Source organism: Cylas formicarius, unplaced genomic scaffold (genome assembly GCF_029955315.1).
Source record: "Cylas formicarius isolate icCylForm1 unplaced genomic scaffold, icCylForm1.1 PGA_scaffold_4__25_contigs__length_36172078, whole genome shotgun sequence".
Taxonomy (NCBI): Eukaryota; Metazoa; Arthropoda; class Insecta; order Coleoptera; family Brentidae; genus Cylas; species Cylas formicarius.
The window spans coordinates 2,514,482-2,583,900 of NW_026844334.1; the positions used below are offsets into that span (position 1 = coordinate 2,514,482).

A 69,419-nucleotide genomic window follows, 5' to 3' on the forward strand; every position below is an offset into this window, starting at 1 on the left:
TTCTTATTTCGAGAGATTTTACCAGACACCCTGTATATATTTACAAACCTTTCATTGCCCACAAAAAATTCATCTTTCGGCCTAAATGGGTCCCAAAAAATATACTTTTGTTCGGGCCACGATTTAGCTCCCAGACTTTTAAAAATAAATTTTTTTTAAGCAATTTGCCATAAGACGCCGATCAAAGTTATTTGTTCTCAAGTGTTTAAAAACTATAAAGGAAAACATTTGAAATTGCTATTTTTGATAGATACCGATAGTAGAGCTCGACGAACGCTATACCCTTTTTACTTTTAGACTTCGGATTGAGTTTAAGACCCGCCTGTTGTAAAGCGGTAGGGACCATTGTGAGGAAACTCTACACAAATCAATCAGCTTTCAACATTTGTATGCACGAAGTACCGAAATACAGTTCTGGAAAGTCATTGTCAAATTGCGAATCTATTTATAGAGGGTTACAAAGAGAAAATCAAGCGTCGTAGGCCTGCGGTTAGAACTTTATAAAAATGTACCAAAGTTAAATACCGGATTATGTCGTAAATACGGTATATCGCTTGGAGAACTCTACTCGCGGTAGATCCTACGTGATCGCCGTTGTTATAGATCGATTCAGCGTCGAAAAATAACAGTTTCATTTTCTGTCTGTTCTCTGTTTTCTGTGGTCTGTTCTCCGTAGCGGACTTCTGAAGGTTTTTGAAGCTGGATTACATTGAATGGGCTGAAAGTACGGACTTCGAATTTTCCTCCGACTAATACCATACTAATGCGCAGCGACCCGCAGAATCATCGGCAGGCCATTTCGTTTGCTATTGGTGGTTTTTGATAGGAAAATGGCGACCGAAAGAAATATGAGAAAAATTCTTGAGTCACAAATTTGAAAAAATAACCCAAAAATATAGTTTGTACAGTACAGTATTAGTTTGTACAGTCCCAATTATTGATAAAAAAAACTGTGGACAGTGAGAAGAAGTCTGCAGGAAAATAACCTGGCCCCAAAAACAACTGCCATTGGTCCAAAACTCATCACAGCTCATCGACAAGCACGGGATCACGTATTACCATATGTCGACTCTATTGGAGAAGAATTCATTTCTATTCATTATGAAAAAATGAATGTTGAGTTGTTAATTGTCAATAACCTGTGATGTTTCAATGATACAGGGTAAATAAAAGATGGGAACAGAAAAATTAGATAATTATTTTTTGAAAAAAAATTGGAGCATTGCGATAGAAAGAACTAAGAAGGAAAATACAACCTGGAAAACTAATATCTGTTAATAATTTCGACGTAAGTCCGATCCCAAACTAACGTTATTTCTTGTCGTTTTTTTTATTTCATGTTTTTGAAAGTTGCAGAAACAAAAAACCCCGACACCTTTTCTACCCCGTTGACTGACCTTTCGCCACTGTGCGATGTTGCCCTAGCCTACGCTTTTCCCTAAACGTGGAGATTTTTTCCGAAAGTTTCTATACTTCCCCGCTGAAAAGCGAAACCGTATAATTTGACCGCTGAAATGGAACCGCGATTATTAATACCTGACGTCACGAACCGTCGATGCGGACAAGGGTGTCGGGTACCGGTCAGCAAACTTCCAAGCCAACTCGATGCCTCAAACCGGTCGGTCGTGGCAGCGTCGGTAGACTGCGCGGTTGCCAGTTTTACGACGGAGAACGCTCCAACGCGGTTCATTATACCGGGCGCTACGGATTATTGATTAAACTTGATAAATTAAGTGAATGCGCCCCGGTATAACGATTTTTAGAAACTTTAATTATAATAATAATAATAATAATAATAATAATAATAGAACAACTTGACAGAGAGATCCGAAGAATGTCCGCAAAACACAGAAGCTCAATAGAAAGGTTCACTCTGCCTCGGGAAGTTGGTGGAAGAGGATTCGTGAAAATATCGGAGCAACGTCAGAAGCTAATCACCAATCTGCGCATATACTTTCACAAAAAAGCAGAAGAGAACAGATTATATGCGGCTATGGTAAACATTGATAAAAATTTATCTCCTAAGAAACAGAAACCTTCGAGAAAGAGCACGGACTAATCATATGGAAAACTGGCTAGGGAAGGAACTGCATTGTGGTGGATGCAAAACACTGGCGCCCAATGAATACACAAAAGGACACGATAATGTAGGAAAAGTACTATACTAAGAGCTACAAAAAAAAATGACTCAGAGACAAAACAAGAACCATACTACAAATTCAAATCTGAGTCGGTTGTAGATAACGATCAATACAAACTGTACTGAAACAAAGAAATCATCACGGATGCACGCATACAAACAATAGACCCAAACACGCTTACCTTATTGACATAGCGGTACCACTACCAACAAACTTACAACGAAAACATCAAGAAAAAGTTAACAAATACTTACCGTTAGCCAAGGAAATCTAGGAAATGTGGGATCAAGAAATACGACATAAATCTTGAAGACAAAAAGCCATATTTCTGGCTCCAACCACCACCAGCCATCGAGAATAACAAAGCGAAGATCTACTGGGATAAAGCCATAATCACAGACGAGGAAATCAGGCATAATCGACCAGAATTGACAGTTATTAATAAGGAGACCAACACACACAACATCGACTCTAAGAAGGCTGAGAAGATCCAAAAATATGACGATCTCAAATGGGAAATTAAAGAACTGTGGCACATGGAGGGAGTGGAGGTCGTCCCATTGATCATATCTAGCATGGGTGTTGTACCGACGGACCTGAAAACAAACTTAATTAGACTGGGTCTAAATTGCAATACTTACCGTATGATGCAGAAGTCGGCACTCTTGGATGCAGCGAATATTGCCCGATCGGTCTTGGAGGGGAACCCTTGAGGACGTAGTCTTGCTGCCCAACTCCTGATAACCTGTAACCAGAGTTTAAAAAATAATAATGATAATAACAATAATGGACTTTATTATTAAAGTATAGCAATTTGTCGAAAAATCAGTATGGTTTCAGAGAGAAAAGTCACAGTCGACCATGAACAACTTCTAGCTTGTCTCCACGTTAGTGGCTTTAGAGGTATGCCGTACCGGTACTTGCAATGTTACTTAAATTCAAATTCAGAATGTTATGAGGGAATTTCGATTGATAAATTATGGAGTGCCTCAAGGAACCGAACTTTAACTTAATATTAATGTTATTAATTTTTAAGTTAGAGATCAAACTACGGGTTGTGAGTTATGTAAAGTAGAGAGAACTTTAGGTAATCACTGAAAAGGTCTTAACTCTACCGAAATGGTTTTATAGTATAATTTTTCAAAGAACCTGCGTCGGTTTTTGCTGAGTCGAACTCTGAAAAAACTGGCTCGTATTTTACTCTGTACCTGCTTATATATTGTTTGAGGGGGCGGAGCTAAATGAGGGCTGACTGATTCCCATATTGGAGACAGGTAGAGATCTGAATCTCGGTTAAGATTGTTAAGATCCTCTGGGATAGTAATAAATGAGAAAAATCTTTATTAATATTAGGTAAGCAGACGATACTGCTTTGTGTGCGGGTTCTCTCGAGGATTTATAGAGACTATGAAACAAAGTAGTGAAAGCTAGCAAACGTGAACATCAACAAGACTAAAACGATGGTGATAACAAAAAGGGAGGAAGCAACAGGTCAGCTCATCGTAGACGGGAAAACAATTGAACAAGTAAGACACTACAAATACCTTGGGCCAGGAAATCCTAGAACAGGCAAGAAAAGTCTTCATAAAAAAGAAAAAACTATTGACGGCTATCGCTAACAGTAAGAAAAATGGTCCAATGCTATGTAATTCCCGTGATACTTTGTGGCTTGGAAGGCTGGGCGCTCAATAGAGAAACCACAAGAAGATTGGAAGCTTTTGAAATGTGAGAGTCTCGTTGATGAGTAGAACTACAAACGAAGAAGTGTTAGGAAATATGGGCAAAGAACTCGAAATACTATTTACTATTAAAAAACGCAAACTTGAATTCCTGGGACATATATCACGTGCTACAAGAAGTGTAGAGTGCTGAAGAATCTCTTGGTGGCGCAATCTTCGAGAATAGTTTGGTGTATCGTCAACTGAATTATTTCGATCAGCAGTATCAAAAGTGAAGGTAGCCATTATGATCAGCAACCTCCAAAGGAGAAGCTGGTACAAGAAGACACCCTTTTCCCTGCCAGAAAGACTAAATGGCCGTAATTATGGCCGGTTTTTAGAAGATGATTTGCCAATATAACTAGTAGAATTAGCAACAGAATTTGGTTCATGCATGACGGCGCGTCTGCTCATTTTAGTGATGCAGTAAGAGATTATTTAAATCACACATTTAATAACCGACTTGTAGGTCGCGGCGGACGTCACTGATGGCCCCCTAGGTCCTAAATTTAAATAGTTTGGACTTTTTCTTGTGGAGGCATCTTAAAAGTCTGGTTTGACGCGCCCCAGTTGACACTGTAGAACAGCCGAGGGATAGTAAAAGAGTTTCCTGCGATTTAATAAGAAACACTGGAGGTATATTTCAATATGAGGAAAAGTGCTGAAGCGTATATCCTTCAAGGTGGAGGACACTTTCAACAACTTATTTAGTTTCTATTTCCTACTTTTTTTCGAAAAGGTTGTTATTAATTTATTAACAGACTATGTTGTTAAGAATTATTAATAGTAGGTAGTTTTAATAAGAATCGTTTGTTATTTATTTTGTTGTTAAGATGTTATGTTATCTCATTAGAACTGTAAAACTAAAAAGAACAGTCTTCTAATTTTTTTTCTGAAGAACACCAGTTGGTAACTAAAAACGAAATATTTTGTTTTAGGTAAATATTTTATTTTATGGATTTAACCAGTCCAGTGGCGACCTAATTAACCAAAATAATATTCGTTCGTATAGAGTCCCTTAAAAAAAAATGACATTTGCATTCAATCTCACGGTTTTCACTTAAAAATAAAACCAAATTTCTTAGCACACTTTCATTAACGATATTGTTATGACCATGCAGAAAAGAGGCTTTTTTTTCTGCTAAAAGAAATTAAATTTCTTCAGAAATTGTAAAAAATAAGAATAATTTTAAGAGAAATCAGTGGCGTACCATCAATGTCTGCCAAAATAGACAGGTGAAATTCCTTATGCCCATATGTTCATACGAAGTTTTTTTACTTGATGAAAATCCATTTATCAAAATAAATAAGAACCAAAAATTCAAATTTTCACGAAATTATATATTTTTAAATGACAGTTGTTTCGACAACACCGTGTCTTTATCAAATTTGATTTGATTTTGATAAAGACACGGTGTCGCAACAATTGTCATGTCAAAATATATAATTTCGTGAAAATCTGAACTTTTAGTTCTTATTTATTTCAATAAATTGGGCACACCAAAAGGAGCTGATCTATCGCTCAATCTCAGCTTATCAAAAAAATCAAATTCATATCTGGTCAAACGCTTTGTGGAAATCAATGTATATAACGTCAACTTGATCTTGCTTGTCCAGCGAGTCACAGACAAAAGAAGACAGGGAACATCGTTGGTAATACATGATCTTTTGAAGAGTGTATTTCGAATTTGAGCAAAGATAAATTTATGTAATACAATCTCCAATATTTTCCAAAAATTTCATAACACCGCAATAGGTCGGGAATTTACAACTCGGGAATAATATAAATAATATAAATTTTACTAGAAACGCAAACCCCTGTGATTTTTGACTAAAAAACTTATGACTAGATTTTTAAAATGTGTCGATGTAACTCATGAACTGTAATAATTTACTCAACACCATCACTATCCTCAATTTTTCTACTATAATTCGCATGAGTTGTTCAGTCACCAAAACATCAATTTCGCTAATTTTCCGATACCGCTTATAATAAGTTTTTGACCGACCTTCGCGATAAGATCCAAAATTAATATTCTTTTATTGGGTTATCTTCGTTCATTTGTTTAAGTTACAAAAAAGTAAAACATACTCCATTATACCTGTGCAACTACAGTTTAGATGCATCCTTATTTTCGTGTCATATTTTTCAACATTTCTTCGTTGACAACCAAATTTACAACAATTTAGTTGACGAATTAAACGCCTTAATAAAATTGCCAAAGCGACGTTCAGGACTTTTTGTAGCATTGACGATTCGACAGACACAGCGTTTTTTTTTTGTTTCGGTCAAAGCCGACTCCTAAAAAAAAAATTTGTACGAAAATTGTACGTCAACAACTGAAATTAAAAACAAATGGTAATGTGTTATCTATATTCATAAATGACGTAATATAATAATAATAATAAAAATATAATGTAATAATAATAATGGTAATGCAATCACCTAAAATTGTACACAACTAAAAAATAAAAAAAAGCTATTTCTCAAGACGCCACCCTTTATATGATTTTTGAAGTATTTTTCTTTTTTTTTCCCAAAATTCATAAAAGCGACGCCTTTAAAATTACGCGGCGCGGATCGTTTTCCTCGGAAAGCTCCGTAATTTAAATTTCGTCCGCAAAAAAAAATGAAACGACCAAACGGCAAACGCTAGTTGTTTAATCAATTTGGCGCGACGCGGCAACAGCGCCGACACGTCCGACTTTTTACCGGTCGCTTCTTTTATTTCATTCTTTGCCGTGGTCACGGCCTACTCCGCGGCGCGGTTCTCCCCACCTGTCGACTGACTGACTGTAGCCGGGCGAATTGTTACCTGCCGGGCAACAGTCAGTCCGAGGTTCGATCTGCCGCGACGGTGGTGGTTTCGTATATATGCGGAAAATTCGGAGTTGGTGAGGGGCGACTTCGTCTGGGTTCCGCGTTCAGAAAGGTAAGAAGAGCGCGGCAGGCCGCGCACGCGTTTGACAGTGAACTTGACGCGGAGACCGCGACGGTCGGTCGAGCGGCGAACCTTGCCCGTTTTCGAGTAGGCCGTGCCGCCGCGCCGAACTCCGCCACGTTTTCGTGGTCTGAGGCTGAGACGGTCGTTCACGTTTTATTCGTTCGTACGTTCGTGCGAAAGGCGTAACTTGTAATATCAAAGATTAGAGAGCCGGTTGGTTTTAACATGCGGTCTGGGCGTTATATATTAAATTATACCGGACGTCTCGGATTTTTGGGGCGCGGTTATTAAGAAGTGAAAATACTACTTTTTCGCCAATCTAAAGACGCCGTTAACAAAATTTTCGGGCACCGCTCGTATCTCGAGAAACTTTTCGACAACGCGAAATCTGTCTCTTATATATCATTTTTCCCGCGCAACTCGATTCCGGCTTCCTTAGTATACAGGGTCGGATCAAAAAGTTATCGGACCCTACTTTATTTTTTTAATTGAACACCCTGTATATTTATAAGCTATAAAATTTGTATTTTTTTTAGTTTTCAAAAATATATAATAGTATACAAGTTTTCGCACAAACAAGCAAGTGACTGATAATTTTCGAAAATTAAATGAATAATTTAATAGTAGGCTGTGGCTATGGCAAAAATAAATAATAATAATATTAATAATAATAATAAATTGCCTTAAAAATAGACACGACGTATCTATGAACAGCATGTCTTTTGACATCGTTTTGATCACGAATTGAGCAATAATATATGATCATTAGTTTTTTGTCAATTGATTTTCACATTGACTTTCTCATACTATTTTTAAATTGAACACCCTGTTTGTTTGGAAACTATAAAATTTGCCTTTTTTACCTTTTCGTAAATATACGGGGTAATAATCTAGAATTTCATAGATACAGAGTGGAAAAGGAAAATGTCCATTTTTGAAAAACCACTATATTTTCCTTACTATAGGAACTAAAATTTTCAAATTTGGAGGATATGGGTAAAAGGATGCGGCGACGCTAAAAATGGCGCTATATTGAATTTCCACATTTTCAAAATCCTTTCTAAAATGCTTTTCGACCATGTGTAACACGTTTCGTCATATATTCCGAAAAAAAAACAAAAATAACGAAAATAAGATTTCATGATAATATTGCTATTCAATTTTAAAATACATTTAAATACTGAGTGGACAAGAAATGAGTCAATAAAATTGAAGAGAGTTGATCGAAGGAAGAAGTCGGTAAAATTGTCTTTACAGGTTCTTTAAATGTGTTCAAATAATCCCTCATTCAGTATTGGTATAACCTACATCTTCATAAATATATTCATAAAATTAAAACAAATGCCACTGGGGTTGACGCAATCTCTCCAATTATGCTTAAATATTGCATTACATTGATAAGTATGTCACCCACATTATCAATTCTTCCATAGAAGTAAACTAATTTCCAAAAAGCTGGAAAATGGCCCCTGGTAAAATCAACTAAAAATAATGCCCCGAAAAGTTTCAATGACGTAAGTATATTACCGGCACTATCAAAAATATACGAAAAAGTTCTTTATAATCAAATGTATACCTATATAATGGATAATAGAATAGTACCAGAAAGTCAGCGCGGTTTTAAACGAAAGTCAAGTATTGAGAATGCTAGGGATTATAGGAGATAATGTTATAGGACCTAAGGGCTCTCTTAATGGGGAAATGTATTTGCATTTTCTCCGAGAGGAACTGCCACCTATGCCGGAAGAGGTACCCTTGCAGGGGAAACAAAACATGTGGTCAATGCAAGATGGCGCTCCACCCGATGGATAGGTCAGGGCCACCTCGCTCACCAGACCTTAATCCGATGGACGTATTTTTTTGGGGACACTTAAAGTCTTTAGTGTATGACACATATATAACAGATATCAATAATCTACCACAAAAAACAATAAACGGTGGAGAAAGCATTAGAAATAGGTTAGGCATTTTTTAAAATGTATAAGAAAATGTTTAGAAGTGCGGGGTATTCAGGCCCAGAATAGAAAAGTCGACTTAAACCCAAATTAAAGTGCCTTCTGGTGTTCCGCAAGGATCACCCCTCGGACCCCTACTCTTTAATGTCTATGTGAATGATATTGCCGCACGTTTTCATCATGCATTTTTCTTATTATTTGCTGAAGACCGAGAGTCCAAAATGCTGATGACTGTATAAAACTCCAATCCGATTTATATCACCTATCGCTAATGGAATGGAACTAAATATTAATAAATGCCCACTTATGAATTTCAACCGAAGCAGAAGCCCCATACATTATACTTATAACATAAAAAGGTCACCGTCATTGCAGGCCTCCGATATTAAATTGACTTACACCACGCACCATGTTTCGTTTATTATGTCTAAATCACTTCAGATTTTGGGCTTTATTAAGTGTTGTAAAGTTGACTTCCAGTCTCTTAGATTACTGTTCGGCTCCCTCATTCTTATAACGGCCACATACAGGCCATAGAAAGAGTGCAGCATAGGCTCTTGCGGTATATAGCCTTTAAGGACTTGATGAGGTCGATTACTCAGCATCGGAAATCTATCTCCAACTGACAACTCTCGAGATTCGCCGTGTGCATAGGGATCTCACCATTTGCACTCAAATTCTCATGGACCTGAGATGTTATGTAAGATTGGGCTTCGCGTCCCAGTTCAAGTTTCAACTATATCAGTTGGTTCCCAAAACTCTTGTAGATTTATGTTATCGTTGATATCTTCTTCGTCAGTCAAAGTATCCACGTCGGGTGGAATATAGGCCGCGTCAATATGTTCTGTAAATATTTTTTCACGTTTTCACGTTTTAGGATAAATTTACAAAGAATTTACATAAGAATACGTAAATCCAAATAGTACTTACGGCTTTCATTGTTATTGTCCTCATCCATCACGATCTCCTCCACAGCCGCCTCTAATTCCTTTTGAGTCAATGAATGTGACAAAAAAAATCATAGAATAAGTGGTGCATTAACGCACTACTGGAACAAAATCGGTTAAATGTGGGTCTGAACTTCTACTTCTCTGCTAAATCTGTAGTCGATAGCTGCAAATCAAGTGCACCTATTACGTTTTTTAATATTGCACGGATTATCGCGAACACCATGTACAATATGTGAAAAACTGAAATGCAAAACTTTTAGCTGTATATGCGAGCTTTATCGCCACGTAAAAGAAACTGATATCTGAATCACAGTCCTTTAGTTTTCGCCAATTTTCATTTTTCAGTTTTTTTTAATTTACGACCCCCCCCCCCCCCCCCAACCCCCCAATTTCAACAGGTTTCGTTAGGGAACGAAACGCTATTTGCCTGCCAAATTTGAAGTCGATAGCTTCAAATTTCGGACACTTATCGTGTTTCGTAGCAACGTCCAAAAAACAGTCGAAAATCGAAAAAAAAAAAGATGGACGCCGAAGCTTGAACGCAGCCATTTTTATATATTTTATACACCCTGTGGACGGTTTAAAAATGAACAAAATTTGAAGCGTGTAGCTCATACCGTTCGGAAGTTATCGTCGAAAAACCCTGGAACAGAGAACGGAGAAACGGAAAACGGACAGAGAAAAAATAAAAACGTTTTTTTTCGATGCCAATTCCATATTGCTTTGGAAAAGAATCGATTTCATCGATTTTTCGAAAGTAACAAGAGTAACAATTTTTTAAGGTTTGTGATTCTGCATTATCATTCTAAATAAATAAAATATATCCTCTTATGCCATTAAAATATTTAAGATGCAAAAAAAGGCACTACGGATAATTACAAATTCAAATTTTAACGAACACTGTAAGCCATTGTTTATTAAACATAAAATAATGGCGGTTCCATGTATATTTATATTTCAAAGTATTCTTAAGATACACTCCAAGACCGATAGATTGCCGAGGGTTTCTGATTCTCATAGGTATGGCAACCGGAGTGCAAATAATCTCGTGCTTCCGAGATACAGGTTGCAGAAATCAAAACAAAACTCTCCTTATATAAAGCTTTAAAACGCATTGCCAAAATTTTTTAAACTTTTAAACTAAAAACATTTTAAATTTAATTAGTTTAATTAATTTTTTTTTCTACCATTATTTTATCACGTCGAATCTCAAGTTTCTGGACGCCCTGTAGTGTTAGACGAGCCCGAGCAATAAAAAACTCGTTTTTAATAAATATTTGTCACGTGATTTCAACGGCTGATGTTAAACCACGCCGAAAAAAACGTCAAAATACATTTCCGTTTTCAAAAAAAAAAAAATTGTTTTTAATATTTCAATATTTAGCCCCGTGACGAGGTTTTCGTGAGTCGCTTCGACGTGAGTTTCGTATTAAAATACCGAGCTTCTCTATTTCGCGTACAAACAAATGCATAAACACCGGCCATTTTAATGTAATATTAATAAAATGACACGGCAGCGCTGCGGCGGCACCGCTCAAACTCGTTCTATGGCGAATACGTGTCATTGACCACATAAAGGTCGCCACACAAGCAAGGTCAGGATAGATCGGCGATTTATGAGCGTCGAGAAGATTTTATTCATCGCCTCTCGTCACGGCGTTGTTCGGATTTTTCTTTAATTCGAAAGCTGGTAAAATTTGGCTGCCTCGAGTCACCCGACATTTTTGATATTGATTACTTGATTTTAGACTTTAATTGATATTCTGACTGCATATGATTAATGTATTTAATTCACTAAAAGAATATAGTGTCAACCGAGTCATTTAGAGATACAATGATATATTTTTTTAATATACGGCCATCAGCAAGTAGCTGCATCGTCAAGACCTAGGACAAAAAACGGTATAATACAAGCAAAAAAAAGTCTCACAATTCATGAAACTATCAATGATTTTGTAAGAATTGCTCTCAATTTTGTTAAAATCTTTGTTTTCATTTTAATTTTAAAAAATCGGAAAACAAGAAATAAAATTAACAAACATTGAAGTAAATAGAGAAACAAATGTTAAAAACTTATACTATATTTCAATAAAACGCCTTTTATTAGCTTTTCTTTTTTAACTCTTCTTTGGACAATCTCTTTTTAAAGACCAGCAGTGATCTGCCATCATGTGACAATCCCAGCGACCCTGATACCGTTCTTCCATCACTTTTAGATCCTGATGGAACCGCTCTCCCTGTTCTTCACTGTAATTTCCTAAATTATCCGGGAATTTTGTAGACTGTAAATCTGGATATCTCCAGATTTGTTTGCGATGGAAACTTTTGCATTTACAACGCAAAAGTAACATCATCATCGAAATAATTTGTAGTCTCCATCCAGATCATCGGAATACCAAAGTCTAATCCAGAACGTTCTCCTTTTTTCCATAACCGTAAACTCAACGCATAACTTTTTTTTCAAAGACAAAACAAATATATATTCAGTAATTGAAACGAAATATTAACTTTTAAGAGCTTGTGTTGTCGAATAACTGAGATCTCAGCTGTTCTGCGGAGCAAAGGGTGGGGATCGCTAAGAGTAGCGATCGCGTGATGTTTGTATGCGCGAAAAAGCTGTGCAGAAGCCTAATCATGACTGATAAAATCGCATCGCGCGGTATTAGAACGGAGGAAAATTGAAAGCTCGTAGCTCGAACCGTTCAAGCTTCAACGAAATCTCGCATGCCTGTTACAGAGAACAGACTTTTTTTTAACGCTGATTTTTTAGTGCGAAGCGTAGGTTTATCGGCTCATAGTTTCGTTTCCGTTCATTTTGCATGTGTTGAAGGTAAGTATGTGGATCCTCGTGAATTAAAATGTGACAATAAACGAGAAGAAAGATTGGAATTTTGTCTACCAGGAAGAAAGGAAGAATTACGCAACGGTAGCATTATTTCAGATGTTATTGTTTCACTCAATTTAAGGAAGGCATTTCCTTCCCCTCAAATTAGCTGCGATCGCAAAATATGTCTTCTCCTGGTAAAATTATAATTTCGACCACAAAATAATAATCAAAATGATGCGCGCGCCACTGACAGTGCGTCGAGGAGTGGTAACTCCACCACCGTTGGCGTGTGAATTTGATTTGCCAGCGGTAGAGGAGTTCCTCGATCTCGTCGCTGAACGACAGTGCCCGCAGGAACGCCGCTGACTTACCCTTATACTGTGGTCATGGTTCATTTGTAAACTGCGCCCTCCAGCGTTCGGAATATTTTTTTTTGGTTATATTAAATCTCCGGGGTGTCAAAGTACTTACACTGTGAGTTCTAGGCGTTATCTCAGATTCCCTATACAGGGTGATCCACGGTGCATGGCAGATAAGGCATAGCGCCGTTTTACAAATTTGGTGCATATCCTGCCATTTTTTCAAGGCCCTTTATAATAATAATAATTATTATTATTATTATTATTATATCAATACTCTCTTGTACCTATCTTTAGAAGTTTTGGTTAGTTTTTTTTTTAGTTAGAATAATTATTTTCCCTGTTTTTTTGTTCAACAGCTCCGATTAAATCTTCATCGCGGCTGTATTTGAATTCGTAGAGAGCTGGAATGTTGGCTACGAAGGTGTAATAGTTTTTGCGTGGACAAGTACACCATCTAAGACACAGGGGCGCTCAAAACCTGCGGTTTTACGGGTGGATACGAAAATATATCATTTTTTTTAATATTATTATTATTTTATATTTTAATTTAAAATAGTTAATAAAATGTAAATTTTCCGTATTGCTATTTGATTCCGTTTAAATTATAAAAAAAAGTAGCCCTAGTGTCATATACGAAAAACAGTTTCTGGTAACTTTTTATACTACTATCTTGAAGACTGCGATCTCTTATGTCTATTGTGATCTTATGTTTCAACATAAAGTCCAGTCAGAGTATAGTGACGTAATCTTAGCTAAAAAAAATTGTTCTTGGCGCTGCTTCTGACAAGTATTTCAAAACTGAAAAACAATTCCTCTATCAATTTAAGACTTTACCATCTTCCATTCGTTGGAAATCAGATTTTTCTCTGATTTTATTTTCGTATAAAATTCATCTCCAAGTGATCTATGAGAAAAAAATGTCGGAGAACCACTGATCTAATGTTTCGAATTCCTTCTGAACCATATTTTTGAAAATAAATGTTGCTGCATTTCTTTTTGGTTCGGAATAGTCTTGGAAGGCCTGTTTTGGATTATTGAGAATGCTCATGTAGTGTCTTCTGAGTTGTTATTATGAGAAACTTAAAAGCAGAGTCTGTAAACTCAAGAATGTGCCAAATATAGTCTTCGCATTACAACATAAAAGAAAGCAGAATTGTTTCATTTGTTTTCGAGATACAGAATAAATTTTTATATTTTTATTATTATTTTTTATCATCTCTCTCAAAAATTCTTTGCAAAATTTGATTTTTTTTATAGTAGGCCAAGGGAAACAGAATTTTTGCATTTGCTTTAGGGATCCACAATACATTTTTCTATTGTCTTATTGGCGCCACATTCAATATTTTCGTTATCATTCTTTCGAAAATTATTTACTAATTTTGATTTTTTTTTATAGTAGGCCAAGGGAAACAAAATTTTTTCATTTGTTCGTCATTCATCGTTCTTTCAAAAATTCTTTGCAAATTTTTTCTAAAACAGTCTAATAACATAAAAAATTTCTAACAAAATTTATTTACTTACTCATAACATTGGAATACAATAATTAAATAACAATTCAAATTCATGAAATTTAATTCAATGATTAATACATAATTAATAAAATTACAATTGCGATTACAAATTTTCTAAGCATATGTGACATCCTCCTTCCAAAGCTAGCTGACGTAATTCTTCCTCTTTCTGAAAATTACGTTGGTACACATAGTTTTTGACTTATCCCCCAGAGATAAAAGTCTGATGATCCTGCAAGCCAGAAAACCGCTGAATGTCGATAAAGGCATTTGTCAGTAAGGACATTTATTTTTTCGACCCACACTATGTTTATAGCAATAATTGGACTGTCTCAATTTTTTATTTAATTGACTGTCAAAACTTTTGTAAATAGCGCTCACAGCTTACTATAAAAAAACCCAGATTTTGCTTTTGCGATTGATGATAAATGAAACGTCAGTGTCAAAAAATAAGCATTTTTTTTTCTGTTCCTCCGTTCTCCGTTCTCTGTGCCACGGGTTTTAATTCAATAACTTTCGAGTCGTTTGAAATAAGTGGCTCAATTTTTGCTCAATTTTTACAGTCCACCAGGTGCACAAGATATGAAAATGGCGGCGATCGAAAATTGTCGGCCCCATAAACTTCTATTCTTGACAATTTTTAAAAAATGTACAGGGTGCGCCGCATATTCAAAAAAAACTAGAAAATGGGTCCGCCATTATTAAATAGGCTATAACTTTTATTAGTTATATATTAGTTATAGCCACTTATTATTCAAGTGGCTATAACTAAGTTTTCTATTACATGACGATACAGCCCGCATTGACAGCTAAAACTTTTATATTTAAAGTTTTCACCTGTTGTACAGGGTGTTCCAAAATTAACAGGTGTCTTAAATTTGTAGCTATCGGCTTCAGATTTGGCGGAAAGGGAGAAGTCCACACCCGTATTTCAATTGTTAAAAAATGACTTTCTCAAATCTCGCAAACAATTTTTTTAAAAAATTTCAAACTTTTTTTTTGTATATTTTTGCTTCCAGAAAACAATTACCTTTCTCGAAAACTATCAACCCGATCAGCAAAATTTGTGAACCAGGTTATGCGGCACCATAACTTTTATTTCAGACATTTTTTTCTATTATATACAGAGTTTTTCAATTATAGACAAAAATCTAAAAGATCCTGAAAAGTGCGTGAAAAGTGTGGCTAATTGGTTTAAACTCGATAGATCTCATTGTTTGTTTTCTTCCCATTGCCAACTACATTTTTTTTGTTTTTAATTGTGCTGTTATGGAACAATTAACAATAAAAACAACAAAAGTGCATTTAAGTGTTCCCTGTTTTGTGTTCTTTCACTACTATTTTCGACTACGTTTCATGAAGTTTAAACGTATTAAAGAAAACCGTGGCGAAAAATCATATTTTTATTTATTGGCCAAAAAATATTTCTTTTTTGAGTCTCCTTTGGTACGCCATTTTTCCTGTTGAGGAATGGATAACTGTAGACAAAACTGTTAGAACCTTTAAAAATTTTCGACATTTATGAGTCCATAAATCGATTCAAAAATTTATTTTCTTTCATGTAGTATTTAGCGAGTAAGATCACGTCAAGTGGACCCCCCCCCATTTACCACTTTATCATGAAAAATTAATCTATATATATTTTTTATAAGTACATATGATGGAAAATTGATCCCTCAATCAATTTTTTTAATTTTGATTTTACCAACATTTTTTTTAATGAAAATTTTAAGCACTACTAATTAAAAAATGAATTAAAAATCAACAGTAAGAGATAAATTTATAAAAAAAAAAACTTTTTCATCCTCTGAAACGACCCTGCATGCTAGTGAAAAATTTTCCAATGGTTTGTCATAATGAAATTGGCGAGTATTTTTTATTGTACTTAAGCGTTCGAATCGTGGTTGGGATTTTTTTAAAAAGAACTTTGGCCCTACTGAAAAAAGGAAAGTGGGGTTATTATGTGGTTGTTTTTATCACGTGGGAGACTAGCACGATAAGCTTGTCTTTTTACACTCCCTGCTCAGCATTCACACGCTCCTTTGCCATGAGAGGTAGCGAAAAAGTTTATTTAAATTATATTTAAATAATAATTAAAATTAATTTTTTAATCACATAATTTCATAATTCACTCGGCCCATTTTAAATCACAGAAATTATTATTATTAAAATTAAAAATTATTATACTAAAATATTAACTAAAAAAACACAACTCAACTACACTTCAGCTTTTATGTTTAATAATTATTTCATGCTTTGCCTATAAACTCATGTCACCAATCGACAGGAAGGACTTGTAAAATGAATTTGTTATTTACTAGGATACGCGAAAAACAAATGAAAATCGTAACGGAGCGGTTTTTCTTTTGTTAACTAAAGATGTTGATGATGATAATTTACTAAATTACACAACAGTTTTAAAAATTTAAAGTTGATTTTTTTTTTCTAAATTTACGCTGTTTGGTAAAAATAGTAAAAAAAATTGATAGTATTCTTTATAACATTGTTAAAAAAAAATAAAATTTTATTAATAATAATTATAATAAAATAACATAAATAATAATAAAATTTGTTTTATAATAATATTTTGTATTATTGTTTTAAATTATCACTGATAAACCTTCAATGCGGTTCGAGACGCTCGGCATCGCGGCGCTTCCACAACACTCGGCGCCCGGCGCGCTGTCATAAATAAATTCATTTTGTTTAAACTAATGACGAGCAGTGAAATTTTCTTCCGAAATCTTAAACTTAAATGTGTAAAGCGTGTGACCGATAAAAAAAAACATGATTTTTATTTTACCAAGAAATCAGTTATATTTTCATTTGTTAACTTACAAGTTAGTTAACAATACGAAATATTCTTAAAGTATAGACATTTGACCGCGGATGCTGAAAGTTTAATAAATTTATATCTTACGGTTGATTTTTAATCCGTTTTTTAATTAAAAGTGCTTAAAATTTTCAGTATAAAAAAAATGTTGTTAAAATCAACATTTTAAAAAATCGTTTGGGAGATCAATTTTCCATCATAAGTACTTATAAAATATATATATATATATATATATATATATATATATATATATATATATATATATATATATATATATATATATATACAGGGTTTTTCACTTAAAACTCCGCACGCCAATAAGTCCAAAACGAAAAGAAATATTTAATTTATGTAAAAAGTAGTCAAAGTGTGGGGTTAAATATATATTTCCTAAAGTTTAAAAAATTCGACGCCTGCAAAGAGCTGGGCGTCGCGACGCGTCGAAAAATTATTCGATTGCAGGGACTTTGGAAATACGCGCATACAAAAGTACATATTATTTAAACACTTTTTTGTTATTTACTCAAACTTATTTACTTTACCCGTTTCTAAGTTATACCGATTTAAAGTAAACATTTCTTGATTAATAAAAAATGTGATTAACGCTTATTTTTACAAGTATGCCATGAATGTTAGTTACTATGGCAACCATTGTTATCGCAGTTGTTTTAAGTGCAATTACAAACGTAAGTTGTTATTGTTGTATCAAAAAATTGTCACATTTTGTCAGAAGAAATATCCAAATTTGTTCGGTTAAAAAAAAAACTAAGAATTATTATGTGAAAATGGTGCAATTTAGCAATGAGGAAAATGTAGACATGTTACTGGTGTTTGGAGAATGCAGATGCAATTGTAGAGAAGCAAAAAGAGTTTACGCACGGCGTTATCCGCATAGAAGAGTCCCCGATGCAAAAACCTTTTCAAGTTTATGTAAAAACTTAAGAGAATATGGCAGCTTCATGAAACCTAAAAGAGATAGGAACAGGACGGCTACAAATGATGAAAATACTGCTGCTGTAATTCAGCAGGTTGATAATAACCCCAAGATATCCCTATCATAGATAAAAGAAAATACCGGTGTTACCATAAGTTCTTCGTGGAGAATTCTACATAGAAACTCTTTTCACCCGTACAAAAGTAAACTAGTTCATAAACTAGAACCAGGCGATTATGCTAGACGAATGTATTTCTTAGCGACATTGTCCGATTTGTGTAGCCAAGATGCAAATTTTCTCTCGAAAATTTTGTGGAGCGACGAAAGTCGATTTCAAAATAATGGAATCGTTAATAGACACAACTGTCGTTTTTGGTCCGAAAACCATCCTCTTGGATTACAGAAAGAGGTAACCAACGAATTTTTAGTATCAATGTTTGGTGCGGCATATTAAATGGATTCCTTATTGGACCTTACTTTTACGAAGGAACTTTAAATGCAGATCGCTATTTAAGATTTCTTCAAACTACACTTCCGGAACTATTAGAAGAAGTGCCTCTTGACACTAGAATGAATATGTGGCTCCAGCAGGATGGAGCGCCTGCACATAATGCCCAAATAGTGACGAGGTATTTGAACCGAGAATATCCCAATAGATGGTTTGGTACTAATAGACCGGTAAGGTGGCCGGCGAGGTCTCCGGACATTACACCACCAGATTATTTTCTTTGGGGCTACCTAAAAAACGTTATCTATGAAGAACCTATCGAAGATATGGCTGATCTCATTAACAAAATTAGTGCAGCGTGTGCCGCTATCACAAGAAGGACTCTCCTACAAGTGACCCAAGCTCATCTGTTAAGTTTTTGGTAGTTGTGTTCGAGCAGATGGACATAATTTTGAACAAAATTTTTGAAATGTCTTATTATGTAGTTAATTGCAATAATAATTTTGGTTATTAACTTGTAGGTATTTTACTGTTTTTTCATTTATTTATCATGTTATCAGAACTAAATCGATAAAAAATAATAAATAAAATCATACTAAAATAGTTGAAATCTATTGTTTGTAATTGCACTTAAAACAACTGCGATAACAATGGTTGCCATAGTAACTAATATTCATGGCATACTTGTAAAAATAAGCGTTAATCACATTTTTTATTAATCAAGAAATGTTATATATATATATATATATATATATATATATATATATATATATATATATATATATATATATAGATTAAATTTTTATGATCAAGTGGAAATGGGGGGTCCACTTGACGTGATCTTACTCGAGTGTGACTTGGTTTTAAGGCTGGCGAGAAATTGGCTATAGAAGTGAAACCAAACAAACCGACTTGCATACAGAACAATCTTCAACTGCAAAACTCGGGTCTGATAGGTATTAGAGGACAAAACATTAGGGACGGACGGTATCACACTAAGAAAAAACAATGACGTTAAATATATGCAATAAATTCATAACTAGGAATATTTATATATAATTACATTTTTATTCTAAATTACCAAATTTACTTCTGTTTCACTGTCAGAGTCGTCACTAAAATTAATTATAACTGGATTTATGTTGTTCTGTTGTGCTGTACTGAATTTTTCCAGTTGTCAATTTAGCACACTGGGACTTCAAGTAGGGGCAACATTTTTTGCCCTGACCTTTGATTTTACTTGGTTTCGCAAATGCTCTATGCCCCATCGTGTATTATGGCGATGCGTTTTCCTTTATTCCGTCAGACAGCTTTGACTGGATACGGTGTCGCGTGTATCGAACCATGTTTCATTTATGTAAATTATGGATCTGTATCTTTTATTTTTTTCAATGTGATTAAAGGTCCACGTGCGTATTCTGTGTGATTCCATTACTACTAGCCTTTTGTCTATTTTGCGGTACTTACATCCCGTTTGACAAATAACTCTGTAGGGGGTGGCACGGCCTATATTTATTTACATTGGTTTCACCTTCTCCTAGCTTATTTTTTAGTTTATCCTAGGTAGGAACAATATCGCTTTGATAAAGACAATATATTTTTCTTTTTGTCTGTTTTTTTCCGTTCTCCGTTCTCGTCTTTTGGTTTTTCCTGAATAAGTCACTAACCGTTGGAGCTACAAAATTAAAATTTGCCCCCTTTCTGACCCTCCACGAGATACATAAGCTTGTAAGAAATGGCCTCGATCCAACGCCGGTATCCATTTTATTTTCGCGATTTTCGACTATTTTTTGGACATTGCTATAAGTGTCTGAAATTTGAAGCAATCGACTTCATATTTGGCACATATATGCAGCTTTGCCCCGTGACGGAACCTATTCAAAATAGGGGGGCTAACCATTTACTATTTTCAAAAAATTCTTGAACCAGGACGCGTGGAAAATCCAGGGCTATAACCTCTACTTCGAACAATGATGGTATCATATACAGGGTGTGTTGTTTGTGGGCAAAAAATCTAAAATATCCTAAAAATTTCCGTTTTTGTGGCTAAATTATTGGCGATAAATGAAAAACCGTTAAAGATGGGATAATTTTATTTGAACAGTATCGTAAACCGTGTCGTGAGAGTTTCAGGTTTCGTCAATTATACAGGGCGCGAGATATTTGAAAAAATATTATTCGACAACACTATTATTTGTGCAAATTTTGATATTTACCGATGTTTGCTGTAACTTTGAAGTTGGACGAGATGTGAAGGACATTTTATACAGGGTGCATGCACAATTAATTTAGCACCTTTTTATAATAAGTAGCTGTTTCGCGCTAATCGCTACGAACTTGCCCCGCCCAGAGACGATTTTTCGAAAGCAATCTTGTTTCATGTACACTTTGATTTCGACGCGACATTGTCCTATTCTCTTAAAATAGCTTTATCGAAACGTACAGGAAAAACGATTATTCAACACTGCTACAACACTCCAGAAATATATCAGAAAGAAAGAAATATACCTGCGCCACCCCTGCCTTGTCACTCAAGTAAGAATGAATTTTTTGTTAATGAATTTAGGCAATTCATAACTTTAAAACTAATTTTTCGCCGAAATCCTTCTAGTAAATGTAACGAAAAAAATGTATGTTTGTTTTAACACTTTGTAACTGTAAAAATAACGTGATGAGGGTGATTCCATGTTTTTAAACTACTGAACGCATGCCAAAATAAACTTTCATTGCTCTGTTACCTTACCTGTAATATGTCTAGTTCTTAGTGATCCCGCTAGAGCGTGTTTTTTTTTAAATTTAAACGCAAGAATATGACTTTCTTTTCAATAAGAATATAGGAAAACGTTGCCTAAATAGGCTAGGGAAAGCCGTAGGCTCTTGATATCTTATGGCTAACCTAAACTACCGTAATAAGAAAATTTAGTTATCATAAAATTCGTTATAAAGTCTTCTTACTTTTTGCGCGATTCGATGAGAAAAGTGCATAACTTTAATTTTTAAATAATAAAAAAAAAACACTTGCAGAGGCATAGGAAGGATTTTGAAAGAAAACTGATGCCTTCTTAAATGTTCGAATTGACGAAGCCGCTCATAGGTGGACATTACGGCAGCTTCAATTTTCGCCCCTGACAGGCTACGAGTGACCCCTTGTATGTAGTTGTTGATCGAATTGGCCAGTTCCAAAAACATATTTAGTGGTTGATCAGCTATAATAGTTTCACCTGTACATTGAGGCTGGTCTTGATGTTGAACTTCGCGTAAACAGTGAGTATTATTGTAGGATCAATAATGAATATTATGCAGATGACGCTTTCCACCACTTCTAAAAGTGGCCTCATCTCTCCAAACAACGTCGCATACAGTCTCTATTTTGGCACATGATTTGAGTACAGTCAAAAAATTCGTAACAACAACCTCGTGAAACATGTAAGGTAGTATTTTCAGTGACATAAAAAGTTGGGGGAGGGTGGGCCAAACCAGCCCACTTAAGCTTTTTATTATTTAATAAAAAAAACCATACTGATGAGTAGTAATTATTTTTCTAACGATTGACAAGTTTGTTATTGGTATTTATAATATTTTCAAAAGCTCTGGCTTTAGGATAAATCCATAGAATCACGCAAAAAATTGCACTTTCAATAATTTAATTAAGATTCGTTTGTAATAATATTGAACAGAAAAATGTATAAATAACCAGAATTTATAATTATTATAAGAAAAAACGAAAAAAAAATTAGTTAATTTTTGCCCCACCCTCCCCTACCGTTGATCCTTTAAAATCTTTAGAATAGTAGCAAGTGAGAGACATTGGCTCTCGGACTAATGTGAAGATTAAATTGCACCTATGAGTCAGGATTGTTCTTGCCGATCGTCGCTCGATATCTAGCCCTGCATATTCTTTAAGTCAATACCGTATTTTGAGTCATATCGACAGCATAACCATTTGAAAAAGGCATTTTATTAGTTTTAACAACAACTTTAATGTCACGAGACACACAAAATGGGTTGTATCGATAAATCGTCGATAGCTTATCGATATATTCTCAAAAAAACCTATACAGAATTTTACCCATTTTTACGGCGGCAGCGATAGATTAGAATTTGAACTTTCGTTCAAGTCAGGTTCTTTGAGAGTTCCCCATAAAAATGCATGCATCGGTGTCAACCCAGGACTGTTGGGTGGCCACTGAAATAAGCATCATTTTCGTTAATTTTTTTCGACAGTGTTTGGCAAAACTCAATCCTTTTTTCTCGATGCCTGGGCGTTAATTTTGTGGTAGGCCTAATTTTGAATGAATGAATTTGTTTCCTGCTTTTTTAAGAGTGGTTTGAATCTTCCCAATAGACGCTTCTTCCAGACAACTTTTAGTAAAGTCCTTAAATGACTATCTTCATCTCTTTCCAATGTTTTCTTTGTTCTGGCTAGGCTGGATGTTTGTTGAAATCAGTTTTGCTAAATCTGTAACTGGTAACTGTCACTGTCAGTTATTTTTAAATTATAAATTCTAGAATATTCTGCTTCTCTTTTAAATGTTGCTTTCATGTTAACAGCGCATATACCGTGTACGCATATGTTGAATTTGGGAATAAAACATTACACATGAAACAATCCCTCGCAATTATTTTCAAAATAAGCCGTAGAATTCTTCCGTGCTATTTATTTTACGGTATTTTTAGGAAAACCAGTGGCGCGACGTTTTTTTTTAGTCAAAAACTTGGATTCCCTTAGGTGGACGCCGCTGGCCACTCGAAGCGTTCCCGCGCGTGATCGACAATCGTATTTTAGGTGCGGATATCGGCAGTTTTTTTCGCCGCCGTTATCAGCCAAGTTTATTAACTGTAACATTCCGATACCGACGAACGTTTATTATTGAATTTCTCGCCCAACATCATCGCGATTTACGTCGTTAGGTGTAATTATCATTCTCCGATTGCCGATTAAATTGACCCGAGCTTTTTTCGGATACGACGTAAGTAATTGTTTACGCGTTAATTTTAAGACGTTCCGTATATAAACGATATGTCACCTGGTTCACAACTTGGAGAGTTCCCAATCAACGTTGAAGTTTTATAAAGCTGAGATCAATATATCACACCCGTTCTATAAATGACTGCAATTAGAACAGACTACATTTATAGGTGAACTTTTCTTATTTTTTTGCAGTTCATAATGTCACTCGTATCCACATTCGAGAATATTTACATCGAATTTTAATAAAATCCATAACTTAAACCTCTCGAGATGTACCGTCAGCTTTGAACACAAATTATTTCAATTTTTTTTCTGTCTAGCATCAAATATAGACACTCGCTGTTCAGGAACGTTGCATTTCCGGTGCACTGTTTCCGTCTTCTATCTTTCGAATGTCCTGGGCATGTTCCTCCCAGCCATCCAATTCAGTATTAGCTTGGAAAATCTTGTCCTCTCCCGTACCATATCAGCTGTCTTCGTTGGATTTCTTCTGTAATATCACTTTCGAGATTCATCTCTTATTCTTTGGTTTCTTTTTTCCATTCTTGACTTTCCTGAAGCCCTCCTCCAAAAAGTCCATTCCAAGAGCTAGCAGTTTACATCCATACAGAACGATACTTTCAAATGTGGCGACGAAAGCCTTAAGTTCAGACAGCCTGTTACTTTCTCCCCTTTTAAAATTTATTTTTTTGATACTTCTTTTTATGCGTTATATTGTTGTTCCTGGGTGTATGCTCATCACAATACCCTATACTCTATTACTCTATCATTTCCTGGTACAGGCCTTCTTAATTGCAGTCTGCTACGAGGTGTAAGTATTTGGTTTTGGAATTGCTCGTTGAAAATGTCCATTGTTCGTAAATGAGAACCCTGCGGCACCCCTAATATTGTGAAGTATTTATTAGTGACACTAGTCCTGTTGAAATACTGTCTCAATAGACTTATTTGGACGTTCTCTTCACTTCATTCCCTCTTGTTAGAGAAATTACAGATAATTCAGTAACGAAAGTCAACCTATTGACAGGAAAATCATCTTCGACAATGTCTAAAATCAAAATGGGGCCTCCGCACTCCAGAAAAGACCCTTCCCTTATGTATAAATACGCTGGACACCTTAATGTGTAGACATTGGAGATCAAATTAAAACAAACTTTTATAGGGGAGTGCCATGGCCGATTCGTTTACATTTTATTTCATTTTTATTTAAAATTTACAAAATGGAAAACTCGGAACTTATTTTTTTTATTCCCCTTTGCACCTTTAAACCGTCTCCGCTGACGACATACTGTAAGCATTCGAAGAGAAAATATGGCGGTCATTGCTTCACTGTGACGTCACCGAAAGAAGTGAGTTGCTGCAGCTACAGTTTCGCTCAATTTTGAAGCCAGTTTTTGTATGAAAATTGTTTAAATCGTAGTTTTAGCGTTCATTTTTGTTTGATTCAATGGTTTTGATATAAAAAAGGAAAACAAATTTTGAAAAAGGCAATCCTTTAACAGAGACTTGGACCTGAGGAGTGTCTATTATTTCTGTGGGCGATGGCACCCAACGGATTGCAAAACCGTACGCGACAAGACAAGCTCGCGGGCATCAAGATTTACCTACCGCCATCTGTCTCCGACGCGGGCAACCGCAGCATCGAGAGACATCTGCCGAGGTAAGTGTCCGGGCTACGCCATAGAGACGAGCTCGTATCTGGGGTCTACGCCGCCTTAACAAACCGCGAACCTTTAAAAAACTCTTAATTGGTTTGTCCTTCGCTAGCACTGAGTAATTTCCAGTTTCATTTACACGACGCCGTACTGTCGTCACTTGAAGACGAAAACTACACGCCTTTATAAGGTTTTATTACGAAATAAAGTCGTTTAACAGGAATACATCAAGAACCTGTTACGTTCGCTCCGCGTCCGTAAGAGGAGAGGTGACTTTTTGCCTCGTCTCTCCCGTCGCCGTAGCGGAATAGAATTTTTTAATAACTCCGGCGGCAAAAACCGACCGGTCCTCGATCAACGTTAACTTTAATTACTCGCTCGGCGAACCTGAGTTACTGGAATCGAGTCTCACGTCGTCTTCAGCAATTACACTTAAAACGGACGACACGGAAAAAACGGAAAGTTCCTAATCCGACTTGTTTTTTCGATTCGTCGCGCCATTAGACGTTAACGGTCGCCCCATCTGTCGACTGTCAACCGGAAACGTTTTACGCGGTCACGGACCGTCAAATTTCCCGGCCGCTTTACCAGCGTTTTAACCACGGACCGCAGAAAAAAATTATATTCGATAATTTTGAAAACGATCCCGCATCAACCGCCAGGGCTAATACGTCTCTGTCCGAGATCGTTGTATTCTCCCTACGTAGACATTTACCCGGTGCATAACCGCGGGCGGATAGCAACAGCGGAGAAAGAAGGCGAAAACGGAGAGCACGAAAGATGGAATTTGTCTGGTCGAGTGTGAGGCAGAAAAAAAAAACGCTCAAAGCCGGTAGCCGGCTAACGAGAATCGCCGTTTAGATTTACGACCGCGGTACGATTTATTTCTAAGGATTAATAAATTTTATCGATCGCGATTGATAAAACCGACCAATCTCTTACCTTTGGTGCGGGTGGGACTGTTGTCTCATAAAATCGTTACGAAAAGATGCGTCTAAGTGAAATCGATTGAAGAGCATCTATATTTATGCAGATCTTTTTTCGTTTTGTTCTTCCTCGCCCGTCAATAACCGGTCGGGCCAGTCGCGGATTATATATTATATCGATCGATTTATGCACGGGAGATGGACGGTCATGTCAGTAATATACGCTTCCAAGACGGGTTAGAATCTATACTTACGTTGAAATATATTCACAAGACTGGGAGTCGGTGTTTAATATGCGATATCGCCGTTTACAATAATTTACGCATAGATATCGATTGCATCCGAGGCACTTTTATTTATCCCCGTGGGAAAAGGCCATGTCGAAAAATTATGCGACGCCCGCAAATTGTTTCCGTTTGCTTAATTGTTGTATATGGAGCTGTCATTAAATGAATATGTTTTTCGGAGATTTTGGTCTTTGGCCCCTCCCCAACCACAGAATAAGTCGCACCGAATGCGCGACACGCGAGTAACCCAATCGACATCTGTGATTTTATGGTTATAAATTTTGTAAGTGGAAGACATTTTTGTCGGAGTGAATTCGCTTTATTCAAAAAAGGCACTCAGAATGGCGCAAAAACTCGGGGAATTCAGAGACCGATTGAGCCGGTCGCTGCGTGACACGAACAAACCGTGGACGGGACTCCTCGCCCAAGCCGAACAAAAAACCGGGGTGGATAGACTTTACTTATTCATAGGTGATTAATACATAACCCCAGTCAATATTTCCTGATTTTACGTAATACGCCCGGATTTTCCCAAAATTTTGCGTTGTAGGTGGTATCGCCGTGGTCAGTTTGTGGTTGGTGTTTGGTTATGCGGCACAGTTGGTGTGCAATACAGTGGGATTTATATATCCCGCGTATATTTCGATTCACGCGATAGAATCTCGTTCTAAAGATGACGATACAAAATGGCTTACCTACTGGGTTGTGTTTGCTTTATTCTCCGTAGTCGAATACTTTGCGGACTTTATCGTAGGCTGGTTTCCCTTGTATTGGTTGATAAAGGTAACATATTTTGAGATTAAGTCATGTTTTAGAAGTTATATATGGCTTTCTACTTACTTTAGGGCATATTTTTGGTGTGGCTGATGATTCCCACAGAATTTAACGGATCTCTGGTCATTTACAAGAGAATCATCAGACCGTATTTCTTAAAACATCATTCTACAATTGATGATACTCTGAATAAAGTGAAGGAGCAAGGTATTTTGATTGAGAACAATGTGAAGGATCGAGATTTAAATTAATGTCTGTTTCAGCGCACAAGATTGTCGACAAGAAAGAATAAGCTTTCGAGTTTGCAACTTGCTTGGAGTTATTGGAGTGTTTTTCTCAAACTTTTGCCTTTTACTATTAAATAAAAACCATTTTAATGTTTTGCGAGTGTTTATTTTTATACATGTCTTGTAGGCCTTTGAATTTTGTAGGTAGCTTCTTGAAAGGTTTGTCATTTAGATTGTGATGGTTTGAATCATGTATTAAATATATTGTTGTATCTTATGCCTAGTTTTTGTTCGATAAAAAAATTCGGGGTGTTATTTTTGACGTAGGTATTTGGAAAACGAATTTCCCAGCTCAACAGAGAACGCAACCGTTTACCCAATACCTTGTCAGTTCCTAAAAGAAGGAGAGCGACAGGGGTGTCTGGCCGAAAAAATCGTTTTCGAACGTTTGGAGAGCCTCAAACTTCTTACGCTTCCGGGGTTGTGGGTAACATTTTTTCATAACGCCTCATACGCTGGGAATTCTACCAGGAACGACAGGCTCGGGAGACTCATGGTGAGGGAACACGACTTTGTAGCGTTCGTCAGATATCAAAGTAAGTTTGTCGTGAATAAATATTTCTGAAGTAGATTTAAAAATAAGTCGAGCACAGAAAATAAATACCATGGAACAATTTTAGAAATTCACAGACCACTAATGCTTTTTAAATGAGCGTTTCACTTTTGGATGTTTTTTTTAGAGAAATTTAGCGTTATACTTATAGAAGTAAAATCGACAAGCGATGGAACTACCGTCGGATACGATTTGGAAAAAAACTGCGACGCCAAAATATTAAAAAACAATAAGCGATCGGCTCAGCATCAACTGAGGGACCATTTGGAAGTACTGCAAAATAGTTTCGACGGCGACATAGTGAAACAAATACAATGTTACATAATATGGCCTTTTTTAGGAGAGTACACCAAAGATCCCAGACAACAGGTGAGCAAATCGCAATTTATTTTATAGCGGAATCCTTACGTTTTACGTAGAGAATCAGACGTTGGGCCGACGAACCCGACCTGCACGTATTCGAAAACTGCATATTGAACCAGGACAACTTCAACTGCTGGTTTTTAGAGAAAGTTTTATGCGGAAAGAGCTGCGAAGAAGGTATATTTCTCGCTTTATTAAATAGGTAACTGAGACGCCAATCGGCGTAACGTAGTTTTGATAAGTTCACGCTTTCCAGATACATCATACTAAGTTGCGGCGTTTTCATGGACGAACTGGACGCCAACATGTTGGCATTGCTTACTCGGCAGCAGCTGAAACTTTTAAACTCCGATATCTGCAAACGTGGAGGGGTTTTAGTAAGTTTCTCTCAGCCAGCTGACATTAAATTGTTCATTCTGTTAGTGAAAGTGAATTCTGTGGTCCATGCATGATTTTAAATGAAATTAAATCATCTCGCATTTAGGTGGTCCACGGTTTGGCCGGTACCGGCAAAACGCTGTTGATTTTGAAAAAACTGCAACTTTTACACGAAACCGGACAATTGAACGATGAAAACAGGGCCTTGTACATCTGCTATTGGCCTGGGATCAGGTAAATTGCGTTTGTAGACCCTATGCGTTATCGATGTGGATTTGTTATAGGTGTGAAGTTATGGTCAAACTCAAGGCGTTGGGTATCGATAAGTACGTAGACACGGCCAGAATTTTCGTAACTTCGGAAGAGTTCTTGAAGGGCAACTCGAAGAAATACAAGCACGTCTTCATGGACGAATCCGAGGCGATTTGCTTGGCATTTAGCGCGGATATAGTGCACACCACCCTAAGCAGGATTTACAGTTGTTATCACGCCGCTAATTGCAAGGACACGCGATGCCCTTACGGCACGTTGGAGAAAAACTACCACATCAACGATCTCGTAAATAATCACCGTGAAGTGGAGTCTTGGGGCGAGCTTTGGTTCCTGGTCGACACGAACCAGGCCATGATGTTTCTCCCTAAGTATTCGCCGGAAATATTGAAAACGCCTCATATTGTGTTGAATAAAATAATGAGATCGACGGAACAAATCGCCAGACTTGTGCGTTTAGTATCGCCGGGACCGCACCTTACAGAAACTCTCGGTTTTTCTCGAATCGTCGATAAAGAACCCCCGGTATATTGGGTTGATCGTAAAGGTCGGATTTGCGAAACTGTCTCCGACGTCATAATCGACTTGTTCGCGACCAAGGGTGTAAAACCGCAAGACTTGTGCGTCATTCCGTTCTTGCAAAACGATTTGCTCTCCCGGAAAGCAATCAACGACGAGCTCACCCACAAATTCGTAGAGAAAAGCTTCAAACCGGAAGCCACTAGCGACGTCGAACAGTTCCTGCTCACCGGCAAACCAAACGAGTTTCTAATTGCTTGGGCGCTCCGCGTAAAGGGGTTGGAGTTTAAAGTGGTTATAATGGCCATTGACGAGGACCAATACGACAAAACCGATCCGGAAGATAGAAGAAAAGTTTACATTATAGCTTCAAGGAGTACCTGCATGCTGATCGTCATCAGCGATAAGGAAACTAGGGGCGATATCTGCCTCGAGTCCGCTTCTGAAACATATCCGTTCAATCTGGTGTTATAAATTGCGATGAGCCAATGTGACAGACTTTGGCTCTCCGTTTCATAACCATAAAATATAATCCTGACTGTATAATTTTGCGCACAGACTACAAAGCAATTTCTTCACTTCTATGGGCCATAACCGCGAGGATTTTTTGGCCACTAAAGAATTCTGTTACCATTCGTATAAGAAACAAGCGCTCTTGAACACTACCAGCGCATTTTGGCAGTGAAAACTTCGTTTTTTACAGATTTTGTCAACTTAAAACTGTTTATCGGTTTAATTTATTAGAATGGATATGTTACTATTCATTAAAAATATTAAAAACTTTCGACTTCTTTCTTCTAGGCCATCCATCACATAATTAAATTAGCACAACGTCACGTAAACGTAAGAAAGAAAAAAGTGATTTGGTTGTCCTTACCAATTGAAACTAAAATTACAAACACCAAACGCAACGTTCCTAGTTTACCTTTTACGTTATAACCTCGGCAAGCATTGACAGACCTTGTGTTACAAGTCCGTTCCGTAGTGGAATCTGTCGGGGACAGAATCCCTTGTATCCGTCCCGAAAAGTTTGAAATGGGTCTCCACTGTGTAGATTTGGTGTTTGTGATGTTGATTGCATGTGTTTTTTCCAGTTCACGCCGGATGGTCCGCGGAGAAAGCCGTTTTTTGTGATCGGTTAACGAACAAATGTTGGTTCTGTTTTATATTACGTGTTGGTCTGTGACCAATAGAATATCCTCGACGAAGTCGGTAATGGGCGAATGTCCTTAGCTGACGTGCCTACGTTATGGAATGAAGTCATTCCGTAGTAGTGACATTTACCAACAGACATTCAAATTACAGATAGATGGATAGATGTTTATTAACAACCAAAATAATTAACAAATTTTATATTTAAAAACATTAGGATGGCAACTTTATCGTAACTGTCTTGGTCACCAAATAATCGTTCAGCGACTCGGACCCCCTGCAAAACATGTAGGTTGAATCGATTTTGCACAGTGAGAGTGAAACTTACAGATCCTTCCCGAATCCCGACTTCTTAAACCCGCCGAACGGCGTCTGAGGCGTGATGTAGTCGTAACAATTCACCCTGCAACGAAACAAATAAACGCAACCCTCCGAAAACTAAACATCAATTACCAAACGGAACCGGCTTCTACTGCCCGGGCGAACGCCAGCGCGTTATCGACGTTCTTAGTGATAACCCCGGCCGCCAAACCGTAAGTAGTGCCGTTGGCCCTCTCGATAACCTCTTCCAACGTGTTGAACTTTAAAATGCTCTGCACCGGTCCAAAAATCTAAAAAAAAAATGAAACCCTAACCTCAAACTTGAAAAGCGAGGCGGGTTCAATGTGACCTCCTCCTTCGCGATCCTCATGCCGTCCGTCACTTCCGAAAACACGGTCGGCGCCACGAAGTAACCCTCCTCGCCGACGCGGACTCCGCCCACTTCGAGCTTGGCCCCCTCTTTTTTGCCCGAATCGACGAGCCTCAAGATTTTCCGCAACGACGGCTCGTCTATTTGAGGCCCCTGAGTTACGTTCGGATCGAACGGATCCCCGACCTTTATCTGGCCCGCCCTTTCGCTAGCCTTCCGCACGAACCTCTCATATATCCCCGACTGTACGAAAGTTCTCGAACCGGCGCAGCAATTCTGGCCGTGGTTCGCGAATATCGCGTTGAAAGCCACCTCCACCGCCTCGTCCACTAAAAAAAAAAACACTCGCGAAAAGTTTGACGCGCGCGGGCCCCAAACTCACGGTCCGCGTCGTCAAACACGACCAGGGGGCTCTTGCCGCCCAGTTCGAGCGACACTTTCTTCAGATTGGACCGAGCCGAGTATTCCAATATTTTGTGTCCAATCTGGAACCCTCGACTACCACCTACCTACATAACACGCGTCAACACTTACCTCTGTGGAACCCGTAAAAGCGACCTTTCTAACATCATCGTGGAGACACAAGGCCGCCCCGGCCGTCGGGCCGTAACCCGGTATTACATTGACGACCCCGTCGGGGAAGCCAGCCTCTTTCGTAAGCCACGCCATTTCTAAAGCGGTCAGTGGAGTCTGCTCGGCCGGTTTCAAGACCACCGTGCAGCCCGTGCAGAGAGCGGGGCCCCACTTCCAGGTCAACATTGCAATCGGATAGTTCCAGGGGATTATCTGGGCGACCACCCCGATCGGTTCTTTGGTAGTAAAAGAAATAGCGCTACCATCTATGGGATAAATCGGATAAACTCAAATAACAATCGCTTTTCGCAATCACCTATGGGAATCGTGTCTCCGTGGATCTTATCGCAGAACCCGGCGTAATATCTGAAGATATCGGCGGAAGCTTGCACGTCTGCCATCGAATCCTTGTAAGTTTTCCCGTTGTTAAGCGTCTCCAAATAAGCCAGGTTTTTGATATCCCGCTCCATCAAGTCAGCCAACTAAACGCAAATTGGACGCTCAAAATCAAAAAGCAAGAATCAATCGAATCAATACTTTGTTTAATAATTTCCCACGCGCCGAAGCGTCCATCTTCCTCCATGGTGAACCTCTAGAGAAAGCCGCTTTGGCAGCCGCCACAGCGACATCCACATCAACCTAACGCAATAACAAAACACTAGAACTTCCGTGCCAAAAAAATAACAATGCCCTACTTCGTCTGCCTCGGCAACGTCTGCGATTTTCAGCCCAGTCGACGGATTAAAGACTGGGAATTGTTGTTTACTGGCCGCTTCCACAAATTCGTTGTTAATAAAAAGCTGCAAATATAACACGTTCGCTTACATTAAAAGATTACCAAACTCCCCACCTTGTTGTATCTAATTTGCCCCGTCTCCATTTTCGATTGCAATATTGGGTTGCGAAAAAATTAAATAAAATTTTCCTTCCTCCATGCGACACCATGGAAAACTCTTTTTACTGCTGTTGGCCAGAGGTCAGGATCATTCGGCCAAGCTACTAATAGTTCTGTTCTTTTGCTTAATTGTTGTGATGGTAAGTAATTTGATTCTATGGGTAGCATTGCCCGTGACAGGTTGATTTTTGTGTGCTGCCTCCAGAATGCGAGTTTTTCAACGTTTAAAAATTCGTTTCGGTCAAATTCCCATAGTGTTCGATCGTAGTGAATGTATGGTGTCTGTTAGTTTCCCCAGTACACGCCGGTAGTCACGCCGGATGAGCCCTGAGGTCCGCGGTGGAAACGAAGAGTTTTTTAAAGTATTAATTAAAAAAACTTTTTGTTGACGAGTGTTAGTCAACGAATCGTTAACTTTATATTTATCAAAGTCTAAACATGGTATAAATCGTTATCCACACAAGTATTACTGTTGAACTAAGGTAGTAACTGGCCGAATGATCTTAGCAGACTTGGCCAATAGAAGTATAGAAAAATAGGAATAAATAATATTGCTTCATAAAAGATGAAATATTGCCGCTGCGACTTACCGATTTTAAATTAATTTACTACGATGGTGAAAAGTGAGTTATCGTTCGTATTATTTCCTTCTTATTTAAAAATTGTTTTGTAGCTAGACACAGCGACGCGACGCAGCCGCGGCCCAACGAGGGGGCCGTTCCTATTTCGCAGGACCCGCCGGAAGAGTTTTCGGTCGAGAAGATCCTGGACAAGCGCACTCGAAATGGCAAAGTCGAATATCTCCTCAAGTGGAAAGGATACAGCGAGTAAGAGCTAAGTAACCAGTTTATCCATTTTTTTCGAATAGGATGCTGTATTTAAGTGACGACAATACGTGGGAGCCCGAAGAAAACCTCGACTGTCCCGATCTGATATCCGCGTACGAGTCGCAGTTGAAGACGAGCGCGGAAACGGACTCGGAAGATAAAAACAAAAGGAAAAACATAACGGAAGATAATAGGGCCCGCGGTTTCGATAGGGGCCTCGAGCCCGATAAAATAGTGGGTGCGACGGACGCTAGCGGCGAGTTGATGTTTTTGATGATGTGGAAAAACTGCAAGGAAGCGGACTTGGTGCCAGCGAGTCAAGTAAACGTGAGGTGCCCCGAGGTGGTTATAAACTATTACGAAAATAAGAAACAGTGGTACTGCAAGGAAACCGTTATTGAACTAGATTAAATAAATGTGCGTTTTCGTCTTTTTAATTATTCAGCGGCCTTTTGAAATAAAGAAAATCAAACTGCCCAAGTCCCTTTTCTGAATGATGAAAAATAAAAATCCACGGGAAAAGCTAGATGTCAGGTGGCTATTCATTTTTTGTGTTTGTTCATTTGTCAGGCATTTGATAGTCAAGTTGTCGAAAGTTACTTAGATAGTTTTCGATAATGCCGAAAAAAAGATACGATATAAAGAAGAATCGGAGCTCATAATTTTAAAAACACTGAAAATTTGGTCCGTTATAATCCGGAAACGAGTTTTTAGTAACCAGCATGACATCGTTACGACTAAATGAAAGTTTTATTTAAAACGTTTGAGGAAAATCGATATGTGCAATTATGTTATAACCGTATCTATATTTCCCAAATAAGGCTACGTCTTTCTAATTACTGATTACTTCGAACCAAGCAAACGCCAAATTCGCGAAGATCATAGCCGACCGTTTGAATAAAAAATTCCCGCCTGCGCTTGTAATTTACCATGTAATACGATAGACGGATTTTCGAACCGACCGCCAAAACGCGGTTGACAGTTGACAGTTGAAAAATTTCTTATTTCTCGGGAATGGTACGCGTTCCTCGCCACCGAAACGAGAATTCGAAACGGTGCAGTTTTTTCCGCGAGCGGATTTAAAACGTGTCCACGTGAGTACCGTAAAAATCGATAAATTTCATTGTCGGCGCTCGACTTCCGCCCGTCACAGGAACAGGAAACCTCCGCCGTTCCAAGATGGAGATGCGCCGTTTTCCTGTTGCCTAAATTTGAATAGGCCGAAACTGTATCGTAGGAGGCGCGACGAAGTTACTTTTGTAACGATGGCGTATCGGTTTTCAGGTCATGATAAAAGTCGGCGTCGAAGAACCGACGAGACCAAAGTACATTTTATCGGCAAACACGAAACTTCAAGGAGCGCTCAGTTTTCAGGGATCCGGCCAGTTTATCCCGGTAGGTTGTGCGAATAACAGAAAAAAAATGCGAACGTTGCGAGGTTTTTTTTCTAGATCGACGTCAATACGAGGTTGGTAACGAACAGTTCTAGTTCCGTGAACGATTTGGGTCGCGAATTGCTCAAGAGTGCCGCGGAAGGCAACGTCGGTGAGGTTAAGTCGTTGTTGACAAAGGGGGCCCCGTTTCTTTCCGACTGGGTAAGCGGTATTTTTCCGATTCGCATCGTTAAAGTTTACAAATGACATACGAAAGTTGGGTTATGTTTCGATGGTTTACGTTTCAGCTGGGCACTACCCCCTTGCATTTGGCAGTGCAGAGCAACAATGTGGAAGTTTGCGAGATATTGTTGCGGGCCGGGATATCGAAAGACGCGAAGAACAAAGTCGACAGGTCGCCTCTGCACTTGGCTTCCTACGAGGGCCACGTTAAAGTAGTCGAGACGCTGATTAAGCATGAGGCCGAAATCGACTGCCTCGATTTGGTAAGGTTAGGTTTATGTCACGGCCGAAGGGATTCGCGATTTTTAAGACAAAATAAACTTTTGGCCTAGAATTAAGGTCACATAAAAACGGGGCCTCTTGGGCAAATAAAAATAAGTAAAAACGGTAAAACAGTAACTATTTTTACAGGACCATCCGAATTATAATTTAGATGCTTCAAGGGGTTATTTGGATGATGAAAATATTTCAACAAGTAAAAATATTTTTGTTTTGTTACTTTTAAATAAACTTCCAGCTTTTGCTTTCAAACTTAGCGGGTATTATTGCCAACTTTAAAATAAATTTATAGCGTACATAAACTTGTTTTTACTGAACCATCGAAAAATAGTGGTATGGTCTGTTCGTAGATATAAGAAAGTGACTAATTGCCTTTGAATGGGATTTTCCAAGGGTGTTCATTAACATACAATGCAACAAGATTATTACCTAAGGTTTCGGAATCTAAATTCAGGTAAAATTGTGGTCGGTAATCGAAAATAATTTTATATCTACCTGTGTTTAATATTCCTTGTTTTGGTATACTACTTAGTTTAAGTTTATTAGTAATCATTCTTATTTCGTGTGTAATACAGAGTGTGTTGAATCGTGTGCGAATTATGCTAAATATGTGCGAGTCTAGTGTATCTATAAATAAATAAATATTGTTTAGCATCTTCACTAACAAAACCCCAAACAATTAAATTCTAAGCAAAGTACGCACCTGTTCGGCCATATTTGATTCTTACAGCTTGCCCGGGTCTTTCCTTAATTCGTATCAGTTAGTCACTTTCTTATATTTATGAACAGACTTTAACCATACACTTCTTACACAATTAAAATACAGAATGACAAGCAAAAGAGGAAAACATTGAACCTTTCTTCTCTGTGTGACACAAGAAGTTATACCAAAGACAACCATTTGAAAATAAAGATCACACTTGAACATTTATTTTATTACCAAAACCTAAGTAAAAGCATGATTAGGAAAACAAATTGTTCGTTTGATTTGAACGATTTATTTGAAAAGTAGGTTTTTATTTCGCGTGTGTGTGAAGAAAAAATGTTACAGTAAAATTGCATGGCCCTGAAACACTAAAAAACGGGACTTTTTACTCTAGGATTGCATCTTGAAATTGTTATTTCAAATATTTGAATTAATATTTTGTTATGCTTATTTTATTATCTGCGTCATTATAATTTGAATTGTTTTCTTTTCAATTCGTTTTAATAAGAATACGTAATGAAAATTGTCATGCACACGTTATTGTCAAGAAGATAAATATTTATTTCTTAAAAACCACCAAAATCATACTTAATTTTGGGTCAAATCGTTAGCGTTTTTTTTTTTCTAAATTTTACAAGGTTTTATGCAGCTGTCCATTGCGCATCATCCATATTTCTTAGCTATAGTGCTGCCATATTCGGATGCGTTCCGATTTGAAATAATTCATTAGTTTAAAGTAGGTAGGTAGACATGCAATCCTAAAAACTAAATTAAAACTCTATTTTGTAAGGATTTTTGTAACGCGGACGTTAATCATCGTGTAGGACCTACTAGAAACACGGTCAGAAAACCGTCATTTGCAAAAAATGCCATGTACTTAGATATGTCATATATTATTTTATTGTAATAAGATTATGGCAATTTGGTTCAGGGGCGTATTATAAATATTTGGGATAAAATAAATATCAATTGGTTAGGTTTATTTTTGAAAAACGTCCAATGCTTGAACAACAAAACCAACAAAAACCCATAGCGCAAAGAGCATAGAAGAGGAACAAAAACTAGTCATCGGAAAAAATATCTCATTTAGCTCCGCCCCCTCAAGAAGTGCAGAATATCTGGGTACCTAAGTGCTGTGTAATTCGGGAAGCTGTTGGTTGTCCCAAAATAAAACAACCTCAAAGCGTCCGTGTTGGGCACTTTCAAAGATTTAAAAAAATTAAATAAAATTAATTTTTAGGACGTGGTTGAATAAAGTATCCGCGCCTAACTGGATTTCTTTTCAGACGAGCAAATATATCGTCTCTCTGGATATCTTATATAAACAAAACATATTTCTGTAATGTAAAAATTATACTGACCGTATCCTTTTGAAAACCTTCTTGGGCATTTTCATTGCATTGTATAAAACATACCAACATATCATATTTTTCAGAATTTTCATACACTGCTATTATTATAGAAAATTATGAATAGGTAATAAAAATATAATGAAAAGCTGACAGCTTCCTAAGTGTTTGACACATTTGCATTTTGTTTTTAATGGATAAGTCATAGCCAACTATCCACTTAACATTATAATATCATAGTATCTTATTTTTAGTTGATTTGGCCGATTGCCTCCTGCAAATAAAGTAAAAAATGAAAAAAAAAATTGTTGAGCTTATACTTAAATGGTTTCCAATTAATGAAAAAATAATATACAGGGTGTTCCATTAAAAAAATCCATGTTCGCTTCATAACTAATAAACGGTTATAACAAGTAAAAAAAAAACAAACTGCGCCACTGGATTCTACGGAAAAAAATCTATACGAACGTTTCTGGCGTTCACCCTGTATCTCAAAAACCATGATAATTTTGTTGACGGCATCTGTAATTAAGCAAAAATGTAGCACAGTGTCGCGTAAACCGCGACTCTATCTGTAAAAATAACCGGGATAAATACTCGTTTCCCACTAACCCACAAGTTTTAAAATAAGGACTTTTGATGTGTGAATTTACGACCTCCGTCAATGCTATGACGTAACTGCACATATGTTCTTACCAGACTTTACCTACGAGGGAAGCGCCAAAATTTCCCGGCCTGAATATGAAGAAACAAAGTAGAGTAACAATTTTTTATTATTTTTCAATATAATCCCCCTTAACTTCAATACACTTATTACATCTCTTTATTAACATCTCAATCCCTTAAAAAAAAAATATTCGTTTGGTTTGTCTGCAAAATGAGCTAAAACAGCCTCTTTTAACTCAACTTCGTCGTTAAACCGCCGTCCACGTCCATATCTGGACTATCGGGAGGATGATCGCTCAATCCACCTCTTCCACAATCGCAACAATATCTTCCGTTATGACCTCCACTGGTCGACCAGTTCTTGAATCATCTTCAAAGGACTCCTGCCCCATTCGAAAACAGAATACGAAGGAGAACTTTGGGCGTACACACCATCCAGCCTTTCGTTAATATTTTCAGGTGCTAACCCTTCTTTTGTCAAAAACTTTATGACTGCTCTATACTCAATTTGCATTATTTGCGACATTTTTTCGGACATCCTGTCAATAAAAAACTATTTGACGCAAGACTTCAATTTTTTTTTCGCAGCCTACTAAGATACATATTTAAAAGGAGACAAAGTTTTGATACTGGAGCTGCATCTATGTCAGACCGGGAAATTTTGGCGCCAACCTCTTATGTTTACTTGTTTACCATGTCGGACCCCTCCCCCGTTTCAGCTGAACATGACCCCGTTGCACTGGGCGGTCCAGAACGGCCACGCCCCCGTGGTGGAGTGCCTGTTGAAAAACGGGGCCGCGATTCAGGTGGCGAATAAATTCAACTTGACCCCGGCGGCGATCGCGTTGCAGATCGGCAGGCAAGACATCATCGACCTCCTGCAAGAATATTCGGGACCGTCTATAAGCGTTAATGAAGACGAAGTGGACGTCATGGAAGCATCCGAGCCTGTCGTCGAAGAAGACCCGGACCAGCACCAAGTGACTTTCCTGCGTGACGAGATCCTCAGCCAGATCGTCGAAGATATGGAGGCGCATTCAGAGGACGAGGTCGAGTCGCCGCTATCTGCGGTGAAGTCCCTCCAGAAACAGTTGATTCAGAGCGACAAGGAGGAGTCCAGTATACTGAACAAGGCGATGGAGAGCGGCCACTCGGTCGTGTTGACCGAGGCCGGTAAAGAGATTCTCAAGTCGGTGAAGGAGTCTGAAGAGGAGGAAGCTCTGCCGAAGAAAGCGAAGAATATCATCACGGTCACTCCGGAACAGTTCCTCGCAATGATGAAAGCGTATTCGGCGAGGAACTTGGGCAAGGTCAAGGTGGCGCCGTCGAAGGCGTCGGTCAAACGGATAGTGATGCGGAAGAACAAGTTGACTCCGGTGGGGACGGCCGGGAAGGCCGTCGCGACCGATCCGAATTTGAAGTACACCAAGCAAGATATGGAGGTGGTGACGAGGCAGTTGGTCGAGGCGAAGAAACTGATCGAGGAGTACAAGGTTAAGCTGCACCGGAAGGAGCAGGAGGCGGAACGGTACAAGAATCAGCTCAAGGTGTTGATGGATTTCAGTTAGGCGACCCTCGCGTTCTATAATTTATTTTTTTTTACGGCTTTTGTACATATTGTGAATAAATTTTTCGTGGTTTTTTTAATGGGGGTGTGTTTTTAAGCCGTGAGCATGTTCTTCGTCTTCCCCCTGGACTGAGACTCCGTAACTTGTATCATATTCCTAAGCGAAAGAGATGCGGATGCAAAGGGAAACCGTCGTTACGTACCGAGGTTACTACGTAAGCGTAAGACTTCTCGGCTATCATTCGCCAAGATACGTTTCGTCTTTTTGGCACGTGTTAAAAACATAGAATCTATGACGATGAAGAAAATCGCAACCTAACCTAACCAAGAATCGTTTTTTATTTTGCTTGACTGACGCTTGTTACTTCGTGTTTGCATATTTAATTTAATTAAAATTGGCACAAAATATAAATTAGAATAACCGCATTATAGGTAGGTATTCGTTATATTCGTATTCTCTCCTAAAATCTCTTAGGACATAAAAATTTGTGTTCATAATCCCCAACTTAAATTACAAATGTAACCTTTGAGACATTTTTAAGGAGTAGAATCGACGACGCATCTCAAATCTAAAAATTGCAAAAAAGTAATGAGAGATAGAAGTGATCCATTTAATCTGCAAGACAGGATAGGTTGATTGAATTGTTTCGGCTAAATAAGAAACTAGTTCTCAATTTATTTCCCGAATTGCTTCCACATATGGAAAATAGGAATTTGATGTTTTCTTCAAACTGAACAAGGAAATGCTCAAATTAAAAGAGCTTTTATGGAAAAAGGTGGATTCCCAGGAATTATTGGCTGTACAGATTGGACTCATATAGCAATTGAGAATTTTCATGAGGTGTGGTGGTGGTGCTGTCAGCAGAAAAGGATTTCATTCCAAAAACTGACGCATTTATATGGCATACTTTCGTGATTGGAAACTCAATATGCTGCAGGAAAGCTCTATATATTTTTATTTTTTGCTCTTCACTATGTATAATGTGTGATATATCAATAATTGTTTTTTATTGAATATGATAAAAAAGTTGCACTCTTCGATACTTCAGAAACATCGATGTTTTTACTCGATATATCGATATACATCCCATGTTAACCTATATTTAGCTGGCAACTAGCGATATTACAGTCAACTTATTTCCAAAAAATATATAACGAGAACTAGGCGTATTTTAAGAGAATTGACGAACTCTCACCGGCCATGTTGGTTGCAGAACGCGATTAGGTCTTATTGCTTTAAAAACATCTGTATTAACGGCATAGGTAAGGCCTTTATAAATCTAGTAGGTCTAAACGGTGACCACGTCGTCGCGCGATGCATAGAAATGACATTTTGTCATGTAACATGGTGTTTTTATTTTAGTGATGCCACATAAAAGAAGAAGATATTCGTCGTTCTGTGGTTTCAAATTTACTCATCCATTTTTGATCTTTGCTTATCACTTCAGTTGAGCCGATTTACCAAGACTCATAACCCATAATTGTTATCGCGAAAGAACTATCCGTCATAACTCGTAATAACTGCGCTATGCGTTTTTTTGAATTAAAATTTTCATTAATATATCTTCTAATTGAATCGTTAGAGGCATAGTTATGTGAATTAGTATTTGATGCAGATATCCACGGATTTGAATTGTGTATTGGTCGGTTGCCGGATTTCTCATAACCACGCGGGTACCCAAGCCGGATGGGATATCGCGTGTGAGATAATTGCTGGAGCAGTTAGATGAATCGGTCATTTTATGACTAATTATTTAGAAGTTTATTCCATTAACACGTCTGAAGGATGATAGATTACTCCAATTAGGAGTTTGAAATTATTACTATTTATTAGCCGTGGCCATTAGAACTAAAAGTAGTAAATTATGCCTTTTTTAACGGCTTATCAATTTTATTCATTTTATATATTTAAACTTAACTTCGAATTCACGCCCAACCATCGGAACACAACCAACAGTTTGAAACTTGGTTGGTTACGCCGGAGATATAGCGTTACGTATTACGTAAGTGCGCACCAGATGCTAAAAAAAAACAAACGCTCCAGTAACAGTTCCTATAGATAATTTTAATACAAATAAATAAAATAAATATATAATAATTTATCGGATAACGTGGAGTTCGACTAGGGAACGCTTGGAAGCCATCTTCTGCAGCAATCCGTCGCCCAGATCCCTGGATATTTCGTGCCACACGCATTTCCCTATGATGGGCACCTCCTCCAACGGTGCCCTAAAGGCCACCAGGAGGGTCAAGCAGACGCCGTCCCTGCCACTCCGCGGATCGTGTTCCACAGAGAAAAGACCGTACGGTCTATGGGGTGGCACCTCCGCGCCGAACAAGTCCACCATAAACCTCCTGAGGGTGGAGTGGAAGCTTTTTTGGGGGTTAATCTCGCATACGGGCAGATGCCATGACGTACGTTCGCTGAGCAGTATGTGAACCCTGTTTGTGGATTTCTTTTTCACCAACACGACCAGCCGCAACAAGAGACGTGAGTGGGGGCGGAGCGCAGGGAGCTGGTCCCTGTGCCACGCCGGATCCGACTTTTTTTTGGCCTCCAAGTACACCCTGAAAACGACAAGATGGTTACGGCTCGTACGAAATAACCATGCAAACTTTAAACCTACTTTGTGTTTATTATCAGCGAATGGTATAACACGGAACAAGTAATGGTTAGCTTTTACTTGATGAAAATCCATTTATCAAAATAAATAAGAACTAAAAGTTCAGATTTTCACGAAATCATATATTTTTACATGACAATTGTTTCGACACCACTGTGTCTTTATCAAATGTACTAGTTACAAACTACCTGCTACTATATATACCGAAAAATGACAATAAAACCTTAATTAATGTTGTAAGAATTTAAGTAACACCATTGTTGCTCTAAACACTTTAGCAAACCCGCACTCTCTATTCAACTCTATAAAAACGTTCCTGTTCCACGCAGTATGTGGTCCAGCATTTCCATGCATGTGAATGAAAGCATGGTTCGCTTGTGTCGCATATGGAAGAACTATAGGTTTGAACATGTCTTCATGATACTGATTTTCCGTTAAAAACGCCCCGATTTCCTAAATTACATTTCCAGGCGTTCTCCAAACTCTTCTTCTTTTCGAGTCCGGCCTTAATCCGAATCTTCATTACGGATATTTTGGGGCTCCATTCTTATTTCTATGCATTTGAATGAATCTATCATGAATTCACAGTTTCTGCTGTGACCCTATTATCATACCCCCTTGCAAGATGGTGACGGTACATCGCACAACAATAATTTGGAGATCTTACCTTTTTTTTTTAAAATGACTGAAAAGGAATGTATCCAAAGCAAAAATAGTGTTTAGGCTTGTCCCCTATTTAGTTTTGATGTGTATATATTTGCGATGATGAATGATGGTGTTTGCTCATAAATTTAGTAGTTACAAGAAAAGTACGTGTCAGATTGCGAATTTCAGGAATAAGAAATTCTACGTCGAAACTAACCAGAATATCGTTTAAATCTAATGTAATGTTATTTTTTTCAGTTTCTGTTTCATTCATTTTTTATTTTGATTAAAGGAAAATATGTGAATGACGGCAACGCTGTGCCGCTCGAGCTCGGGAACTAAAAGTTTATACGATACGAGCTATAACGTGTTCTCTTTCATTTCTACGGCTTTTAATCTTAACTCGTGGTACCCTCGTATATGGGACAAATATTTTGGGCCATCGATCGCCTGGTCGAACCGCATAGCATCCAAAAACTTTTTTACGTTAGCGCGTAAACCTCAAAACCGACTTTGGCTTACCGAAAAACCGAAAACTAGACGCGAAAAACAAAAAAAAAACATTTTTTTTTCCAATGACTCGTTTTTTTTTCGCAACAAAAAGAGCCGCCGAAAATTTTCAAATAAAAAGAAAAAACGCAAAAATCGAGACACGTCAGTTCACTTTATACGTCAACGGAAACCATGGATGACTTGATGAACGTCTCTTCCATGTTTTACGTAAGTAGGTTTCTGCTACTTTTAGAAGCGTCTTTTAATTACGCACTCGCAGCCGCAGAATGGCTACGGGGAGAATCTGAACGAATACACGGAATGTTTCAAGCAAGTGATCAAGGAGAGAGAGAACGTCAGGATACCTTTCTATCACCAATCGCCGCAGGTAATAAACTATAAAGCAACGCTCAATTAGATCACGCAGAAACAAACACATTCATTTTCATAATGTTTTTCTTCGCCTTCAACTTTAACTAATCATTTTTCTCCATGGAAAAGGACAAAATTTAGGCAATTTTGGAACTGGCGCTTTGTTTTACGCTAACGATGTAAATTTCGAATGCATGCAATATATACAGCAAAATACTTTATAATGTGGTAAAGAGTATGGTGAGTGTTAAATTAAATTTAATAATAATAATCAAATCATAATTGTGTCTATAAAAAAAATTACAATTTGGGCCAAATAGAAAAAAAAACAGAAACATTATTTCTTGCTAACAGCAATGTTATCAAATTTCGCGATTACTTCTAAATCAATTGTAACAAAAATAAATAGGGCATTCCATTTAACGTAAAAGTAATAAATCTGGCAACATTGTCATTGAATTATTCGTGGTAAGTTATTTGCATTCGACAAAGTAACGGACATTTACTAATAATTATCAACTGCTATTTGTCAAAGTGTGTTTATTATTTAAAGATGATTTTGAAAAAAAAAAATTAAAAATTATAAAGGCAAAAATAATAAGCTATTTTCAAACTTCTTTTTAAAAAATACAACGAGATATAGATAAATAAACTGAAAAATAAATCCATAAATTTGTAAGAAATAAAAAATTCATATTTATTTTATTTTTTTCAAAATTCTGTCTATTAATTTTTCTTTTACTTCCTTCCTTCTTTGCAGAAAAAGTTATGTTTAAGATACTCCAAAAAATTTCAATTAAAGATCCTACCAATAAAATTGGTTATGGACCCCAAATTTAATGAGTGTATTATTTAAATATGCTTGGATAAATGGAAATTCGCTCTTGCACCCAAACAAAATTTAATACCCCTTTTACCGTTTTTGGCACAGTGGTTGATACTCTCTGGCTCTTGCCTCTGACGTACGGTTTCGAGGTTATGAATAAGTACATTTCTACCAACAATCGAAACCTAACCTAAAAAATGTCATTGTCTATTCGCGGCCTACTAGATGTCTTTTCCGCGCTTTGTAGCTCGCTTACAGGCCCTACCTGATCGAATACCTTAGACGGCTATGTATGGACAAAAAGTTCAGCCACTGTTGTCTGCACTTGGCAGTGTACATTTTGGATACGTTCATGGACTGCCACAACGTCGAGCCAGGCAAAATTTTGCTGCTCGCCAACGTTTGCCTACTCCTGGCCGGTAACTGGTGACGTTTAAACGATACGTGGCATTTACCCTTCTGCTTACAGCCAAATTCGAAGAAAACATCGGGAAGATCCCGAAAATATCGGAAATCAACGCGGCCGTGTTTTACCGGTACTCGTTGAGAGAGTATAGGAATTTGGAGGTTATGGTATTGCAATATTTCTCGTGGTACATAATGTTCCCGACGGTGGCGCACTACGCGCATTATTACATGCAACTGGCCACGGCGGACGAAGAAGAATCGAGTTTGCATAACGTCAACCAGAAAGCTGTCCTCACGCAGCGCTTTCAACACTTTGTGACCAATTATTTAAATCAAATCATCGACAGTAGGTATTTGCGTTTCGAGAGGAGTTGATTTGTTTTTTGCTTCGTAACGCTGCGAAAATTGTGAAAAATATCATATTCTGCCCACTTGATTTATAAAGTCGGCTTGGCGTGACAAGCAACAGTTGATTTTTTAAAGTTTACAAAATGGTTTGTTCTAATTTGGTAAGGTCGGATTTAAAATGGATGTAACACCAATAGGTAAATCTATACTTGACTCTTCTGGCTAAATTTTGATTAATGTACACAAATTTAAAGAATAAACTAGTAGTTAGAGATTTCTAAAAAAATGGCCGTATCTCCAGAACACTGTACATAAAGCAACACTTGTCCGTGTATAGGCAAATTTTTGACCGGAAACACAATAAACAACAGCAACAACTTCAGAGACTGATACGGCGTTTCTATAAAAATAAATCAATTTTCCAGAACAATTAGAACAATGTTGCAACTCAATCGGTCACGTACGCACTACAGTACCTAAAAACTATATGTTTTAGACATCCATTACATGCAAGACTTCAAACCGTCTAAGTTGGCGGCGGCCGTGATAGCCGCCAGCCGCCTCCACATGGGCCTCAAAGTTTGGACCCCGCAACTTGAACGTATGACCGATTACACCATACAGGACGTAAATGACCTGCTCCTGACTATCATGATCAACAGGTAACCACGTAACCCATTAACTTTTTTATTTTCAACTTTAGAAACTAAAGGTTTACTACCAAAAAGTTATATATCAAATTGTATATTATTTTATAGAAAGAAGGTCCTTTTACGCTGATTTCAAAAATATATAATATGTTATAGTTATTTTCTACGTAAAGGAGAAAAATTTAATCGTCACTTAGTTGGCCGTGCATCATCATGACGTCACGCCAACGTCAGGTCTTTTGTTTAATTATGACAGTTGTGGCATATCTTGAATATTGAAAATGACAAAAATGCAGGACGATTTGAACTTGTCCCAACTTGGCACCCGGCCATAACAGATATAGTGCAGCGTTGCCAAATCCACCGAAAACTAACGACAATATTGGAATTTAAAATGATACGCCCATTATATTAGTACATTTTTGGAGTCCCCTTAAAATTCTTGATATATTTCATATAGTACTTCTTATACCTAATTTCAACGTTGACACGAGATATTGACAGTTGAAAAGTGACCATTAAATTTAAACGACTCAAATTAGACAAAACTATTTGCACATTCTCATCTTGGTTTTTGGTAAGCTGTCAAATGATGAAATGACAATATTTGACAGCTTCTGTCAAATTTTAGATAACTTCTAAAAAGCCAAAATAGAAACGGGCAAACTGTATTGATCTGAACTGTCAATATGTTGGAAAGAGTAGAAATTTTCGAGAATTTTAAGAACAATCCAAAAACCTACGAATATACGGATTGAGATTCCCATGTCGCTATTGATTTTCGGTTGATTTGGCAACCCCGAAATCGCAAAATATTTTTAAAATATAAAATTTATTATTTGTTATGGCCATACACCAAATTTTAGCTCTAGAGAACTTTTAATAGGCCAACCACAGTTGATTTTATTTAACTTATTCAAAGCTTTAATTATCCAGTTAATGGCTTGTTACTTTCGAAAATCGATGAAATCGAATTTTTCGAAAGTTTCTGCGTTCGTATAAAAATTTTATATCTCGGTAACGGTAAGTCCTATGGGATCGCCATTGGTACAGAAATGATCACCGTCGAAAAAAAAAAATTTTGTCTGTCTGTTCTCCGTTCTCTGCTTTTGATTTTTCCTGAATAACTTTCGAACCGTTGAAGCTACAAAATTGAAATTTGCCTCCTTTTTAACACTCCACGAGATACATAAGCTTGTAAGAAATGGCCTCCATCAGACGCCGGCGTCCATCTTTTTTCCGCGATTTTCGACTCTTTTTTGAACATTTCTATGAAACACGATGTGTCCGAATTTTGAAGCAATCCACTTCATATTTTTTACATATACCCAGTTTTGCCCTGTGACGGAAACTATTGAAAAAGGGGGGGGCTGGGGGGTCGGGAAATATTAAAAAAAAAAAAAATCGAGTGTGCAAGGGTCTACAAAAAAGACCATTTTTCAAAAACCGTTTACAAGACCGAATAAAATTCTTGAACAATAAGACGCAGAGGATGCGGGTCCATAAACTTTTATTCTTGATAATTTTTCAGAAATAAAAAGGGTGCGCCGCAAATTCAAAAAAACTGAAAAATCGGTCCCCCTAAGATTGAAAATTGGCCATAATTTAAAATCTGTGTTTTAGTTGTGAGTTTCTTTTACATGACGATATAGCCCATATAGACAGCTAAAACTTTTGTATTTAAGGTTAACTGTCATTGTTAAACGGACGGCGTTGTAGTCACGCCATGATGATGCATGGCCAACTAAGTGACGATTTTATTTTTCGCTAATTCTGGCGTTAATCTAAAAACTATAAGGTAATATATATTTAGGAAATCAGCTGACCTGAAATAATATACTGATGTGACAATTAAAGAAAACCAATTTTTTTGTGCAATTAACACATAAAACCCTACAATTTTTGTATTAAACTATTTTTTTATAAAAAGTATAATCAAGAAATTCGAGAAGGGGACCATTTGAACTCAGTCTAGCGGTATTTTTGTAGATTTTTCAACAAAATCAACAACTCGCTGCCTTCGAACAGGTTGTGCACCTCCCGCCAAAACTACTGCACGAGATGCAGCGTCATGAGTTGTCCCAAGTGCAATTTTCTACAGAAAATCAACTATTGAACGGATATCTTATTAAACTTTCGTCGACCAAACCGCGTTTTCTTCCGACACTTTACTAACCTGCCCGTCTCGATCAGGTGTGTGATATCGGTCGCCCGAAGACTCAGCTCGCTTATATCGGCGACCCATTTGGCCTGGAGTGATTCTTTATTAGCCTGAGCCGGAGTTTTTAAAATGCCCCCGACGATTTTGCCGGTCATCACGAACCGCGTCCAAACGCCGGACGCTGATTCTACCATGAGAAGTGTAGTACATTCCATTTCGAGTCCGGTTTCCTCCTTGACCTCCCGTTTGCCCGCTTCTTCAATAGTTTCGCTCTTTTTCATCCTCCCGGCCGGCAAATACCTTGAAAGCCCAACTCAATCTATTGCGTCTACGAAATCACACCTTCAATACCATTTGCCCGCGCAGGTTTGTTTCGCTTCCTGCATCATCAAAACTTCTCCTGCTTCATTAAAAATCACGCACGCCACGATGTAAACTACCGTCTCCCCGACTACCGGCTTGAAATTCGGGTCTACCGACGGCTGAATCCCCTGGGATTCCAGGGCTTCGTTCTGTTCGGCCAACGAAAAATCGCATATCTCCGCTTCTTCTCCTTCCAACGGTAAGCCTTTCAACACTCTAGATAAGTTTTCTTCGACCGCGTCCGGCATTTTGTACTCTATCAAAGGTAAATTTACAATAAACTAGACACCGAACGCTTGGTACTAGGCCGTTCAGAGCCCATCCAAGCTAGTGGTGAGTAATCTGGGTGGATCGCATTCTATCGTAAGAACTCGTTTCTTCTTTACCATGAATTTTTAATTAGACGAGCCGCGACGTAACGACTTATACCGTTACCATGAAAGTGAAAGCAAAGGCATTAAAGCGACGTCGTGTATTACCGAAACGCAAAATAAACAACACAAAGAACAGACATCCTCATTTGTGTACCTTTTTATTCTATGCTTGGTGACGTAATGGTTGACAATAAAAATCGAGCTGCGTAGTTCCCCAATGAATTAATTCAAAAAATTGAATCCTATTAATGAACTAAAGAATTCAATCATTGAAAATTTAAGGAATGAATTTATCCTAATTAACTAATACAACGTTAAATTGTCATATTCCATATTCTTAGAAAAACGATGGTTACCTTTTGTTGTCTGATTTATAATATCCTTGTTTTTATGTTCGATATCAGCGAAATAAATTAAAATTCCCAGCTTTACTGAAACAATGTGCATGTGTTGTGTAACTGACAAATGACATCGGGATTCTATGGCCCAATGATCTAAGTGAACATGGCCCAATAAAAGTAAAAAGGAAGAACGTTGTTTTCTGGTAAATGTAGCAAGATTAAGGTTTTTTTTTTTCAACCGTTAAATTATTTCGATGTATCGATGGATACATTAAAAAGGAACTCAGCATTTTGTCCGGATTGCGGATCTATTCTACCACCGCTACGGGAAACTGGCGGCATAATGTGCTACGCTTGTTCTAGGTTATTCGATCCCGAGTGTAAGTGGCCCCCCGTTATATCGAACGTAATTGCCAATAACCACGTTATTTCAGCTCTTTTTGATAAAGGGTTGACGGTCGATTACGTTGTCCATTTCAATACCAGATCGACCAAGTCACAGGTAGTAAATAATAAGGAATCAAACACTGGTGAGGAAGGTCCAGTGGTAGATAGGAAATGTCCGAGATGTGGAAACGAGAAGATGTCTTACGCGACACTTCAGTTGCGTTCGGCCGACGAAGGCCAAACGGTTTTTTACACCTGTACCAAATGTGAATATAAGGAAAGCGAAAATTCCTAATCCTGCAAATGGCCATTGTATTGTGTATTTTCCAAATTTGTATAGGCAAAATAAAAGTAATTTCAGCACGAAATAGAATCTATAAATCTGCGTAATAGCAATAGCCTATAGGGCAATTGTTGATAGGGACTTATGCGCATCTTTTATTGGCATTGTTCTGCCTTATCCCCATATCAAGGTTACCAAGATTGAAAAATAAATATTTATTAATTAAAAAATTAAGATTTGTTGTATTTTATTTTGTTTGAACGGTCGCCTTTAAAAAGTTTCTTTCTCCTAAATTCATTATTCTAAAGAAGTTGTTTCTATGGTCGTTACATACTTGAATCAGATGTTTCAAGGTACATTTTGGTAGCTGAGACATTTGTAGTTTCCTTTTCGATTTTTCAAAAATGCAAAATATTCGTAAACAATAACGACCAAGTGCTGCTGCGGGATTCCTAAATTCAAAAAAGGAAATTTCTTATAAGGTTGTGGAGACGATTCGCTGGATCTTGAAACGTCATTATACATTCACCTTTGCAATAAACACAATTTTTTCCTTATAAATAACGAAAGAAAAGTGCAAAAACTAAAAGTGTTGGACTCAAAATAACGTCAGAAAAATTTGGTTATATGGAGGGTGCAAAAAGTCGCTAATAGATGGAGCCCCCAAGCGAGCAAACAAGGTACGGAACAATAAATGGTGCGTCCAGAAGAAAAATGTAGTTAAAAAATGGAGTTTTGATAGTCTTAAAGTTGATTTCAAAACCTATAAAAATTAATTATACTTATTTTCTCGATTTTCGTTTATAAACAAACTAAAAAAAATCAAGTCGGTTTTGACACGTCAACCGTGACGTTTTCCATTCGTATGGCAACGATTCAACAACTGTGTCAGATTTAGTCGAATTTAAAATTTGGCACGAAATTTGAAGAAAAAATGTTCGGCTTTAAAGTTTGGGCGTACATCTTTCTTTTCGGGGCATTGCTCGTCGGAGATCTGTTCGCGCAAGAAGAAGAAGGCGCGGCGCCGGCAGAAGGAGCTGCCGAAACGACTACCGCAGCATCAGGGGCCCGGGAAATCGCCTTCGCCGACTCCGCCTGTTTAATCGGCAGTCTGCTAGTCGCGTCGGCGGCTTATCTGGCCGCGAGGAACCGTTGAAGTTCGTACGGACGCTAAAATTTTTGTTGTTGATTTGTATGACGTTTTTATCCTTCTCGCGGGAGGGCGCAGCAAGCTCCTGCCACGTTGTAGGGTTTTAAAATAAAAAATTTTAATAACAGATGGCTTTCATTCGCTTTAAAGGTTACGCAACATTTTTGCTATTTTATGTACCCGCCGTGTTCGGCGGCGTAATTTATTTTTTTTAAGCGAATGTAGCCGTAGGGTGGGCGGCGCGAATAAGCGACGAATTGTACCGGTTCGCGTTAAAAAAATTTAAAGTTAAGGTGGCCAAAAGAAAGTACTAGGAATAATTTTCAAGTTTACATCTATGCCGCTAGGAGGCTAACATTTTGTGATCCCTGCCTTCTAGTTCAGTGGTCGCTAAAATAATATCTTAAGTGTGTTGTATAATTATACATTTAATTTTTCGCCATTGTATCAGGTGGAACCTTATAAATCTAGATAAAAATATCTCGAAATTAATTACTAATGTTAAATTATGATTTTATATCTTAGAGTTAAGTTAGCAATGTCTATTTTGAATTCTGTGCTTTTTGGTAGTGGTCTGTGTTTTGTTTTGACCAGAAACTAAGGAACAACAGAAGAACGATAGAACTGTGTTGGTGGTGGTGCACATGTTTAAGTAATAAAGATTTAGTTAGAAGAATTCCGTTTTATTATTTTTAACAATTGAAAATACCACATTGTAACCACAGATTATGGGCCCAGTGTGCTCGGTGAAAACGGTTTTTTTAAGAAAGTTCGTGTTATCACCTAAAAAGTAGTGTGTCATTTTATAGGGAAAGTAGCAAAACAGTTAAAATAGAAGATCGGATAGCTGATATCTTTACAAAAAGTTTTGGGTAATGTTAAATGTACTACACTTGAACTCTGGTTAATTGGTGGAAATAATTTTATTTATAGTCCCTGCATTTGAGTCCAGTGGTCGGAAAAAATGACGTTCAGTGTGTTGTATAATTATATATTAAAAAAAATACGTTATAACCACATGTGGCACATTACTTCTAATTCTATGGCATTAAATGAGTTGCGAGGGGAAGAGAGATAACCGACTGATTGAAATGCCTATAACATTAGTTCAGCTCAACGCGTTTCAGCAAATTACGGAACCTTGCTTATGCAGAAAAAAAATATACCCGAGACGAACTGGTTTCCGCTGCTCCCGCTAGAGAGCGCCAATTCAACATTTACGTTTTTACGAAATTTCTAATAGAATGTTACAATTATGGCAAAAGAAACAGAATGTAGATCAAGTTTACAAGAAAAAAGTTATTGCCAAAAGAGCTTCTGATAACATTTAAAATTATATTTCTAATGACTTAAGTTATAAATTATTTATTATGACAAATAATCAAAACAACAATTAAAATAATAGTAACAATAACGGAATATAAAATAAGAGTACATTCTGGCTTGCGATTGCTCAATAGTATATTATTCAACAAGTGTGGTAAACGGCATTTGACTCACGAGTTTATTTGACCCGAGCGGAGCGAGCGTTTACTGAACGAGTGACTTAAAAAGGTTACCGAACGTGTTGCATACTATACTTTTTCTACGACCGTTAGTTTTTCGGAACATTTTCGCAAAACAACACGAATACATTAACTGGCTTGACCGTCAGAATTGAGAAACATCAAAATTCAAAGCGGATTCGTGGGAAACGAAACTGACGTGGTAAAGTGTCGCTTCCCGCATGCTAGATTGGTGTGTAATTAGGCATTTGACAAACGGGAGTAGAAAAAGCATTTTAGCATAGTTATCGTTGTACTTATCCTCATTTAAACATACAACCTCGCTTATTTGTCCATCCTGTATGTTACACGTTAGGACTTCCGTATAAGTAACGTAATAAAATCAGTAGAATCGCTATGTAAAAATCAACAAACAATATGGCATACTTCACCGTCGGAACACGAAAGTATAAAAAAAATGCCTAGATTATAAAATGCCTTAGAACCACAGACAGTTTAAACGGTTGGTTGAGACCGCAGATCAGGACGAACTCGCATTCAGGGCGAATTCATTTTCTGGTGTCAGGAGACGGTAAATTGGAACCATAGTTACTTTAAAATTATAATCAGTATTATTACCAAATTAATCATACTAAATTCAACACAACCTAATAGGATAAATAAAACCTTTACTGATATAAAAATATTTTTTTACACGTGTTAAATATTTCTTTTGGTTAGGTTATCTTATTTTAAAGAGTATCAGGGAATTTCTTGATAAATTTGCTAAGAAAACACTCACAAATCAAATAATTTTGTAGATTTAAAATGTTACGGCTAACAATATTTATTTATAGAACTGCTGTAAAAATATTTGTTTTCAAGATCATCTTCAAATAAATACTGTCAGATTCAACTAAATGCATTATTTTTAAACCAACATTGTCTTCTTTTAGGGTCTCTCTCAGCAAACCAATCATATGCACAGGGTGTTCTGTAATATTTAAGGATTTTTCCGATATAATAATTATTTAATTTCATGTCCATGACGAGACGAATTATCTGGTCTCTAGGATCCCAACTAGCATAGATAAAGGGGTAATCGCCTACGTAACGTAACATAATTATTCCCGTTCCATGCGTCACTCTCTTTTCAATAATTTTCTCCACGATCTCGAGAGGCTGCGAAGCGTGGCAACCTCGATTGAGTTCCGCCGAATTGGCGACGTCGCGCATAAGCCTCTAATTACGGCCGTGGTGTGGGAAGGGCGCACCACCGAACAGAAAACCGGCCGGCACTTTCAATCAACTAACTGCATCAGCGTAGCCCGCGTGTGCTTCGAATTTCTTGAATCAAGGCCGCCTCGATTTAACTAGTTGGTGAGTGAGTCACGTTTGAATGCAATTTCCTTGCGTTTTTATCAGTTTCCGCTTTTGACGATGATTTTTTTCGCGTGTCGCGATTTTTAAAACCGCCGAAGTCGCGCCTGACGACAACGACATCGTATTCTAGAACCCGGCTGCCAATTATTCGCAAGGCGGCGTCGGAGCTTAAATCGCTCTTGTTCGAAAATTAAAAAGAATTGAAGGCTGTTCTTAAAAACGACGTTGAATATTTCCGAGTATTTCAACAGGGATTTCACAGCGCTCTCGCGGTATGCAATTTTAAAGCCGCCGTTATCGCGAACTGTGCGTTCCAGATAACAAAACACACACTTTATTTTTTAATCGTTGCATTTCGTAGACCTTGAAACGCATCCGGACCCATTTTATTCTTTTGAAGTGAAATGTTTTATACTAGTGATACTTTAAAACCTCTTTTTATTCGTTAAAATCAAGTTGGCGTTGGTATATTTTCCGACGTTATTTGCCGTACGTCGAACGCTATCTCGGTCACTGACCACAGAATGGCGACGAAAAAATGGCATAGATCGATTTGAAACACCTTTGAATTTAATAGCGCGACGCACCCTGTCTACTTTACGCTATCCATTGTTGGGTTGTTTGATCGACGGTTATGCAATAAGCTGAAAGCGACTGAAATTAATAAAATATCGATTAATTCATTCAGTATAGATAGAAAATATGATCGTGTATGTGGGTCGCATTATAAATAGTCAATTGCGTTGGAAATGTTGAAAGCGACCGAACACCGTCGAAAGTGTAAACAACAATTACCCGGTATAGACACGCAGATCTGTGATTGGACGTTAATGTTCAATAAGACGTCGGCAGCCGGTATATTTTTGGCCTTGTACAAATCCTAGCTTTGAAACTCGCAGGTGCAAAAAAAAGCGGTAATGTTCGGCAAAAACGTTCACAATGAAAACGTCCATCAATCGCCCAGTTTTGGCTAATTCCTTGTAACTTCTGTCTCACAAATCGATCAATTTTCGATGTTTATTGGCGTCTTTGTTTTGTTTTTGCTTTGACATGAGAGCGTCAGCTTTAAAGGCTTATTCTTCAACATTCGTTAGTTACCCCGCATAACACTATAAGCACGTACCAGATATATGCAGAAAATCCATTGTGTGCACTTTGAGGTTAGAACATCTGGTTCTCGGGTTTTTACGTTATTTACACGCATTTACAGAGCAAAATGACCATCGATCTGTATTACCAACCCGGCAGTGCCCCTTGCAGGGCTGTTCTTTTGACGGCCAAGGCGCTCGGCGTCCAACTAAACCTGAAATTGTTGGATCTGATGAAAAGCGAACATCTGACACCCGAATTCCTAAAGGTACTGAATAAGCGCCGGATTCCATATTAGTTAGTTATGTTACGGCGCTTGAGTCACTGAATATAAAAGTTTTATGTCAAGTCATAGGTGATGCAAAAGTCGCGGCTGAAAATTTGGGCGACTTCACCCAACAGAAAATTGACGAAAAACATCTTTTCACAATCATGGTTTCTTAATTTTTCAATAAATTCTTAATGCACATTTGGACTCTTATTTAAATTAACAATGAAATTTTCTAAGAGTTCGATATAAATTGACGCGAAGCAACTGATCAGTTGCGTTTTGATGGCATAGAAGTTTGCATTAACTCAGAATATTTGGTTGCCTAACGTTTTCAGCGGGCGCTCTTATACGCATTTTCTCTGGTAATTAGTTACGTATTTAGCTTCTCGTGGCTTTCTTCGACTGTTTACTCCCGCGTTTCAGTTAAATCCGCAACACACCATCCCGACTCTGGTCGACCAAGGCTTCGCCATTTGGGAAAGCCGCGCCATCTGCACGTATTTGATAAGCGCGTACGGCAAAGATGACTCGCTCTACCCTAAAGACCCGAAAAAACGCGCTGTCGTCGATCAAAGACTCTTTTTCGACATCGGCACCCTTTATGCCAGATTCGCCGATTATTTTGTAAGTTATTTACATTTCAATACAACTCGCGGCGCCATCTAACGACCGGAGGACCGATTAAAAGTAGAAAACTGTGCTCCTCTTAAAGCCGTTGATTTGCAGTACCCGCAGATGTTCGGTGGCGCGCCGGCAGATAGCGCCAAGCTCGACAAAATCAAAGAGGCCTTCAAGTTCTTGGACACATTCATCGGAGGCAACGACTACGTCGCAGGTTCGACTTTGACCGTCGCCGATTTGTCACTCGTCGCTACCGCGTCGACTATTATTGAGGTTGCCGGCGTGGACGTCTCCCCGTACAAAAATGTTGCCAGGTTTGTTGAATTAAGTATAAGTTCCCTGAATCTACGAGTTTCCTTGGAGACACGTCGCTAGAGCGAATGGCCTTCGCCTTTCGCCCATAAGGAAAAGAAAGGAAAGGAATTGTCCGAATTAAATGGTCATTTTTGCAGTTTTAGAATTGTGTTTTTAAATTTTCGTGATTAATGTATCTTTTTAGGTTTTCGGCGTTAGGTACTTTTCGTGGATGGAAACCAGGTTGCATTATAAAGTGAAATACATTATTTTATTTCGTTTTTCAGATGGTACGGCAAAGTGAAAGCCACTGCCCCCGGATATAAGGAGGCGAACGAAACCGGACTCAACCAGTTCAAGGGATGGGCCGACAGCTTGCTGAAAAAATAAACAAGGCGCGTAACTTGCAAAAAGCCACACGCACCGTATTGTCAAAATCGCATCGCACCGATTAATTATTGCTAGTTTTGATTAAAGTTTTCCAATCGCAGTTTTAGTTTCTTTTGACTCCCTCCCAAATTTTTGCCATAAATTTACGCAGACAATAACAAACCTATCCTAAAAAAAAATTGATATACTGTGCCTTCGAAATACGATTGGGGAGATTGTTGGTTAATGGGATTATTAGATATTAGAAAAATGCCAACTTTTTCTAACCAGTTTGTGAGAGAGTTCTGTGGTCGGTAAGAAATAAGTTCGGTATACGGTACTAATAGTATATTTTTCGCATTGTATCCAGTGAAAGCCGATAAAATCTAGATAAACTATTTCGAAAGCTTTATTACTTAAAAAACACATTATAACGAAGGAGATGACATCCGGTTTGCCAGTAATCGGGTTGCTAACGACTCACAGTATAGGCCCGAGCTGTCAAACTGTCGCGAATGACTGAAACTAAGCAAATCGACGAAGATGTGTCTCTCGGGTCATACATATACATGTCAACGTGGCAGTTATAAATGGCGGGGAAGAACGGCGGTCTTTTCTGAGGGAGGCGTGGCCATTTTTCAGCGTCGCCCGGCGAAAGCCAAGACGGATGCTGCCATCGGTCTTGTTGTGCCGTCTCGGTGAGGAAGCGGTCAATTGCGCTTGATTTCGGTGGGCTCTTCAAGCCCCAGGGCGTTATTCTGTGATTTATTCGCGAAAATGAACAGATATTATTGCACATTGTATCGTTTTTAGTCATTGTTTTGGCGATAAGCTTTCATTTCCCCTAAAGATATTAAAGATTTGGATGACATGATCTGATCAAATGTTTAGCACATCTCACAAATTAAAACCGCGCTGGAAAAAATATTTGTTGCATTTCGGGAAATGTTTTTTACGATGCTCGAAAGATGGCGCTACGGTCGGAGAAAATAAAAATGTAAAAAACATACATTTTGGCGTTGCTGGGAAGTAAGGGAGCGCAATTGACTAGGACCGTCCGCCTCCCATCTTGGAGGGGCAGCTTTGCTGAACCGTTCGCCAGGGTTATGTTCGCATTCGCACTGATTTACACGATGAAGACAAATGCCGACTTTCAATGTGACCATTTATCTCGTCGAAATTGGAACATATTTTATCGAAGGGGGTTTGGGGCGGGGCCGCGGAATTTTTCACAGTCCGCGGGAGCGGCATCGACGCCGTCGTTATTTGAACACTGTCATAAAAAAAAATATAACGGTTATTATTCACGTTTTATACCCGGCGCATCCGCCAGATGCGGGAAAAATTTAAATACCTGTTACAACTTCATTAGTTATGATGTTTTGTTCTAATTTAATTTAATTCAAATTTAAAAAATATTTTGGAATTTGCTCTATTAAACAATTATTGTTTATAATTATGCTGTAAATACCTCAGAGGTTAAGTATGAATAGTCACTGGCTACACTTTGCTAGTAATCTTTGGTTGATTATTATTCCTGCCAATAAAACAACATTTGTATAAAGTAACATTCTGCATCAATTAGGATTAGTACCACTTGAGCCGAAGGTAACTACTTTTTCAATAATGTTATTATTAGCGAATATCCTTTCATATAAAGTTCGTTAGATTCGAACCACATTATAATTGAAATTCAAAATGATCGATCGACGAGATAGATTCCGCATATCTGATCCGACAAATTCAAGTTGACAGGAATGATGCAGCCGATTGCATCGCATTTGACGAAAGACAGGTTGCGATGTTTTGCGTTTAATTTCGGATTTGTTACATTTACATTTCTTACATACATGCGCTATTTTGGTATCAACGACCGTTTAGCAAGTTTAGGAAGTTTAAAACGGCCACCGAACAAGGAAAGAAAATTGGGAACGAAGAGAATAGAAAAAAAAGAAAAGTAATATTGATAACAGAAAGTGCTGAGAAGTGGGACATATTATTACTGTCAAAAACTTTCATCAGTGTTTACGTATGTTTCATTTCTTAATTTTCAATATTCATAAGGCACACTAGCAGTAAAAGCTAAATTGTATGACATAAGATATATAATATTGAGAAAATTTCCTATAATCTAGATTCAAATCAGATAATTTGGAGGTTTTCCTATTAGGTTGGCTTCTCTTAATATATTTGTCGCTTTTATCCTGCAATTCTAATGTTCGTTCTGTTTATCTGGCCAATATAGCTGTTATCGCAGTTTCTGCAGCGTATTTTATAAAGTCTCTTGATTCTCTAGCGGAATTTTCGTTTTTAGTATTAAAAATTGTTTCTATTTTATTTCACTCTGCTTATTTTGTCGGTTGGTCGTTTGACATGGGGCAGCAGGGCTTTGATTATGGGTTTTCCTTTTTTCTTCTACATAGTGGCTAAAGATGAGTTTTTCCCACAGTACCTTCATATTACCGTTGGATAATGTCCAATGCTTGGTCCATTGGAATGTTGATATATCGCTATTCTTCCAATAAAAAAAACGAATAAAAAAAAGCATAAACACATGGTCAGATTTATTATAAATCCCATAATTACAATTTATAATAAATAAATGTTTATTGGTCAAAAATACTTCAAGTAAATGGTCACAAGCATAGGTTGTTCAAAAATAACATGTCACGAAAATACTTACATATGTGTGCCGATAAAACACGTACCTATTCAGTTTAAATTTCGCACCGTAATCCAAACTAACAGCAGTATTCTAATTGGTCAGCAATTATTGTTTTGTCGGATCAGGATTATTATATAAAACAAGCGTTACCATTAACCTTATTTTAATTATGTCATGGAATACCGATCGAGGTCCGCGTTTACCATGGTTTCCAATCGGTAAGTCGTCCTTATCAGCGGCTATCAAACATACGGCATACCCAGATAGAAGACAATATCAATGTCCCATTTTAGTCGCATGTCCCGGGACGGGAGGATATTCTTAGGATATACGTTAGCATATATACTAAGGATATACTGTAAAATACATCGCAGAGATATCTTCTCTACTCGCGGTCGTGCCGTGCCGGACTCGCTCGAGTCTCGTCGGCTTCTCCTCCGTCTCGTCGTCCGCCATCTTTTCAGCCTTGTTTTTGTTGGCATCTATTTTGAGTATTTTGTGTGCTGTGCTTACTGCTTTCAGTGATTTCATTTCCGTTATTTTTTTTGGTGGTATTATTATTACTGAAGAACTAATAATTCATGCGAGTAAAGCTTTATAGTAATATATAACATAAGATTTGATAAATTCTAAGCTGAACGAACCATTGTTGTGTAGTCTACCAACATCATGCCTAGTTTTTTATTATTTTGCTAGGTCAATGAGATAGCGAGGTCTGATTGCTGGACCGAGTTTAGATGAAACTGACTTTTTTGTAACCTATTTACCTATATTATACGTGTCAGACTACATATATTTTTTGATTCTAGACTTCTTTTCGTATCTTATTGCCTAGTTTTTGAAAACAAAAATAAAATCCACTTTCTCTTCATGTTTTTTGAGAAGTTCAATTTAGGCATACAAAACTAAACTACTTTTTTATTTAAGTAAACAAAGTTAGAGAAAATCCCTCAGAAAAAAATCATATTTTTAGTTTTACAATATATGTAGTTACTACATTTTTTTCTTAAAATGGATGCGAGAATCAGCCGCCAAAAACAAAGTATTAATTTTAGGAATCACCTTGCATAAAGTACAATTTTCACATTAAAATGGTTGTTGGGTAAATTCATGAAAACGTTTTTCCCATTTTTTGAGGCTTGTTTTCTTAGTGATAATAGGTACCATCACGAGCAAAAAAAACTAGGAAACTCTTTGGGTTGACAAAAAATATCGCATGAAAAAAAAATCGTATTTGTTTTAGTTTTCTTTTTGAGGGCGATAGTACCTACTCTCATGAAAGAGATCTTACCGATGAGAGTTTAATGAGGTTTGTATTTAATGAAATGAAATGTATACCTACATCACCTAAGATCACTTTCATGAGAGTACTATGAGCGTCAAATTAAGCCTTTACGAAAAGGAGGATGTAGGGATTTTTTAAATCTGTTTTTTAAACATATAAGATACCAGTCTCGTTCTTTTTTTTTTATAAAGTACAGATATATAAAACCTGTCTTTCTCAAAACTAAAATATTTTCAGATGCGGATAAGAAGGCAAACACATCACAACCATCAAAACAATGTGCGAATTCAATAGCTGCTTGGCTGACAAGGGCTACTGTCATCAAAGAATGACAGAAAACCTGTCAAATATTAGTTATTATTTTAGAGTTTAGTTCTATTTTTAAGATACTTTAGGTTAGGTTGTTCTATATTGTTGCTACATTATATAACTACATTATATAACTACATTTTTTTCATATTTACAATAGAAAATCGGCTACTATTCCAGTAATGACTTCACCAACGATACTCAATAAGTGAATTCCATCACACGCGAGTACCAAATACTGGGATAGAATTTTTATAGTCGTACAACGAATTGGGCTACTGGACATTACCTTTCAGAACGTCCTTGCGCTATTCGGGTATTTAGAAAACTCATCTACGCTAACGAAAAGCTACGGAAAATCATAAAATATTACCGTTCCGAGTCCTCGAGTCTTCCCGCATTAAATAAATTCGGCGGACTTTCGATGTCGAGTACACAAAACGAAGGCGGCGTGGCAATTAGCGGACCGGGTCGGCCATTCTCCGCATGATGAATGGTCCTCTCTCACCTCATTAATTCCCGAACCAGCTTTATTAAAGAATCGAAGACTTATGGGCGGATCTCCGGGACGTTAACGCTTAATCAAGAGGCACGTTTTCAATCGGAAAGGGCGGAAATGTTCGGGTGGCCATTAGTCTTTCGCTCGCAATCAACGGGAGCTTTGTCGCAATGGTGCTTCACTAATTTCGCTCGTTAAGTTACTCTTATCTAACGACAGTCGCGTCCACCCTTCTCCCCAGTCGACGTTTCCGCTCCCTTTATTCTTCTATTTACTCGGCCATTTGTCACGGCCGCGCGCGGCAATCTTTTTAATTTCTTCGTCGCAGATGGCGCGCGCGTCGACCTTGACGTTTCGCGTCCGACGCCTACTACGCGCGACGAACTAAACTAACCAAACAAAGAGCTCCGATGCGCAAAATAATTGCAATATAGTTTTTCCACTCTCGTCTGTGAAATGCCTAATTATACACCGACCTAGCGTGCGGGAAGCGTCACTTTACCGAAAAACCACAAATGCTAAAATGTGCATTTGTCCGAATCACCCGAGGCACCCGAAAGCGGCGGAAACATTTATCCAAACAAGGAGAGAAGTTAAAATACAAGTGTAAACACGGCTCAGATAGCAAATTAACCTATAAAAAAAAATAAAGTAGAGGTTATTGGACATGATACAAAGAACAACTATTTACGCTATTGTTTAAGCTAAAAAAAACTTACTTCTGTTAAACATACTACAATGAAGGTGTGGATAGGTATGTCATTGGCACCTAAAAAATTTTTATTTTACAATTTTAAGTATCTCTTAGTAAAGGGCTCTGACGTTTTCTGAAGTTTTAATGCAATTTCAATTTTTTCATACTTTTCATCCTGGTAACTACTTAAGTAACTTTTACTTCTTGTTTCTTGAGTATGCTAGGTAGGAAAGTATTTTAATTGACAACCATATCCTCAAAATAGTCGCAGCTGAAATGTTTAGGCATTAGGCACACGTTTTTATTAACTTTTATGATTCGTATGCAATTTTCCGAATGAATTAAATTAAATTAATTATATTTATATATAAATTATATATATTTACATGACAATTGTTTCGACAACTTTATCAAATCAAAACATTTGATTTTTTGTTTGATTGAACTAAAATTTGGTAACCCGATAATCTGTTATTATTTTTAATTTGTTAAATTGTGATTTTTTGTGCTCGTGCCAAATAAACTCGTGAGCTAAATGCCGTTTACCACACTTGAAATGGGCGAGAATAGTTTGCGTTTATTTCCATAATCTGTGCTAATTCAATTCAATGATGCGTTTCACAAAAAAACTGTTGGGGCACGACTACCAGGATCATTCGCCCATCTGTGCTAATTCAAACCAACGAAAGTGATTCTTCTTTTTCTTTCTTTAGGTTAGCCGGTATAAATCACGTGACAGCTGCATCTCCAAACTGAAAACATAAACGTGGCCATAGAAGTAAAGAAGAAGGGGAACCTGGTAATTTTGGCTATACAAGTAAAGAAGAAGAAGACAAGAAATTTAATTGTCCAGGTCACGGTATGCTGACGCTGGGTGGCAGATAATTAATAAAAGCTGTGTTTGAAGAAGAAATTACGTTTGAATGAATGTCTAAATTATTAACCATGGTTCCTAAAGTATAGATTTTTGCTTTTTCATCAAGCTTGAATATAGTAATTGACTGCTTTGCTTGTAATTAGATTTTAATTGTATAAAAATAGGCACATTGATATTTGAACTGAGGTGGGTTTTACTTGATGAAAATCCAATTATCAAAATAAATAAGAACTAAAAGTTCCGACAACACCGTGTCTTCATCAAATGTTGACATTTGGTGTTGCCGAAACAATTGTCATGTAAAAATATATAAATTAGATACGAGACATCTCAATTTTTATCTTTTCTCGTTTGACCGAGAGGAGATCCAAGACGACGGTACAGAAAATCCACCCTCGCGGATATCGAAAAAATACGGTAACGTTGGAACCAAATAAATTGATATGTATGACGTTCGATCCGCTCCGTTAATGGCAAGACTCGCATCCACATCGGATATTTTCGGGAGAACAGCTCTATTTGCAGTTTATTCAAATTACTTTCGCGTATAAGGGAGGATACGGGACGCAGAGCCTTACGTATGGCCGTTGGCTATAAGGACCCGTCCGGTTCGCCAGAATCGATAAATTTTACATATTTTATTGAGCTACGTGCGACAGAAATAAACGAGCGTTTTTCGAGGATATCGGTATCGATACCCCGAATATTCCGGATCGTTTTACGACGGTATAAACAGCGGTAAAGTGGATTAGTATCTGTTTTAGGGCGCGGAGTTTCCGATTCGTTTCCTTCGTAGCCGAAAAAGAATTTAAAACCTGGCGCATCCGCCACGCATGAACATAATGGCAAACCTACAAAACAATGTATAGAAAGACATCAAGTAATATTCACTTCTCAGATCGTACGGAAAGTTGACTATTTAACTATAGATCAAGTTGGCAGGATTATTGCCCTAATTTAATAAATATTAATCGATTCAATGGGCGAATGATCATAGCAATCTTGTCCAACTGTATGCGAAACGCATAAAGAAGAAGAAGTATACCACGGATATCCGCCAGTAAAATGATATTTGATGCTTTTGTATTGTTTCGTCAGATTATTTGTTGTTAAGCAATCTATTTCTTAAAAATAATATATTTACGAATTAGATAGTAGTAGTAGTAGGCTTAATCTAGCTTTTTTCTGTCCCAATTTAAAAATATTTAACCCATGATATGTTTTTGCAAGCAGTAATTAGATTTAGAGGAGAAAATACACAGTATAAGTAACATGTTATTGTCTTACCTAGAGAAATTTGTGGGCCGGTTAAAAAATAATTAAAATTTTGAATCTGGTTTTATAGACTGCATGTTAAAGCTCTGAAAAATATTTAATAGATATGGACCTAATGCAAATACAGCTTAAATAATTCAAATTCTCTAGCAACAACACTGACTGACTATAAAACTCACCTGGTTTGAGAGAAGAAGATTGAGAATCACAAACGACAATATTTATGTAAATTTTTTTCACTGTCACGAATAACAGAAAATTTCGCACTTGTAATATTAACCAATCGAATCGCGTTTTTCAACAGATCACCATGGCAACGATGAATTTTAGTGGGAATTTTTTGCTCGTGGTTACCCAACAACGAATTTTTTTACGTTTACAATTACAGAGTTTTCTTTTTTTTTATTACACGATAAATTTGGTATAATCGCTCTGTTTGCAAACTGGTTCCATAAGTTCGACCTCGATTTCTACGGGTGTCAACTGCTTAACCTCCAATTTTTAGGTTAGGGTTTCACATAGTTGCCATGGTGACTAAATAATTGAGTGGACCAAACCCAAGAATCGTAAACCTAATAGGATTGCAAAATCCCATAAGACATACGTTCGCCAAAATTATCGATCGCACGTGGTCGCTTGTGACGTAAGCGAAGTCCTCCTACGGTTTTTGTGTATTCTGTCAATGCATTTAAAACATAATTTAAACATAATTTAAACTAGTGAGCAGTGCGCTTATGTTTGTGTTAATTGTATTTTTCTACTCCCGTCTATAAACTACCTAATTACCAACCAATCTAGCTTGAGGGAAGCGTCACTTTACCACGTCTGTTTCGTTTCCCACGAATCCGAGCCACTTCGGACATTTCCGGGATTTTACCGCACGGATTTCGGAGCAATCGGATGTTTTCCGAGATATTCCCACGCTTTGAATTTTGTCAATTCTGACAGTCATGTATTCGTGTTGTTTTACCCAAAAACTAACGATCGTAGAAAAAGTATAGTATGCAACACGTTCGGTAAACTTTTTAACTCACTTGTTTATTAAAAACTCGCTCCGCTCGTGTCAAATAAACTCGTGAGTCAAATGCCATTTACCGCACTTGTTGCATAATATACTATTCCGTAAAAAAAAAAATTGGACAACAACAGTGTTTTCAAGTCTTTAACAAATACTTTAAAATTGTATGTGCTTGAGTGGTGAGAACTGAGAAAAACACTATTTTTAACCTTAAAAAAAATAATATAGGTAAAAGTAAGAAATACATTTCTTTTACCTTTTTCAGTGGGACAAGTTACATCAAAAAATAGTTAGGTATGCCTGGAACAAAGTGTGCCATGTATGGATGCAATAACAACTATTTTGATGAAAAAGCAAGTTCTCGAAAATGTAGTTTTCATCGCTTTCCCAAAGGGAAAGATCTAGTATCCCGATCTATTAGGAACGACTGGATAGTTCGATGTAGAAGAGAGGACAAACTTAATCCAGATAAAAGCTATGTCTGCTCAGTTCATTTTACTCAAAATGATTACGAAAGAGACTTACAAAATAAGTTATTTGTTTTTTTTTGTCTTGAGTAACACATTAAATTCACCACAAAATTTAAATTTTAGGTTTACCTTTAAAAAAGATTCTAAAAAAACTACTGTTCCCACCCTATTATTATTTAACCAGAAGCCACCAACAGAAGCAGGATTATCTAGATCAAAAAGACTTCATTCCAATAATGCCAAAAAAGAAGCTCGGCAGGTATTGTCTGAGCTTTTAGCAACAACATTGAATGCCATAACAGAAATTCTAGAGAAAAATCCATTTCCAGAACCCATGCCAGAACCCCGGCCAGAACCCATCACCATTAGTCTAAAAAGAAAATCTTTGCAAGACGATACCTGCAGAAAAAAAAAATAGAAAGTATGGTAAAATTGTAAAATAAAGATTTAAGTATATGTAGTAATATGTATTTTTTATATTATGTACATAAGAGGGTACATATAAATACATATTACTATTTACCCACCACCTATAAATAGTTGTTATGTATGCCGAATATATTTTTTTGTTTTTTAATATTATTTATTATTATTTGTTGATTTTTGTATATTTAAAAAAAAAATAAGAGGTTAAAAAAGTCCCTAATGTTATCGTAAACTATTTATAGTTGAGTATTTGGAAAAATTTTAAGATTACAATGTCCGAAACTCTCTCTCTCTCTCTCTCTCTCTGAACAGTAAAGCTTGGTTGTTGTCAAATGGGTGTCAAAATGTCAAGTCGGCCGTGTAGACTTTTTTTCTTTTGAAACGTAGGAAAACACAAATAAAACGGGGGCGATAAATCAAACACCAAAATGGCGTGCGCACGGCGCGCACTTTCGTATTATTAATTTCCAGTGCGTGGTAGCGCTCCGTCCGATGATTTATCACCGTGGCCCCGTAAAAACCATCGCTCACTATTGCGTTACCGACAGCATAATAAAAAAGATTAATTGCGTTGTGCCGCTGGCGTCATATTTCATTAAATAAACAATTGTAATTATTATACGTCTGTCATTATTGATTTTTCTCCGGGGCGTTTTGATTAACGACGCGGCCGTACGTATTCCGAAACGTTACGACCGCGGAGCGACGTCACGGCCGCGGCCCGTTTCGCGATAAACGTCAAATTAATTGCATTCGGTTGTACGATGCGGGTGGATTTTTTTTTCTTCACAGTCGGACGAGCCGTGAGATAACATTTTGTGTCGTAGTTCAACCGCGGCGCCGACAGATGGCGCTCGCTGGATCGTACGGTGTTCCGTGGTCTGCGTCAGAGAAAAACCGAACTCACCGATAGTGGATATCTGTCAATTGCTTGCCCATATGTTTCGTATTCCGCTAGCTTATACCAAACCAATATAACATTTGTCTGTGCTTATACCTCTGAATAATTTGTTAAGATTATTCGCTGCGTGTAATTTGGTTTTTGTTATATTTTGTCTGGAAGTGTTTATAAATATGCCTGGAGATGCGTTGACGTCTTGCAGAATCTGCTGCAGGTGTGGCTTTGTCTTCTTTTTCGAAAGATGTAGATGAGCGACTCCATCAGGTCATCAAAGAGAAGGGCAAAGAAATTCTTGATCTGAGGTAGCTGTTACTTAATGAAAACGATGTACAAAACTTATTTCCCAGTATTCTACCTATGGATGTGATAGCTTTAGTAGATTTCACCCTAACTCGGAAACAGATTAACCCATTGGTGAACCAAGATTTATTAGATTGCTTAATAGCATCTTTAGACCAAAATTATTTTGAATTTAATGGGCAGATTTACATCTCTAAGGAAGGTTTGATTTTGGGAAACCCACTTAGTCCTTTGTTAGCCGAGATTTTTATGGACAATTTAGAAAATATCATACCAGAACATTCTTTAGGTAAAAATTCTCTATGGTGGTATAGATACGTGGATGATGTCTTTGCTTGCTTTGTTGGAACGGACAGACGATTGGATTCTTTTTTAAATTACATTAACTCATTACATAATCGTATAAAATTAACTATCGAGGTTGAACAGGATAACTCTATTAATTTTTTAGACTTAACTATTACGAAAACGCAAAACAAATTAGATTTTTCCATTTATCATAAACCTTCACACACGGACACAGTCATACATAACAGCTCAAAATGGTTGCATTTCACTCTTTTATACACAGACTTCTTAATACGCCACTCTCAACAGGAAATTACAACAAAGAACTTAATATCATTAAACAAATTGCATTGAACAACGGCTACAATCCGTCCCTTTCAAATAAAATTACAAATAAAAAACAAATCCAAACAGTAAACTCTATTTGTCCGAAACCTAATACAGAATACGAACAATTTAAAACAATTATATACGTAGGAGAACCTATTGAAAAAGTTTCAAAACATTTGTCAAAATGTGGTTTAAAAATAGCTTTCAGAACTAACAACACATTAGGAAAATTTTTAAGAAAACGAAAACGAAATGTCGAAAATCTCAAAAATCAGGTGTCTACAGGTTGAAATGCGGATCTTGTCCTAAAATGGGCAAACAGATAGATCCTTCAAGAAACGCATTAACGAATATAAAAGAGCGTTTAAAAACAATAGTCTAGATTCTAATTATACCACACATTTAACCACAGAAAAACACATTTTGACGACAATTTTGATATTTTACATGCAGCCACAAAAAGTAGAAAATTAAATTTATTAGAAGCCATGGAGATGAACAAAATGAGACATTCAAATATATTGCTTAACGATCAATTAGATTTAAATACCTCTCCTTAAATGAACTTAAATTCTCACAACATTAACTAAGGTTTTATGGTCATTTTTCCTTATATATAGTAGCAGGTAGTCTGAAAATATTACATTTGATAAAGACACGGTGTTGTCGAAAAAACTGTACTTTTAGTTCTTATTTATTTTGAATCCAGATCTGTTGAAGTCTTTTTTTAGCGCAGTAAATCGATAAAATGATATGTTCTTCTCAGATTTTCAATGACTTGATTCTGATGTTACTATAAACTACGAAAGTGAAATTTCTCAAGTATTTACTCTTGTTTTTCTCTCGGCTGACATTTATTTTTTCTAAGAATCTTCTTGACAGAGCTTTTTTGGACATCCGTACAATAGAAAGTTTGCTAAGTGGATCTTCTGGGGTTTTCAACAACTTCCTGGCGTTTAGTTAATTTATTCCTGTAAGAACCGTTTTTTAATACCGGAATAAATTTCGCGGTACAACAACCTTATCTGCACCATTTTGACAAGTATTTGCACCGTCATTAGGTAAAACAACAGTAATTTCCTTGAAGTCTAAGCCAAATTGGAACACAGAACACACACACTTTCCATTTTATCACAGAACACAACTATATTTTAATAGTCTGTGGCTAAATCAGAACTAAACCGCGTATGTATTGCGGATCGCCTATAGTTTTACCTACCT

The 69,419-nt window shown here is 37.3% G+C and overlaps 9 protein-coding genes across 10 annotated transcripts; 7 read left to right on the forward strand and 2 right to left on the reverse strand.

Moving 5' to 3' along the window:
* Positions 1–23,452: 23,452 nt before the first annotated feature.
* Positions 23,453–30,329, forward strand: LOC132700609 (uncharacterized). The gene is made up of 8 exons (XM_060668037.1): positions 23,453–23,594; positions 25,096–25,253; positions 27,790–28,058; positions 28,203–28,444; positions 28,495–28,640; positions 28,695–28,815; positions 28,923–29,050; positions 29,101–30,329. The coding sequence occupies exons 2-8, from the start codon at positions 25,135–25,137 to the stop codon at positions 30,077–30,079; spliced, it is 2,004 nt and encodes a 667-aa protein (XP_060524020.1). The 5' UTR covers positions 23,453–23,594; positions 25,096–25,134; the 3' UTR covers positions 30,080–30,329.
* LOC132700611 (receptor expression-enhancing protein 5) lies at positions 26,708–27,739 on the forward strand. Its single transcript, XM_060668039.1, has 4 exons — positions 26,708–26,932; positions 27,012–27,244; positions 27,307–27,442; positions 27,499–27,739. The coding sequence occupies exons 1-4, from the start codon at positions 26,803–26,805 to the stop codon at positions 27,525–27,527; spliced, it is 528 nt and encodes a 175-aa protein (XP_060524022.1). The 5' UTR covers positions 26,708–26,802; the 3' UTR covers positions 27,528–27,739.
* A 582-nt stretch (positions 30,330–30,911) lies between the features above and the next one.
* LOC132700610 (aldehyde dehydrogenase 1A1-like) lies at positions 30,912–32,989 on the reverse strand. Its single transcript, XM_060668038.1, has 10 exons — positions 32,872–32,989; positions 32,717–32,821; positions 32,559–32,660; positions 32,338–32,503; positions 31,983–32,287; positions 31,831–31,933; positions 31,428–31,777; positions 31,211–31,368; positions 31,086–31,160; positions 30,912–31,034 (listed from the first exon to the last, which is right to left on the reverse strand). Exons 1-10 carry the CDS (start codon positions 32,899–32,901, stop codon positions 30,971–30,973), a joined length of 1,458 nt encoding a protein of 485 aa, XP_060524021.1. The 5' UTR covers positions 32,902–32,989; the 3' UTR covers positions 30,912–30,970.
* Positions 32,990–33,368: 379 nt separating this feature from the next.
* LOC132700899 (chromobox protein homolog 1-like) lies at positions 33,369–34,220 on the forward strand. Its single transcript, XM_060668481.1, has 3 exons — positions 33,369–33,539; positions 33,590–33,743; positions 33,800–34,220. Exons 1-3 carry the CDS (start codon positions 33,530–33,532, stop codon positions 34,152–34,154), a joined length of 519 nt encoding a protein of 172 aa, XP_060524464.1. The 5' UTR covers positions 33,369–33,529; the 3' UTR covers positions 34,155–34,220.
* A 497-nt stretch (positions 34,221–34,717) lies between these two features.
* Positions 34,718–39,991, forward strand: LOC132701284 (GA-binding protein subunit beta-1). Of its 2 annotated transcripts, XM_060669081.1 has the most exons (5): positions 34,718–34,837; positions 35,028–35,138; positions 35,195–35,338; positions 35,425–35,622; positions 39,079–39,991. In XM_060669081.1, the coding sequence occupies exons 2-5, from the start codon at positions 35,031–35,033 to the stop codon at positions 39,925–39,927; spliced, it is 1,299 nt and encodes a 432-aa protein (XP_060525064.1). In that variant the 5' UTR covers positions 34,718–34,837; positions 35,028–35,030; the 3' UTR covers positions 39,928–39,991. The 2 variants fall into 2 exon arrangements, with proteins under 2 accessions (XP_060525064.1, XP_060525063.1); XM_060669080.1 differs by lacking the exon at positions 34,718–34,837 and having other exon boundaries at positions 34,886–35,138.
* Positions 39,992–41,388: 1,397 nt separating this feature from the next.
* LOC132700976 (8-oxo-dGDP phosphatase NUDT18) lies at positions 41,389–49,350 on the reverse strand. Its single transcript, XM_060668581.1, has 3 exons — positions 48,804–49,350; positions 48,468–48,752; positions 41,389–42,494 (listed from the first exon to the last, which is right to left on the reverse strand). Exons 1-3 carry the CDS (start codon positions 49,061–49,063, stop codon positions 42,026–42,028), a joined length of 1,014 nt encoding a protein of 337 aa, XP_060524564.1. The 5' UTR covers positions 49,064–49,350; the 3' UTR covers positions 41,389–42,025.
* On the forward strand, positions 42,555–48,453 carry LOC132700977 (cyclin-J-like protein). The gene is made up of 6 exons (XM_060668583.1): positions 42,555–43,915; positions 43,968–44,075; positions 45,133–45,304; positions 45,355–45,639; positions 46,138–46,303; positions 48,281–48,453. The coding sequence occupies exons 1-6, from the start codon at positions 43,880–43,882 to the stop codon at positions 48,405–48,407; spliced, it is 894 nt and encodes a 297-aa protein (XP_060524566.1). The 5' UTR covers positions 42,555–43,879; the 3' UTR covers positions 48,408–48,453.
* Positions 49,351–49,682: 332 nt separating the features above from the next.
* On the forward strand, positions 49,683–50,393 carry LOC132700978 (DNA-directed RNA polymerase I subunit RPA12). The gene is made up of 2 exons (XM_060668584.1): positions 49,683–49,910; positions 49,965–50,393. The coding sequence occupies exons 1-2, from the start codon at positions 49,793–49,795 to the stop codon at positions 50,210–50,212; spliced, it is 366 nt and encodes a 121-aa protein (XP_060524567.1). The 5' UTR covers positions 49,683–49,792; the 3' UTR covers positions 50,213–50,393.
* A 3,669-nt stretch (positions 50,394–54,062) lies between these two features.
* On the forward strand, positions 54,063–56,982 carry LOC132701549 (glutathione S-transferase 1-like). Its single transcript, XM_060669582.1, has 5 exons — positions 54,063–54,214; positions 55,428–55,574; positions 56,001–56,201; positions 56,304–56,512; positions 56,780–56,982. The coding sequence occupies exons 2-5, from the start codon at positions 55,434–55,436 to the stop codon at positions 56,880–56,882; spliced, it is 654 nt and encodes a 217-aa protein (XP_060525565.1). The 5' UTR covers positions 54,063–54,214; positions 55,428–55,433; the 3' UTR covers positions 56,883–56,982.
* The last annotated feature ends 12,437 nt before the right edge of the window (positions 56,983–69,419 follow it).

What these genes read in the sequence shown, in the direction of transcription:
- LOC132700977 (XM_060668583.1), top strand. Translation starts at nt 43,880, where the DNA reads ATGGATGACTTGATGAACGTCTCTTCCATGTTTTAC. An exon ending in CGTTTGCCTACTCCTGGCCG is followed by an intron (nt 45,305 to 45,354) that starts GTAACTGGTGAC and finishes TTCTGCTTACAG; the next exon opens with CCAAATTCGAAGAAAACATC. An exon ending in TTTAAATCAAATCATCGACA is followed by an intron (nt 45,640 to 46,137) that starts GTAGGTATTTGC and finishes TATATGTTTTAG; the next exon opens with ACATCCATTACATGCAAGAC.
- LOC132700611 (XM_060668039.1), top strand. Translation starts at nt 26,803, where the DNA reads ATGGCGCAAAAACTCGGGGAATTCAGAGACCGATTGAGCCGGTCGCTG. An exon ending in CCTTGTATTGGTTGATAAAG is followed by an intron (nt 27,245 to 27,306) that starts GTAACATATTTT and finishes TACTTACTTTAG; the next exon opens with GGCATATTTTTGGTGTGGCT. An exon ending in GAATAAAGTGAAGGAGCAAG is followed by an intron (nt 27,443 to 27,498) that starts GTATTTTGATTG and finishes TGTCTGTTTCAG; the next exon opens with CGCACAAGATTGTCGACAAG.
- LOC132701549 (XM_060669582.1), top strand. Translation starts at nt 55,434, where the DNA reads ATGACCATCGATCTGTATTACCAACCCGGCAGTGCCCCTTGCAGGGCT. An exon ending in TGACACCCGAATTCCTAAAG is followed by an intron (nt 55,575 to 56,000) that starts GTACTGAATAAG and finishes CCCGCGTTTCAG; the next exon opens with TTAAATCCGCAACACACCAT. An exon ending in CCGTACAAAAATGTTGCCAG is followed by an intron (nt 56,513 to 56,779) that starts GTTTGTTGAATT and finishes TTCGTTTTTCAG; the next exon opens with ATGGTACGGCAAAGTGAAAG.
- LOC132700978 (XM_060668584.1), top strand. Translation starts at nt 49,793, where the DNA reads ATGGATACATTAAAAAGGAACTCAGCATTTTGTCCGGATTGCGGATCT. An exon ending in TAGGTTATTCGATCCCGAGT is followed by an intron (nt 49,911 to 49,964) that starts GTAAGTGGCCCC and finishes ACGTTATTTCAG; the next exon opens with CTCTTTTTGATAAAGGGTTG.
- LOC132700610 (XM_060668038.1), bottom strand. Translation starts at nt 32,901, where the DNA reads ATGGAGACGGGGCAAATTAGATACAACAAG. An exon ending in GTAGAAGCCGGTTCCGTTTG is followed by an intron (nt 31,161 to 31,210) that starts GTAATTGATGTT and finishes GTTTCGTTGCAG; the next exon opens with GGTGAATTGTTACGACTACA. An exon ending in TCGGGATTCGGGAAGGATCT is followed by an intron (nt 31,035 to 31,085) that starts GTAAGTTTCACT and finishes CATGTTTTGCAG; the next exon opens with GGGGTCCGAGTCGCTGAACG.
- LOC132700609 (XM_060668037.1), top strand. Translation starts at nt 25,135, where the DNA reads ATGGCACCCAACGGATTGCAAAACCGTACGCGACAAGACAAGCTCGCG. An exon ending in ATCGAGAGACATCTGCCGAG is followed by an intron (nt 25,254 to 27,789) that starts GTAAGTGTCCGG and finishes TTTTTGACGTAG; the next exon opens with GTATTTGGAAAACGAATTTC. An exon ending in TGCTATTGGCCTGGGATCAG is followed by an intron (nt 29,051 to 29,100) that starts GTAAATTGCGTT and finishes GATTTGTTATAG; the next exon opens with GTGTGAAGTTATGGTCAAAC.
- LOC132701284 (XM_060669081.1), top strand. Translation starts at nt 35,031, where the DNA reads ATGATAAAAGTCGGCGTCGAAGAACCGACGAGACCAAAGTACATTTTA. An exon ending in CCCCGTTTCTTTCCGACTGG is followed by an intron (nt 35,339 to 35,424) that starts GTAAGCGGTATT and finishes TTTACGTTTCAG; the next exon opens with CTGGGCACTACCCCCTTGCA. An exon ending in AAATCGACTGCCTCGATTTG is followed by an intron (nt 35,623 to 39,078) that starts GTAAGGTTAGGT and finishes CCCCCGTTTCAG; the next exon opens with CTGAACATGACCCCGTTGCA.
- LOC132700899 (XM_060668481.1), top strand. An exon ending in AAGTGGAAAGGATACAGCGA is followed by an intron (nt 33,744 to 33,799) that starts GTAAGAGCTAAG and finishes GCTGTATTTAAG; the next exon opens with TGACGACAATACGTGGGAGC.
- LOC132700976 (XM_060668581.1), bottom strand. Translation starts at nt 49,063, where the DNA reads ATGCCGGACGCGGTCGAAGAAAACTTATCTAGAGTGTTGAAAGGCTTA. An exon ending in CAAACCTGCGCGGGCAAATG is followed by an intron (nt 48,753 to 48,803) that starts GTATTGAAGGTG and finishes TGGGCTTTCAAG; the next exon opens with GTATTTGCCGGCCGGGAGGA. An exon ending in CACCTGATCGAGACGGGCAG is followed by an intron (nt 42,495 to 48,467) that starts GTTAGTAAAGTG and finishes TGTCGTTTTCAG; the next exon opens with GGTGTACTTGGAGGCCAAAA.